The following is a 69,008-nucleotide window of genomic DNA, read 5'->3' on the forward strand; positions in this document are numbered from 1 at the left end:
TTTAACATGGTTGTATGTATAGCATTTGGCTGCCCTGAGACCAGCATTCAAATGCTGCCCTGAGAGCAGCAATTTAACATGGTTGTATGTATAGCATTTAAGCCCTGAGACCAGCATTCAAATGCTGCCCTCATGGCAGCAATTTAACATTGGTGTATGTATAGCATTTGGCTGCCCTGAGACCAGCTTTTGAATGCTGGTCTCAGGGCAGCTTAAATGCTATACATACAACCATGTTAAATTGCTGCTCTCAGGGCAGCATTTGAATGCTGGTCTCAGGGCAGCCAAATGCTATACATACAACCATGTTAAATTGCTGCTCTCAGGGCAGCATTTGAATGCTGGTCTCAGAGCAGCTTAAATGCTATACATACAACCATGTTAAATTGCTGCTCTCAGGGCAGCATTTGAATGCTGGTCTCAGGGCAGCCAAATGCTATACATACACCAATGTTACATTTCTGCCCCGAGGGCAGCTTTTGAATGCTGGTCTTAGGGCAGCTCAAATGCTATACATACACCAATGTTAAATTGCTGCCCTGAGGGCAGCTTTTGAATGCTGGTCTTAGGGCAGCTCAAATGCTATAGGGCAGCATTCAAATGCTGCCCTGAGAGCAGCAATTTAACATGGTTGTATGTATAGCATTTGAGCTGCCCTGAGACCAGCATTCAAAAGCTGCCCCCAGGGCAGCAATTTAACATTGGTGTATGTATAGCATTTGGCTGCCCTGAGACCAGCATTCAAATGCTGCCCTGAGAGCAGCAATTTAACATGGTTGTATGTATAGCATTTAAGCTGCCCTGAGACCAGCATTCAAAAGCTGCCCTCAGGGCAGCAATTTAACATGGTTGTATGTATAGCATTTAAGTTGCCCTGAGACCAGCATTCCAATGCTGCCCTGAGAGCAGCAATTTAACATGGTTGTATGTATAGCATTTAAGCTGCCCTGAGACCAGCATTCAAAAGCTGCCCCAGCAGCAAAATGATTTTAAATCACTGCAATTCACGCAATGGAAGGTACACATGTAAGATTAACAGCTAGATTCAACATAGCAGACTAGTTATGGTAACATTTGATAGCTACAGTAGCTAACATTAGCTAAATGAAATTAGCACCTTGCTAAGCAAACATTAGCTAAATGAAAGTAAACATTAGCTAAATGAAAGTAGCACTTGCTAAATTCTGTTCTAGCAAAAGGTTAACATATTAATGTTTAAAAGTTGTACCTTATGAGAGCAGTAGTTGCAGGAATTGGTGTAAATTCAGCAGGAGCAGAGAGCAGGTTTGGAAGCTGGAGCAGAGTGAAGCAATGGCTGCCGCTCCAAAATGCCATTGAACCCGCCTCCCACTCTTAGCCCCGCCCCTTTCACTATTAGCACGCAAGGGCCAATGAAATTGAATGCTGCCCTCAGAACACATACCAAGGCATATAAGTCACATCTGGGACGATGTTGTCCAAAGATACAATAATTTCATGTTTTCGCCTTTTCGGGTGACGTTCCTCCGCCCACTTTTTGACTATCGCCTCCTCACCTGCTATCGCCAGTAGTTGCCGGGTCCCATCTTAGAGTATATATTAATAGAGACGGCACCCGGAGGAAACCCTGAGGCGAAATGGACATAGTGGCCGAATTTGGTATTGCAGCGCTGGGTCAGCGTTAGCCTCGGAAACCCAGACGTTTTTATTTCCAGGGAGAAAAGGTCAGCGTTGACTATCATTGCGCACGTTCACGATGACACGTGAATGCTGTTTCATAAGTGAACGCGTGCAATGATAGTCAACGGCCAGCGCGTTCACGATTTGGCCCAATCCATCCCAGAATGCACTCTGTTCCTACCCGGAAGGAGGAGTGAAATCGCCTCATTAACTTAATACAAGTGGATGGGAGGAGAAATCCGGTGCCGTCTCTATTAATATATACTCTAAGGGTCCCATAGACAGATAACGCACTTCCGGAAAATACGTCTGGCTGTTAGGCCAGATTGGCCCAAACAACATTGCTGCACTGAAGTCTTTCTTTCTTTATTCAGATAGATTGTTTAATATTATGACTACACATATTGCCTACAGTCCATGATACCACACTGCCTTCTCCCCTCTCCACATCTCAACATAAACACTTTGCAATGATCTGCTGTTTTAGTTTTTGGTTTCACAATACCATGCAATAACAAAGATAAAATGAAAAGAATACAAGCACTTTTTCTGCCTAGATAATGCCTTAAGTCATGTCAGAACGAAGGTCATGTCTTTGGAGTCAGTTAGCATCCTTCAAAGGAATGGAATAGTTTCCACTGGATCTCCTTTACTGAACTGTCTTCGTCTTCACTCTGCCACATTTATTAAGTTGCATAATGTTCTTTGTACATTTCCAGTGTTGAGCTAATGTGAATATGTGCTAATTATATTATCTTTTGCAACATTTACAACTTTGTCACGTAACTATGTATAGTTAGGTTTCAGCATCATTCAGCGGATTAGTGTGGAGGGTGTTCATGCCAATGAGAAGATCCAAGTCGTGGTTGGCATGAGACTTGGGGCTCCATTTTCGTCACTGCTAAGCCCCTTATCCCTAAACTTACTTACTATTTTGCAAAACATTTTTGAATAGTTAAAATGGCCAGTCTACAAGCTCACTCTTCATGTGACCACCGCGCTCTGACTGTAGGTGCGCTACCCGTTCAAAACATATCAAAATAACGGTAGTGGGTCGCACACACCAAGACCCACTACATTCTACAAGCTCACAACGTGTCAATGTAGATTGGCTAGTTGAACTATTCAAAAATGTTTTTCAATATAGTAAAAAAAAGGCAAAGAAGTTAAGGGATAAGGGGTTTAACGGTGACGAAAATGGAGCCCTATATTCTTGCCTTGGTCTGACTTGATTGGCATGAGACAATAGGCCCAGCTATCTTGTGCCACCCACCTATTATCCCTAAACGTATTTGCCATTTTTTACTATTTTGAAAAACATAACTAGCCGATCTACATCGATATGTTGTGAGCTTGAAGTTTAGGGATAAGGGGTAAGGGGGGGCGCAAGATATAATCCTTGGTCTTTTCTTGGTCTTGGTTGGCATGAGACTTGGTCTTGGTTGGCATGGGTCTTGCCTTGGTCTTGACTGAGACGATCTTGACAAGACACTACGACGGTTTGGCACTAAAGCCACGCTGTGGTTAATAGCAGTAAATCATTACAACCTGATTTCAGTGCTCATAATTCAAGTACACACATCTCCACCTGTAGCAGCTTCTGCTTGACCGCATACTAAGCCGATCTCATCTCTGGACACAGCTCATGGAAAAACAGAGTGCTATCTGGTTCACAACTGGACAGACCGTCTATTATGATGGTGACGACCATGATGATGTGACTGTGATGATGATGATGATGATGATGATGATGATGATGATGAGAGGTATGTACATCCGTTCCCCAGGAGAATCATCGGAGCACGTCCGTGCACTCTGCTCCCCCGCTGGTCTGGCCCCCAGACTGAAGCCCCTGTCTGGAATGCAATCTGCCAGCCATCTGCAGGCCTCCATAGCTCTGTTTGATATTCAAACAAACACCTGTCAAAAGTCCATGTCTCATCTCACATGGCTCTTGGAAATTGGCAAAAGAAATCTCTACTTCTTTCAAACTCTCCCTTCTCACAAAAAGAGGAGGGGAAGTGGGACAAACTTTGAGTTTTTATTCCAACCATCTGTGTGTGTTAAATATAGATTGTTATGGAAGGCTCAAAGGACTAGTTCTACTTTCCACCAAAATGTCAAAGAATAATAGGGTATTCAAGGTGTTACGTTTGCAGAGGTGTTTGTACAATAAAACGATTTCAGATTCAATTTGGCTTCTTTTTTAAACGTCAGCTGGCAAAGCCGATTGAGCTGTGGATTAGCAGTCACCATGTCGTGAAGCAAACCGCTTTGGAGGATATTCTGGGATGAAGGACTAGTCATGGAAAAACCCTCCTCTTCTTCATCCCCCACCTCCTTTTGTATTGTTTTCGACATTACACTACCCCCCGCCCCCCCCTTTCTCTCTCTCTCTCTCTCTCTCTCTCTCTGAGATGAAGGACCTACTGTAGGATGGCGGGCGCGGGGCTCTGGTTGGCAGCCTTCCAGGCTCCACATCTGCCCGACTGCTGTTGCTGTATCTGTCTTTCTTTCCTTCTCCCCCTGAAACAGCCCCCTACAGTATTGGTTCTGTTGTCGACCCGTTTGAGGGTCTCTCTCTCGCTCTGTCCTTCTCTCTCTTTCTCCCTCTCTCTTCCAGATGCGTTTGTCAGAGCACCCGTGATGGACTCTCGTAGAGATCTCATGTGTAAGTGAGTAATGGCACAGAGACATCTCTGAAGGCACTGAGGGATGGAGTGATCCAGTGTCATTTATCATGCCGCCTGTCAGTGCCAATATAAAGGCCTGATGGAAAGCACACGTTCACCTTTCAGTGGAACACATCAGAATCACTTGCCCCCTCCCCCCCAAGGCTGAGGAGAAACTCTCACATGAATTATAAGTTCCTGGCTCTTTTGTTTGAATATTGAATGTTGACTCTTTCGGTTCCATTTGAAAATCTCAAGTGTTCACGGCCCACCCATCTGACCACTTTGTTAAGTGGTCAGATGGGTGGGCCGTGAGCACTTGAGATACACGTTTATTTTAATGATCAATCATTCAATCAATCAATCATGATTTATTGCCATCACTTTTTAATATTTATATTATCAATCTATCGTAATGTTTTCGGGGGGCCACTTGCAATACCCTCACACCCATGCCATGCACCAGTGGGCGCCCGGCCCACAGGTTTGAGAACTGCAGCTTTAGGTTGACTGCATATCTTCATGCTAGTTTTTGAGTAAATGTTGCTGAACGACTCAGGTGAGCATGAAGAATGGGGATTGTATTCATGGATGACCACAGGGACACAACACTGTCAGGGCCACATGGTCTCCCTATGTCAGTGACTGTGACAGACACACACAGGCCATGCATCTGTGGCTGTAGTGTTTTTTTAGTTTTCCCAAAGAACTAAAGCATCACAAACACACTTCAAACAAAAAACTGTGTTTAAATAGACACAGGAACTAACAGGTGAATCAACTGATGATCAACACAGTGATAGGCTGGGGGAAATAGGACAGGTGATACAAATGAACAATAGAGGGTATGCGCGTGACATCATCATCAAACCAGGAAGTTATGCAGGAACGCCTACTGAGTGGCAAAAAACTACTTTCTGGCCTTGACAGCCCATACATCCACACAGAAAAGTCATATCTGATTGCATTAAACAACATTAAACGATGTTAAACTCACTTTGCCTGTTGCTTTGCCACTCGATTTGCCACTCGATGTGCCATTCACTTTAAGCATGCGCATACTCTCTATAATCACAGGGATTACATGATGGGTAACAACTACAATGGTAGACAGGAAAAACAAGACCATTACTTCAAAATAAGATACAAGAACAGACTTCAAAATAAGGTACGTCAATGCAGATCCTGATTCCTGACACACTTTGTTATGTTTATGTTAGTTGCGCATCATAGCGCAAACATATGGGGATGTCTATATATATATTGTAGTGCAGGACTGCCAAATATTCCAAACTTTCCACAATTCTGCCAATAATCATATTCTTTGAGCCACCACACGTGTTTTTGCGCGGTCAAACAAAGAATCACGTGATGTTGATCCCCTTCCCCTATTCACTTTCTATGACATGTATGACATTATGTGTAGTCAGAAGAATAGTATACAGGCTATATGATTGATTTATTAACAATATGCACAATAGTGTACATTTCAAACAAAAGCACAACTCAATACAAAAACTGTTACTGCGGACGACACCATAAACAGCATTGCACTTGTTTACAGGGTCCACCATTTTCAATTCATCAGAATTGAAATTGCTACTGCCGTTATAGAAACTCTTCACAAGGCAGTTTCTTCTAAATCTTGTCTTAGTTTGTATTATTATGATGTTGCACAGCATTTCGCAGAGTGCCAGACCTCACACACATTTACCTGCTTGTCCCTGACTAATAAAACCTTGGTTCTTGATTCTCTTGATTCTTGATTACGTGACATGCTCACTTCATCCGAAAGGGGTTCAACTCAGAAAGTACATTTAATTTGCCCATCGCAATTATAGATTGTACAATGCAATCTATCTGGATCACTCCAGCTCAGGAGTCTACCACTCTGCAAGTCTGTTGATCCACCAAGGATTACTTATAAAGTACAAACTGGACATAGTTACAATCTCTGTCTTTGACTGAGGAGGACAATGTGAGGACTGTTGTTGATTGTTTGAGGTAAACACGTAACATAATGAAGCACATATGGGCAAAGAACTTGGTCTGGATAGTAAGCTATACGCACTGCATTTTATGGAAACATCTGATAAATAATATTAAGGGAGACAATAATATAAATCGATGAATTGATACCCAGCACCCCAATGGAAACAAGCCGCGATGCTTTCTTGGGTTATAATCCTTTTAGCATCCTTTTGTATGAAACTGTTGCTCTGTGCTTTTTTTTTTCCAAACAAGTATTCAATCAATCAATCAATCAATCAATCAATCAATTAATCAATCAATCAATCAATCAATCAATCAGAAAACAGTGTGAGAGAGCTATAAGTAAAAGTGAAAAAGAGTGAGAGAGAAAGAGAGAGAGAGACAGACAGGCAGGCAGGCAGGCAGGCAGGCAGGCAGACAGACAGACAGACAGACAGACAGACAGACAGACAGACAGACAGACAGACAGACAGACAGACAGACAGACAGACAGACAGATTCGTAAAGAGGAACAAGGAGCTGACAATTAGGGACAACTAATCACCAAGTGTGTAGCCAAGCGCATCCCCCCTCGCTGGTGCCAGCGCTTGCACTGTGCTTGAACCTGCACTGAATGCCCACGGCAGATAATTATAAACCCACAGGGCCAGCCCGCTCTGTGCAGAGGGAGGGATGGAACCTCAGCCGGGCCTGAACTCCTGACCTTCTTCACACACCAAGCGTCTGTTGTGGGCTCCGGGAGGTGCAAGATGGGTCACAGCAAGCCATGAGGCAGCGAGGAGCGAAAGGGAGGGAGGGAGAAGAGGGTAGGGGAAAGCTGGGACCAACGAGGGGGGATGGGTGGGCGAAACAGAGAGAGATGGGTGATGGTGGGGGATGGGGGACTGAAAAGAAAGGAGGTGGGGGATTGGGGGTGCACACTGGAGAGTCACTTTGTTGGCATTCTTTCGAGAGTGCTCCTAGCCAATCAGGAGAGAGGACAAACCAGTGTATTTCGCAAATCAGAAAGCAAACCTCAGTAAGAGAAATCCCCTTTGTTATGCTGGTTTGGTTATCTCCTTCTCTGGATCAGCATTCATTAGGCGGGGAAATGTAATCTGTTGAATTCCTTTGTACACAAACCAAGGCCTTTGTTTGACCTTAATCACCTTTTAATGTCGCTTTTGCTTATCAATACATCTCTACCGCATTATTGTTAGTTAATTCCCTAAATCTTCAATAGTCAGTGGGGTTTAAAGCTGATAAAGGCACAGTGTGAGTCACAAGAAACCCAAATAAGGATAAAGATAATGGGAATCACATATCTAGGCCTATCATCTTCTCGTCTTCTATGTGAAGCCAGGAATCTCAGTAGACCACCTCAGCTCATCTGGCCTGCTGCGCTCATCATGGAGATCTCCCTCGCTTTGCACTTTGCCAATTTCCCATGATTGAATGTAATTGGGACCAGATAACCCTGTTTCTCTCGCTCCCCTTCCACAGTCTTTGATCACTTCTGACCTGGCTCCAACTCAACTCTGACAGACAGGCAGACATTTCTTGGGTGGCTCATGATTGCACACAGGCAGTCTGAGGCAGACACCAAAATCCACGAAGTTGCGATATGTGAGCCAGTGAGCAATTCAACATTTTGGTGCTGAACCTCCCCCGCCCTCTTTTTTACAGACTAATCTACAGTAAAAAATGATTTGGTTAGGCTACATTTGTACACTCTCAGAGTAAAAAGAACACTCAAATATATCTTAAACCCCAAACCACTTTTGTATAAAAGAAATGTGTTTACGAGTCATTTGGATTGACGCGTGTGTGTGTGATACGAGCAGGGATGTTTATGGATGTGAGCACGCATATCACGAGCAAGACTCCCTCCCGAGGGAACAGAACAAGATGGTGAATAAAGATTCCCAAATTCGATTCAGGAGATTCGTAAATCCTGTGCAAATTACTGCTGCTCCTTTCTTTTTTTCTCTCCGCCGTTCTCCTCTTTGAAACTCGTCTTCTGAGGCAATCGCTCCCAGATGTTGAATATTAGATGTAATCACTACCATTCCCCCTACTCTCATACTCTCACTGCGAGGTGACATGCCGTCCCCCCACTGACATCCTCTCACAATGGACAATTACCCAGCCCTCATCAATCACTTTCAGCAGCAAAACTTCAGCACCGAAAAACCTGGTAGAAATCATCTGAACTGATAACCTAGAGAGCTGTACAAATCAGATTACTTGGCCGAGTGACATTTTATTATGAACGTATGTATTCTACGAGGGGTGATGGTGGTGGTGGTGATGGTGTGTGTGTGTGTGTGTGTGTGTGTGTGTGTGTGTGTGTGTGTGTGCACCCGAACGCACGTGTCCACACGCACATGCTGTGATCATATCGTCCACATTCTCTCAGTAGCTCACTGCTCTGTTTGACATCTAAGAACTGTCAAGTGAATTTGATATGGTCTTTTGTAAAGAAACCCACACAAAAATGATTTTGATCAACTGTTTGATTGTATATCAGCTGCTCAACCCTTAAAGATACCATGTGCCTGTCCATTCGTTGGCGTCGGCCGTTGAAACGTGCAACAGCTGAACATTGACGGATAAGGAAGAAGAACTACGTGATTTTGGGTTCTAAGACTTTCCCACCTTTCCACCTTCAGATTTCTTACAATCTCTTTCCTCATAGTCAAATCTACCTCCGTCCAAACGCTCGACTCCCACTCCACTCCTCCCTCCCTGTGACTCCCCTCTTTCCCAACTACCACCTCCCCTCCTCTTTCATCCTCTTTTTATCCTAGCCCCTACCAGGCCCCTCTCTCTCTCTCTCTCCCTGTCTCTCTCTCTCTCCCTGTCTCTCTCTCTCCCTGTCTCTCTCTCCTCTCCCTTGTTCCCTCGCTCTCACCCTCTGAGACAGACAGTGAGGCAGGCCTTCCCTGGCTGACCTGAGTTTCACCCCTAGTCCCCTACCTCCACACCGTCCCAACCCGCGTGTGGAGGCCGGGTGAGTTACAACTCCAGCCAGGATCCAGTATTATGCTGCAGAGTATAAGGCCTGGAATACAGGCTAGATCAGGGTCCCACAGGGTTTTTTTTTTTTTTTTGGGCCCCCGGGCCACACTGCTGTGCTGTGCTGTGCTGTGCTGTGCTGTGCTCTGCTCCACTCCGATGGGGTCACCCAGACTCCAGACACGCACAGACCAAATCACATCACTGCCTAACTTTGGGGGAAATTCCTATAAGATTCGCTGGGAACAACAAGGAAGAGGGAGCAGTCAGTGGAAAGGAAGCCAGAATGTGTGTGTGTGTGTGTGTGTGTGTGTGTGTGTGTGTGTGTGTGTGTGTGTGTGTGTGTGTGTGTGTGTGTGTGTGTGTGTGTGTGTGTGTGTGTGTGTGTGTGTGTGCGTGCGTGCGTGCGTGCGTGCGTGCGTGCGTGCGTGCGTGCGTGCGTGCGTGCGTGCATGCGTGCGTGTGTGCGCAGTTTCCTCTCAATATCGTTTTGGAGAGAAAAGCAGAACTGAATTGCCTTTTGACATTCAGTTCTGTTAGGCGCGTGCTTCTCTCCGCATTTCTCACGACCCCCACGACACGGCCACATTGCTGACCTCAGATCTGTCTTCCAGGGGGGGGGTGAATTATAGTTTATGTGAATCAGATGTTATAGAGAGGGGTCTGAGTGGCTCCTTCACCACACCGGCAGCAGCACGGTTCAGAGAAGAAACACCTGTTCCCAAATAAATCTCCAGTTAAAGACAATCTACTGTAGCCTATACCCTATACTGTAGCTCACTCATGTGCCACCTGGAATCTAACATGAGGAGCTGGACATGTTTGAGTTTCTTGCAGTTAAATTCTTCATCAATGTGGTGAGACCCGGACAATGCAGAAACAACCCCTGTTTTAGTTCTGCTCACTTCATATAAATCACAATCTGGCGTCCCTATTATTATTATATGCCATTATAGGAGAAAATGTTGAACGTAACTTTTTGTTATTTTTATTGCAGATCCCCAAGCTCACAGCCCAATGCAATTTTCACAATTCATGAAAATGTGAAACTTTTGGACGATTGTTGTTGTTTTTAATGTTTTTTTTGCGGCTTTCGCCTTTATTTTATATTGGACGATTGTTTTTGAATAATTGAAAATAGGGCTTAAGTATGTTTCTGGAATCCTGGACTTAGCATGGAGGCCGTGCGTGCACACAGTCACATGCCTTGCCTTTCCTCATTCCAGTGTGGCTGCGAGAGTATCCATCTGACCCTGGGGTCCTGGGGTTGAGGTCTAGACCCAGCCAGCCCTGACTGCATGGTAGAACCATGAACCGTGTCAGGTCACGACAGCCCTCCGCTCCACTCCTTATTAGAACGTAAATAAAGCTGCTCCAACTTGGTTCCACTCCATTGGTGCCACTCATCCTCTCTCTTCCGTTCTCTTTGGCGCTGCTCATCACAACTAATAACGTCCTAACAGTGAAGGCCCGTTGTGAACAGGTTGTGCTGATCATCAGATTCATCATATTTATCGTCGTCTTAAACAAAACATTGAAACGAATGCGTAAACGGGGTCAATTGGGTCCACTCAGTTACATACACCCTCAGAATTAAATAAACACTGGAGGATTTTACAGTGCAGTGTTGAACACCAAGTAATAATTGTGAGCGCCAAATATTTTATGGACAATTAGAAATCCATAATATTAAGTGCTTTTGACAAGGTATTTTGACTCGGTAACTTGGCCACTGGAATGGAGAGAGCAGAAGACTATAGACCCGGTCTCCAGAGGTCATAAATTGTTCAGGCAGCCCCGGCCAGTCTGAGCAAGGAATGGAGCCGCGGCAGAAGCTCCCTTAAAGAGTCTGGGGTTCTCCATTTCTCTCAGGGTTTAACCCTCTCACCCCGCCTCATTGGCCACTCTTTTATTCAGTAGGCTGATTTATTGGCGCTAGCAAGGGAGAAAAACAAGCATGCCACAGCCTTCGCTTTGATAAATGACCCAAACCACTATCTTCATCTCAACTGGGACCTATGGCTCCACTGGGCAAGAAGGTGTGCGTGCACGTGTGCGTGTGTGTGTGTGTGTGTGTGTGTGTGTGTGTGTGTTCGCGCACACGTGCGTGCGTGTGTTTGTGGGTGGGTGTGTGTGTGTTTGCCTGTTAGGTTTGTTTGTGCTGTTCACTGTGCAATTGGGGTCACAGTTTCTTTGTTTGTTTTGCATTACAATATGCTTGTGAGAAAGACAACAGCAAAACAACGGAGAAATTGCTGACGGGGTGAACTCATGTCAACGTCTAGTTGAGTTATGCAGATGACATATACTGTATGACCATACTGTATACATTTCATGGGCTCATGAAGAAAATAAAGATAAGATCCATTGTCTTTTATCCAAATTATGCCTTGTGTTGTGCCATCCTGTCCACAGTGTTTCTGTCCCCCGCCCCCGTCTCCCAAATCCCTGGTCCTGCCCCTGGTCGCCCCAATACAACGCAGCCCCTCTCCTCCCCGAATGAAATTCTTTGGAAAGTCATTTTATATCACCCTTTGAACGTGCATTGAACTGTAAAACCACCCCATTGGAAACAAAATAAAAGGGATAGGAGAGGGAGGGATGGGGGGTGTGGGGGCAAGGAGGAGAATTATAATTCTTTGCAGGCCTTTGGTATTAACCCAAACACCAGAGCTGTCAGCGGTTCAGAGAGGGAGGTGCGAGGGGCAAACATTCAGTGTTAATTGGCACTTTGTAAGCTCTGAGCCTTCCTTTTGTGGGGGAAGTGGAAGAGAGAGTGAGTGAGTCGGGTGGTGCATGGTGGGGGGGGGGGTGAGGGGGGAGAGAGGGAGAGGGAGAGAGAGAGAGAGAGACAGAGAGAGAGAGGGAGAGAAGAGAGAGAGAGAAAGCCAGCTCTTGTTCTTGTAGGTTTGTTGGGCCTTGTTGAGGGTGTTTACGGTTCACTTCTTATCCTTTGTTAATTGGGCTTTCTCTCCCCCAATGAAAAAAAGAAAGAGAGAGAGAGAGGGAGAGAATTCATGTTACCCCCACCCTGCCACCCAGGCTTGACGTGCCTCTCTCTCTCTCCACCACCGGCCTGGTCAGCCAGGCAGCCACACAGAGGGACGGACCACGAGAGAGAGAGCACGCCGGCGTGATGCCCCCCCGTCCCCGATCACCCGGCCACCCCCACCCCATCCCCATTGTGCGTTACATTTTAATACGCAATCAAAAATGTTTTGAACCCACGTTATCCACCGTGACAGATGTCCAATGGGCACGGTGTGTTTATTATGCGCAGCGGGGAGACAGCCTATACTTGAGAGACTGGCGGGTATAGGCTGCCGTAACCTCTGACAACATAATGTTTAATTGGAAGGGTTGATGGAAACGTTAATTGGAAGGGTTTCCCATAGGGGGAAAAAGAGGACTGTCAATTCATTTCTTGTCTTGTTGGTCTCTTTTACAGGGAAGTGTAAGGGCCAACACAAGGAAATTATCAAAACGGACACACACACGCACACACACACACACACGCACACACACACACACACACACACACACACACACACACACACACACACACACACACACACACACACACACACACACACACACACACACACACACACACACACACACACACACACACACACACACACACACACACACACACCATTACATAATCAATTTTAATCAAGACTTCTTCTGACTGCATCTGACACTTCATTTTAGTGAAGGTGATACAGACTAATTGAAAATGGAACAAAAACATAGTCTCATTGTGGAATTCAGGATGTAAAAACGCCCCATATCCTCCTCTCCTTCAGCCTATGTGTTTGGAGTTATCACAAATAATTAGAGAGAAAAGGATCGGAGGGGGGACTCCCTGGCATCACAGCACCTCTAGCCTCTCTCTCTTTCTCTCCCTCTCTCCCACTGAGTGATGTAAATAATAATAGTGCCAGCCCTGAAAGGACACAGGTGTCAACCATTGTGCTGCTGTGAATAGGGAACGGAGAAGGAGGTCATGGGGCCACAAGGCCACCTCAGCCATGTCTCACACCCACACTGTTTTTATTCACACTGACGCCCCCTTTCATGGGTTTTCATATTGTTGTCCCCCTTTTGTCTCCCCCCCCCTCTCTCTCCCTCGCTTCTTGTTTTCATAGTTCAGCGTTTTGTGAAAACATGTCAGAGGTTCAGCCGAAGCCCAATGTTCAGATAGATCTAACGTGCCCTTCTATTTGTGCACCATCGATGGCAAAGATTCATTATGAGTGGCTGTGAAAGCAGGGGTCATCGCCATGTTGGCTTGTCGTGGACATTCCATTTCTGCCACAGACATACAAAATGAGTGGACAATAATATTACCAGAAACGCATAAATAGATGACCACAATAGGTCTGTAACTCTGAGAGTGTTCAAATGGAACCATTTGGTTCCATTTGAACACTCTCAGAGTTAAGGGGGTCTCTTCAAATGAAACATTTGAGAACCACTAGTATTAGTGGACTCCTAATATGCCATAGTGTCATAATAAATAAGTGTCATACTTATTCTGAAGAAAACCTGGAGACTTGACATTCCGTAAGTGGGTGTTATGATCAAAATGAGAACATTATAATGGTGTGTAAAACCAAAAATCTAAAACTTGCCACGGACAGGACTCTTTGCCAGTACGACATGTAAGACATGTTGGTGACCCCTGTGTGAAAGCTTTAGCAGACGTTTAGCAAAATGTGCATTGTTATTTGAATGGACTTTACTTAAACCAAGTTTTGTTCAAAACAGTTATATCTGGAGAAGTTGATTTTATATTCAGTATATTGTGTCTTAATGTTGTATAAGAATTGTAGTTTCACAATACCCCACAATCGCAGCAGGATTCACATTACTCCATACTGCACACACTATAAAGTGTAGTGCTTCGATCATGAAGCAGTTTTACTTGACCCATTAGTGTCACCATTTTAGTATTTTTGTTTAGTCAGGTTCATACTGTTAATTAAATGTAACATAACCAGTAAGACGCCCTGGGGGCGAGAAGCGACCTCGCGTGCACGTGTCCGCCTGGGTGAGCGCTGGTGCTTTGGCATGGGGCGTCAGATCAACATATGGGATGAATTCTGTACCCAAAGTCAAAGTCACACACGTCACCGTGTTCTCCGTATTTGACCCATCACTTGGAGCGGTGAGCCGCAGCGTGCGCCTCACTAGGGAATCATTTGACCCCCAATCCAACCCATTGAAGCAGGGAGGCATTGGGTCCCATTTTTACAGTCTTTGGTATGACCCGGCCGGGATCAAACCCCCGGCCTCCCAGTTTCAGGGCGGGCACTCTAACCACAAGATCACTGTCTGGTCGATATATGTGTTATATGTGTTATAGGTGTTATATATGCGATATATGTACTGGCCATATATGGAGCATACTGAGTTTGATGAGTTTGATGAGGTCAGATCAACATATGGAATGTCAGAACAGTTCAGCTCCATATATGGAGATCTAAGGGTTAGATGAGGTCAGTGTCGTGATCTTCATATGGCTATATATGGTGGCGTGACGTGTCACGAGGTGTGACCATATATGGAGGCGTGATGTCACAAGGCGTGACCATATTTGGAGGTGTGATGTCACGAGGCGTGACCATAGGCGTGGGGCGACGGAAGGACGGACGGGAGATGCAGGTTTTAATAGTAAATGCGACCTACGGTCACAATCATTGATGTAAACATTAAACAACAAATGGGTAGCCCCACCATACAAAAGTGGAGAAAAAAAATCGCACCATAATGTGAGCAGTGGCTTTGGGGGGTTGTAATGACCACTCCTCTTTTTTGGGGGCACGGTGGCACAGTCGGTAGTGCTGTCACCTCACAGCTAGAAGGTCCTGGGTTCGATTCCCGCTCGGGACGCCGTGGGCACTGGCGGCGTGTCCTCTCCCCCACGTCATCAGTGCCCATACCCGAGGCGGGGTTGGCGAAAGGGCCCTTCTGTGTGGAGTTTGCATGTTCTCCCCGTGTCCCTTAGGGTAGGTATCCTCACAAAAAACATGCAGTAATCCTGGTCTCTAAATTGCCTCCCCCTGGCCAGCCGGGGCGCCTGATGGAGGGGAAAGGAACTGGTTGGAATAACGTGTTCCTTCCACGCGCTACGTCCAACCAGGGAAACTCCCCCCTGTCAGGTGCAAAGGAGCAACTTGGACACTCAGGCATGAAGGAAGCATGAGTTCAAGTCCGTTGCTCTCCCCATGTCCCCCATATATGGGGACTAGGTTGGCGGAGGGTGTGTAGAGCCCAGGATCACATTCGATAATTGACACAGGGGTGAAAAATGGGTTACAAAATCGTGGGATAAAAACAAAAAAAACAAAGCTGTTCTTTGGAGACAGTGTATATCACCGCTCAAAAATCATCTTTTATTCCGTGAAGGTCTAACGCTAGGGATAGATAACTTTTAAACTTTGTTGTAAACATCAGAGTAAAACATCCATTAAAATTCATGATGGTGTAAGGAAGTTCCATTATACCATATTTTCCACCGACTAATGAACTAATGAGCATTTTAGTTACTTTTATCAGGGTTAAAGATTAAAGGTCATAGGTCAATTTTGTCCAGAGATTTTGAAGTTGTGTAAATTTGTGCCTCTGTGGGGGGTATTTATATGCAAATATCATGACCAATGGCATTGCAAGACTAAACAATGCACATCAATGATGATGTTTAGGTGAAAAAAGAACAGAAAAAAATAATAATTAAGTAATTAATTAAAATTAAAATGTTACCGAGAAGCATCGTTGGGTCTTACAGGGCTAAGAAAGTATGTGCTAAGCCTAATTTAAATATATTCAAAACAATCCAGGATTGGACCTTTAGGGGCAACATATGAACTTCATGAATCATACAATCAGATACAGGGAGGGAGCTACCAATCCTGGTAAATAAGCTGCGGCTTTATTCTAAGCCTGACAGAGTCTGGGGCTGCGCGGGGTAGATGTGTGGTCTTCATACAGTATGTGGGAGTCATACTGTACACTACTATACGCGTGCGACGGAACAGATAGAGAGCAGAGGGATACTTTTCTGTACATCAGCTCTTCGCTGTGATTTAAGCCTTGTTATCCTCCCTCCCACCTTAACACTGAGATTCATGGGTCACATTCTCAGCAGCGCGGGCCACCCATTCACTAGGCTATGGATGATAAATGCCACAAACGTGCTTGCGCACGCAAACACAAACGCACGTACGCACATGCACGCACGCACTGTAGGTGCTATAAGTAGGAGCATTGATTAAGTATACATGTATAGTATGTGCATGTGTAGACGTATGTGCATGTGTAGACATATGCACATGCATAGACTAGACATATGTAGTAGGTAGTACACACACACACACGGACAGCTAGCTATAGTGCTTTTTTTCATCTGGACACAAATGCATAATAAACATATGCAATCACACAGGCATACTCTCTCTCACATACACACACGTGCTGCATGCACACGTGTACCTTTCAAGGCCATTTTCCCTGTATGTTGCTCACAGTATAGCCAGTGAACGGAACTGCATGGTGGAGATTTGTGTAGTCCGTTGTGCTCAAACACCCAGGGCAAGGCAGCATCATAAATTGAGAAAGGCGCATGATGGTTGAAGTGCACCACGCTATTTCAATGGATGGGTGACAATTCATGGCCTGAAACATGACATTTCTGCTGTATCAGCAACTTTGCCAAGCCAACGTAAATGGTGGACATATGCTATCAGGGAGAGAGAGGGGGGCGGGGGGTTGTACCTACTTTACATGGGATTTTATTTGGTTAATAAAGTCCATATTACAGATTGTCTTTCTTTATCTGCTGACATTGAAATGCTCCACTAGTATTTAATAACCTGGATGGTAAAAACAGAATTCCACGTCCATGCTCCCTGAATGCGTCCCACTGTATATGTGCTATAATGCAGGGTCCAGCTGGAGAAGCAGACTGGCACCGCTGAGGTTTTTATGTGCAGTCAGTAAAGCACCAGGCCTCAGCTCTGGTCTTGGCCTTGGCTGTTTGCTGCCATGATGAAATTGTTTGATCCTCATACAGGGGCCCAATCCCAGGCTAATACTCGGCAGGGAAAAGTCTTCAAGCTATACCAATAGCACTGTTATTGTATAAGTAAGTGGTGCATGGGTAAGCTCGCAGTATTGGATGGCACGACCAAGGGGATGGTGGCTGGCAATAACAGGGCTGTGTGACATAATACACACATGGGAAAAACACGCGATGGTTTCAGTGTGTCTCATGTTGGTTTGTGTGCGAGTCGAGCGCGAGAGTGTGTGTGTGTGTGTGTGTTATGCGGGTGTGTTCCAGTCTACACTATGCTGTAAGTGTGAGTGCGTGCGTGTGGATGTTACTCCAGCCTGGGCTCCATGCTTCTTGGAGATGGAGATGCTAGAAGAGGAGGGTGAGAGGATTTATTACCCGGCATTAGAAGCACTAATCTGTTGCAGGTGTTACTGGCTGCTCTCCCAGGCCGTGCCTGTTCTCTTCCCCAGGAGGCCCCAGCATGTGTGTGTGTGTATGTGAGAAAGAAAGAGAAAGAATGGGAGAAAGAGAGATTACTTCCCACTGCATCTCCAGTGGGATTATAACATCTTCACTGTTCTCTCACATCATCGAAAGAATCCCCAGAGGAGGACAAAGACAAAATGTATTTGAATGACTCATCCCTCATCAGCCACACCAATCTGAAAACATGGCTTATAGGAAAACTCGGCATCAAAAGCATGCCGTCATTGGGTTGTCTAATCCTTCAACTGATACGTTCAAGGTCACTACAATATTTTCTGTATAGAAGTAGGCGTTGGTGAGATGCATACAAGTCCTACTGCTCATAAGTCATAACCAGTGCAGCATACAGCTTTTGCCCATGCGCTATTTGTGTTTACCTCCACTGTTTATCTTATTTTTTTCTCCATTCCATTCCTTCATCCTGGAATACTGTGGTTCCCTGCTTAAAGACAGCAGGGTACATATACTCTCAGGTGGGTGGGTGGGGTGGGGGGGCGTATTAGAATAGAGAAGACCACCATGGATGGATTAGGTCCACTACTTCACAGGAGGCCTGCAGTGCCTTGGGGATGACCAACAATAACAACACAAGGAGGGTCCCCACAGAAACTGCCCCCCACTCTGTAGGAAGTCCACAAGGCCCACTGTGGTCAGCAAAGAGGGGGCAAACTGAATGCAGCGGAGATATGTGGAGCTTGAGAATGCAGGGGTTGAGGTGGAGTTGGAGGATGGTTGGGGAGGACATACATAAACGCTAACCCCAACTCCACCTCCAACCCTAAACCCAACCCCCAAACACCAGGCCTAACCCCACTCTAACCATTATAATGGAAAACAATAATATTCCAAAAATGAATGATTGACAAAGTTTCATTCATGATCAAAACAGAACGTACTGGTGTGCTAGGTCCTCTCTCCAGGCCCTCACACGAGCCAAATGTCCTCCCTTATTGATTAGACTCTCGTTTAATTGGCTTGCCATATTATTTTTTTCTAACAGAATTATGGATTGACACATACTTGATTCACCTTCCCAATGCCAATGCCCACCTGACCTGTCAAAGCTATGTGATTGGTTAAAAATCACACCCGTGTGAAGTGAGGGACGCTAATATATTAAAGTCTAACTCATGTTAACAATAAAGAGACAAATGACGTAATGAGGGACAATATGACGTACATTTTCCCTTCATTGTCAATGGCGTTTTTAAAACAAACATTGAACTAAAAACAAACATTAAACCTGAATATAGGAGGGGCTAGTGCCCCTCAAACATCACACCCGTGTGAAGTGAGGGGCGCTCTTACTGATCATCATCATGATGACATGTCGATTTGCTCAGACACATACATTCTCCATTCATTGTCAATGGGAATTTAATGTTTGTGTAGGACAAAAATAGCCGATTTGCTCGTCCACATGTGACGTAAATTCTCTATTCATTGTCAATGGGAATTTAATGTTTGTGTAAGACGAAAATCTATACTAATAGCCCCTCAAAAATCACACTTGTGTTAAGTGAGGGGTGCTCTTATCATCATACATCACATTCTTTGCTCAGCCAATCAAATCGTCACAAAAGTAAACCCGGCAAATCACTTTTGGCCGGGTTTGGCGACTTCACTTTTCTGCCCTCACTTTTATTATCTTCAATATGTACTTTGCTCAGCCAATGTAAATCATCGCTATGGGGTGATCCTCCAATCACAAGCCAGTGTTTGTGTTCACAAAAACGTTTGGAGCTACTACTTTTGATGCTTTTATGTGACGCTATGTGGTATGATCAAGTAGGGCGTTCATTTACGGAAAAAAACAATAAGTTAGGAGGTTTTGCCCGACAGCAACGATATATATTTCCTGAATCTGTGTCATGTGGGTTTAAGAGACAATTGCGTTCGGAACTACGCTCTGAGAATCTGCCATGGTCCGACTGACCACTACGTTAACACTAATTTTGGAAAGACCAGAGCGTGCCTGGGGTGCACTCCAGCACTCTCAGAGCGTATTTTCTAACGCACCAAGGATAAGGTGGAGTGAGGAGTTATGTCCCATTTTTAATCCTAGTGGTGAGGTGTGGGATTGGCTCAAGGATCTTTGACCTATTCTCAGTTTTCTCACGTAAGCCAGTCAATGAAAGAGATCCTTCTACTGATAGGTCTGCATGGTGACATAATTCCAATACATCATAATTCACTGTAGTGGCTAAAACTGTGTGGAAACAATGGACCATTTGAAATGGAAAATAACTCCTTAAATCTTCCTTAAAAAGTATTACAACTTTATTGTTACCAATCACCACGAAAAAAAAATCCTCGGTTTTAGACACAGTATACTATTATACCATGTTGCCATGTTACAAAGACAACATGTTTTAAGGATTTAATAATGATATTGTTTTGAAGTCTAGAAGGTGGCTTGAGTTGTCCATTACCTTTGGCACTACTGCCCTCATGTGGACATTCTATGCCAGATATTGGAATTTGAATTACTACTTGGGCTGTTGAAGAACAAAGAACAATTTTAACAACATCTAACATCAAGGGTTGTCAATATACAGGTTATGGACAAAATATTTTGTAAGGGAAGGGCACCAGTCTTTGACAATACATAATATTCGGATGGTCCAGGGATAGTACAGCTCTGATTGTCTCATAGCTCCTGTAGCAATGATGTTCAAGGCTGCTTCCGAGGCAGGATACGGTATTGGTTTTTTGAGCATTCCCCTATAGGACACAACACACTATACTTAATACTGTAGCTGGTACACAGTAAAATCCTCAGTGCACTGTTAACCCATTTAAGCCCTGAGGCTGATTCTACAAATAACTTCTAAATCAGTGGTTCTCAAACCTTTTGGAAGTTTTGTGGAAGTACAGATAAATTATCACAATTGTTGCTATTATTAAAAAACAATGATTGACATTCAATGAGAATAATTTGTCATTTTAACCCATTAAAACCGGGAAGTGTCATTTTTGAGGGGTTCTAGCCCCTCCTATGCACAGCTTTGTGTGTTTTGTGTTTGTAGCACGGAATGTGACGATTTGATTGGCTGATGTATGATGATAAGAGTGATTTTTTATTTCAGCCTTTCAAAAATAGCAGATGTACAAGCTTGTTCGTGCCGCACTGCGAGCTTGTACATATGCTATTTTTTAACGTTTTTGAAAAATCTCGAAAGTGTTTGAAAAACTTTCAAACACAAACAACTTTGAATTACGTTTGAGAACTACTGGTTTGTGTAATCGGCCTCAGGTCTTATTTAATGGGTTAACATAGTTTGTTGATATTTGATTATGTGATTTTCTGGGAATAATTCTGACCTGACTTTCTCCATAGCTTGTTCAGTATCGATGAGTCCCAAGGTGCAAATAGAGACAGAAACGTTGCTCTGCTTCATAGCCAGCTCATACTCCAGGGACCCAAAGAAGCCATTCAAGGCAAACTTGGTGGCAGTGTAAGGTGCCGCAAATGGACTGGTTGATTTACCTGTGAAACAAAACAACACTAGAAATGCACTCTCTCAAGATGCCAACTTGCGCCTTGCACACAAGTAGGCCATGTATGCCCATTTAGAGCTCTCTGCTGTCTGGGTACGACTGTTGCTCTGAGTCCTAGAGCTCTCTGCTATTCTAAATCTTTTAGACCCATTATTGACCTTATACCAACCTTGAAACGTACTTTAGTTACGTCATCAAGAACAGTGGTCCCTTATTGGCCGGTGGAGTACACCGAAATATACATGGTTTCACACACGCATTTTTTGAAAAACGCCGCTAAAAATCCGAAAACGCGTCCAGTGTGCAGGGACCTATAGCATAGGTAATCTTGTACGCAGAAAACATAATCGTTTTTTCTGCTAGTATCTTAAATAGTCGTATCTTAAGTAATCTTATCATAAAAGATCATTCAGATCAAACAGCAATATGGCATTTAGATACTGTAGATCAGTTTCCCAGACCTTTCAGGCCGTGCCCCCCCCGAAAGAATCATTTAGATTGACTTAGTTCCACAGATACATATTGTGAAAATAGCCGAACTACAATCTCACAAACGCCTCACACTGCAAGCTTGTAGATTGGCTATTTTCACAATGTTTGCTTATGTAATGTTTGATCATTTTGTATTTTGGTATTTGGTATTAAAAAAGCTCTTAAGGTTATACTTAATGTTGTTCATACTGTATGTTGGTTTGTTTACTATTGAGTCAGAAAACAATGTTGCACATTAATGGGCCTTTATTGTTCCCATGGGAAAACCAGTCGTCATAGCAGCAGCAACGCAGTAAGGGTGGATCACAAATACAGAATAAGCAGTAGGCTAACTACCACATATTAAAATAGGACAACAACATAAGAGACAAAGTAAAAGTTGGCATGACATCTGGGCTGGTCAGTGCCTGTAGCATGTAGATCGGCTATTTTCAAATGGTCAAATGATGTCATCAAGATGTGATTCACCATGTTAATGTTTTTGAGTGGTGCAACCACTCCAAGGAACAGCAATGTCCGTGTTCAACTATGTTTGTGTGACGTTAATGAGCACCAATACCAATGAGTACCAAAAGTGGCGCTGTTGTGCCAGAAACAGAGACAGAGAGATAGTGCTGCACTGTTGCCTGCTAATGAGAGAGAGAGAGAAAGAGAGAGAGAGTGAGAGTGTGGGGGCCGGGGGGGGGTTTGCACCACTCAGTTCACACAGGTGTGATTTTATTTTTATATATGTTGAAAATGAGTGGTATTCCCCTTTAAGTACAGTACTTAAGTAAATGTTACTTTACACCACTGAGTATCGGACAGTAATATGGATCAATTATGTACATCTAGACATGTAGTCATAGCCTAGGTATGTATGTAAATACTGTAGAAAGTGAAGTGTCCCAACGTGGATCAGGTGTTATAGGCTGTCAACACTCAGTACATTTATTTCTTGAAATAATGGGAAAAGTTACCTAAGAGAGATGAGACAATCACTAGTGATCCTTTACTTTGCTCAAGTGTAGGCAGAGCTTTCCAAGCCATCTGTAGATAGCTGAAGAAATTGACCTTTGAGAAGAAACGCACGCACGCACGCACACCAAACACTTATTTAACATAAAGGTCTTACTGTGCAGTACGTAAACAATTCAACTACTATGCCTAGGCTTTTTTGCACGCACACGCACCCACGCACACACACTACACTACACAGAGTACAGTTGTTTAATGTTGCATTACCTGCATCAAGTACCTGGTGTGTTCCACATCTCCTTCCCACATGCTGTATGGGCTCGGCCCAATGTGATTGAGGACCACATAATCCAGCCCTCCCAGTTGGTCCACAGCAAAGTTCACAACTCCTTCTGGGTCAGACACATTGCTCATATCTGCTGCTATGTACACAGCTTTCTCTGCACCCAGAAGCAAGCACTTCTTTGCCACCTGTGAGCCACAGAAGTACATTTTTTAATATTATTGCATTGCATAATATTTAATACACATTCTAACAAATACATTATTCCATTTAGTCAATTCAAATATGTAAAGTTCACTTACCTCCTGTAGCACGCCCTCCCTCCTCGCTGTAATGACTATTTGGGCACCAAAGCGAGCATAATGATAAGCCATTTGTTCACCAATACCTGTACTGGCCCCTGTCACCAGTATTCTGGCACCTTTCAGGGATTCTGAAACACATTAGAACACTTGTTTTTGATATAGAGGGTATGCGCGTGACATGACATCATCATCATACACGGAAGTTATGCAGGTCAGGAATACTGAGTGGCAAAAAAAACTACTTTTGGGCTCTTATTCAATAAATATATATTTCATCCATTCCTGACTGAAATATTTTGTTTTATTTTATGCCTAAAGAGGCTAAAGTATATTATACAGAGAAGCTGGGGTCTCGACTCGAGGCTTCCCAGACTGGAGAATAGACTTTCACCAACACAAAACTAGCTTTGTTATGGTGATTAGCGGAGTAGTTTTGTTTATTTTTGGTAAAGTTGGACCCCTTGCATGGCAGTGGAATTTTTATCCGTGAGCAGCAGAGGCTTTCCTGGCAGGGCTGGGGCTAAGACCATTTCAGGGCATTGAACAAACCCCAGACCCAGTTGAGGAACAAATCTGCTCTATTTTGTAATATAGTCCAATGGTGTCTTTCATATCTTTCTTTGTCAAATATTAACTAGCTTAGTTGTTAGATAGGAGGGTAACCTTTGTCGTGACTCGTGGGTGGTAAGATTGGAGGAAAATAATTAAATATGAAATAGGGTATCACTACAGTACAGCCACAGCCAGGTGTTACCAATCTAACTATAAATGCACCAAGTCTCTGTACATGTAGCTGTTCCTCTGTACGTCTGTAATCCACATAACTCGAGAACTGTTCGCCCCACCTACTTCATTTGACAATTTGACACACGCGTTCCACACCCCCACAGGGAGTGTACTAAGTGTAGTGCCCGGTGTCGAGTCGGTCGGACCCACGGTTGTCCAGAACCGCCACAAAAGGCCTCTGCCCGGGCCAGACTCCATATCGCCACAAAAGGCCTCTGCCTGGGCCAGACTCCGTATTTGGGCATGCCTAACAAATAACTCCATATTGACACAGCTGACATCACAAGGCCTACAGCTGACATCAAAAGGCCTCTGCCCGGGCCAGACTCCATATTTGGGCATGCCTAAATTCGGGTTCGTCCCACCGACTTCTGACATCATTCTGACATCTGCATAGACTCCATACACGACACAGATGTGCACAACAGAATGAGATGCCGGACAATTGAGCACATCAAAGCACTTTGAATTGCCTTGTGTATGAAAGGTGATATATAAATAAAATTGCCTTGCCTTACCTTGCCTTGCTAACATGAGGGTGGAGGAGACGGCACACAAGCGAGCGGAGCGTGCAGTACCCACACGGGCACGGTCCCCTAGACCCTAGTCATAATAATAGGTGGCAGGCCAGTTTAAGCTAAAAAGGGGCGTTGCCCAAAATAAATTGCAATAGTAATCGTTCCAAGGTTTTTTATGATCCTTAGGGTCACCCAAATAACATATTAAAAATTGATAATTAATTATATGAATTTTGGATCATGGTAAATTCAGAGGTTGAACGTTTGGGTACCATTTAAAACCTATAGGCCTATAAATCAAAAATGTCACATTTGAATTATGCTTTAAGTAGCATGTGACATGTCAAACTAGGGGTTATTCATGATTCTGAACCCATTGCAAGCATTTTGCACGAAAAACACTCCTTGGGCTAAAAACAGCCATAGCCAAGCTTGGGTGACAATATTATCACACGAAAAGATGAAATTATACCTACCTAGGTTCCATCCTGGAGGCAAATCTTTCCGGTGATAAAATGGCCACCAACGTAATCAAAAAGGTCAACCAAAGAACAAGATTCCTTTACAGGATCTCCTCACTGGTCAACAAAAACACCTTAATGAAGACCCTAACACAGTGGTTCCCAAACTGTGGTGCCTGCACCCCTTGTGGTGCGTGAGCGCCTTCTAGAGGGTGCGTGACATGAAAAGTCTAATGGTGGTGCTATGGTTTTATTAACATATTATGCCAATATATGGCAAGTAATGCAGAATATAGCCTATGCTGCATATATTATGCCATATTCAGGTTCATATATGTGGATAAAAAGGAAATATATGTCTCTATATAGCTTATGCAATTTATATTTCCATGTGGGGGGAGCATCAGCTAGGTCGGGAGGTAACAGGGAGTGCATGGCCAAAAAGGTTTGGGAACCTCTGCCCTAACAGGAGCCCTCATATAAGGTTTCTTTGACTATGCTTGCACCTCCTGGTACCACAGCACCTCTAAGGCCCTTAAAACAAGGCTACAGACTTCCCAAAACAAACTGGTCAGGCTACTACTTGGCCTCACTCCCCGAACCCACCTCACCCCTGCCCACTTTGACAGGCTGGAATGGCTTAGGGTTGACGACAGAGTACAGCACCTTGCAATGGTTCTGGTCCACAAGATTCTCTACACCACCAAGATACCCATGTACCTGTCTAAATACTTCCTTAATGTCAACGAAGTCCACACCCGCAACACCAGAGGACTAAATTAATTTTGCTCCTATGCCACCAAAATGTGGAACGCCCTACCAACAGTCATTAAGACATGCGAATCCCTTGACTCCTTCAAAACCGCTCTCAAAGGGCACCTACGGGCGGCTGCAATTCGAAACTGGCCCCCGTAAAATCTGAATCCCCCACCCACCCCTGTTCCCCCTCACTGTATATGTTTCTTTTCCCTTTTTATGATGATTTCCTGTTTTGACTATAGGCTGCAGTTGTGTATATTTGTGCATCTCTAAATGTTTTGATGAATTGAAAATGGTGATTGTAAACAAGTGTAATGCTTTATGGTATCGTCCACTCACAGTTAACAGTTTTTGTATTGAGTTGTACTTGAAATGTACTGTAATTCTGTTAATAAATCAATCAATCAATCAATCAAATGCCCAGTAGCCAAGCTAGCCTGACAGTCTAAGCACACAAGACTAGGAACTACTAACTAACTAACTAACTAACTAACTAACTGACTAAGTAACTAACTAACTAACTACACAATTAAACAGCTTTTACAAGCTATTACATTTCAAAAGATTATTCCTTACCTGCATTAAAAGTGGGTGCCCTCCACTTCACAGCAATGACAATTACACCAATACTAAGAAGCATGAGTTTAGTAAAAGTAATCATTTTGCAATCATATGTGTTTGCTTCTATGGCCTGGTTGCAGATGTCTGTCTACCACGGAGCTGCAAATACAATTGTTATTGGAAAACACAGGGGAAACTTATCACAATCACACTACTGAGTGAGAGTGAGGGGTGTGTCTATGGTTCAGATAAGTTAAGAGGCTTAACTTGATTATCACTGTTTTAAAAACAAAACAAAGAACCAATCAAACATTTGAGTAGGAATCAATGTAACTTAATTCAGATAAATAATTGCATGAATGATTATTATGACTTGTCGTTGTCGTACATTTGACGTACGTTACGTAAAACATACGAATCAGCAGCTCTGAAATAACGGTTAGCTTTCTTTTTAAAGCAACTTTATTGACACACGTCCTCTTGTTAACAGGATTGCCCTTCATGTAGCAAGTAGTTAGCTTTCTCTCGTTCATTCATCATTGCATAGAGTCCGTACGTAGAAAGAGTCCATAATATTAATAATAACAACTAACTCACTTCGTAAAGAATACCAATAACAGACAGTGTACGCTTGCGACAATGGCGGCCAAGATCTTGCCTGTGCTAAAGTGAGTGTGCTTCGGGTTCATCCTTTTTGATCATTGGCATACTAGTTAGCAGATTAGCTACTTTGCTATGTTTTACTTGCTATGTTATACTGTCAAATAAACTAAATAGACAGTTAGGTTTAGGGTTTTATGTCTTTGATGGCTAGCTCATCAAACTCTCGTCTATACCAAAATGATGCTGTGAATGTTAGGATGTATACATTTCTTATCATATTGCTTGCTATTTGCTAATTAGCTGTTAGTCTTGAACAACACTGTCTGTGGACAAATTTGGGGGCATGCTAATGTCATGTGTCTGTCTGTGTCTGTTCTTTTCCATGACAGATTAGCCACCAAGGTGACTGTCGCAGGAGGAGCTGTGTATGTTGTTTATGACTCGGGGCTCTTGGGGAACAGCACTCAGGGGTCAGAAGTCTTGGGCAAAGCTAAGTCTGCAATACCACCTGCAATAAATGAGTGGATGAAGTACTTTGGACTGGAGGTAAGAAAGATCATAATGAAACTGATGGTCTGATGGTGGTCTGATGCTACATACATTGATTGATTGAAATATGTATTAACAGTTTGCAGAATTACAGTACATTTCAAGCACAACTCAATAGAAAGACTGTTAACTGTGAGTGGACGACCCAATAAAGCATTACACTTGTTTACAAGAGGGTCCACCTTGTTCAAATCATCAAAACATTTAGAGACATACAAATAGATACTTCTATATAGCCAAAAAGAACAGAACAGGAATTCATCATAAAGGGAAAAGATTCAAGTTTCGATCACTAGGATCTTCTTCAGGAACACTATGACTATACGTACTATACTATTAATAAACCAGTGGAGCAGAGTCTCTTTACCAGTTTTTGAGGACTTATTGTTTTCCTCCTGTATTGCCTTTTGTCCAGCACCTGGGCCAAAATGGTGGCATGTCACGAAAATAAAAATGTAATTAATTAATTCTTCATTCATTCATCATATCCCCTTTGGGAATTGGGATGGCGGTATACTGTTGGACCCAAGTACAAAAAAGGTATACAGAGTTCCAAAAGGGGCTACATAGTAATGCTGCTATGTTATAGGCAAGGAAGCTTACGAGGAAAGGTTGCCGACACCAACGTCATTTTCTCTACCCTTCAATTCCAACTGGCAGATTCGTCACACTCGGTGGCAAACTGCTGCCGAAACTCTGGTGGAACACATTGGAGTCAATGGAGCCGAGTGGACAAATGTTGGCAGAGCTGCCATTACAGCGATAAGAAGAGTCTAGATAGCCTAAGAGTAGCTCTGGTCCATAGCCTTCTACTGCTTCTACGATTCTGCCCTGCAGTATAAGGCTATGGGACTTTCGGTTTCTCACGAACGTTTGACCTACTCGCCAATACAAAGACGGGTTGTGTCAATAGAAAGCCTACTTTCCTTAGTGGACGCACTCTGAGCCCCCCACCACATGTATAAACGGTACTTTTTGGCCAAAAAGGGATTTTGTTTCCACTGGAAAAGAATACTTTTAGTTACTCCAATGCGCCCTCTACCGATATTGCCCAGAGAACTGCCTCATAGAGAATATTTTTCCTCCGGTGAAAAAAAATCCCTTTCTGGCCAAAAAGTACTGTTTATACGTGTGGTGGGGGGCTCAGAGTGCGTCCTCTAAGGAAAGTAGGCTTTCTAATGACACAACCCGCCTTTGTTTTGGTGAGTAACAAAAACGTTCTTTTAAAATACGCTAAGTTGGACTAATAGAAACATAGAGGAAAGAATGACGACTCAGGAGGCAGCAGCTTCACATTAGCTCGTGACCATAATAACTCGAGCATCTTTATCAGCAGCATCATTATATACACATTGGGTAACAGGCACATCTGGTACTTCCGTTGTGGCACTTCAGAGTAAGGGTTATACAGTACATAATTATACAAGCAATATAGATCACATCTCAACAACGGGACAACAAGCATATGAACCCTATTTCTGGATGATTGAGACCATTGTAAAATAATCTCTTCTGGAAAATAAAAGAAGACATCTCTCTCTCTCTCTATATATATATATATATATATATATATATATATATATTCATTACCTGCTGTGTTGCTTTTCGATGTGTACACCGTGTAATTTTAGAGGTATCTAAAGAACACAAAGTAAGTTTCTGAACGTGTCTGGCAACCAAATCTTGCGAAACCACAGAGACAGAAACGACACCTACCGCTGTTTAGATGCCTCAATAAAATGATGTACTGTGCAGTGTGCACATCGAAAAGCAAGTGATTAGAAAACAACCTGTGATGTCTTTTTTTTTAATATTCCTGAACCGATTATGACGAAGGTCACAATCGTTCATAAATAGTGTGTTTATGAGCTGGTCCAGCCGGCTCCATCCACTGCCATGTATTTCATTGAACTTCCGGTGCGAGATTTGCCACAGATGAGCGTCATGGCGCAGCCCTGGCGTCCAGTCACGTGACCTCATGTCCCTTCCTTTCATTTTTGTTCCTAGGTTAGAGGTTAATTTTCTGTCTGAGCCTAGCTTTTCTCTGTGGACAGGAATAATACATGATATACACACAGTGCTGAGTAATATACCTTTTACACAGCAGCCATAGTACTGTAACAACCAAGATTTGAACCCGGAGTTCCTGCATCGGGCTATAGATTAAAGCCAAACATCTCCTTAACCCTAAACCCTAATAGAGAGTTGCAGTCCCGCCCCCTTTCATGACGACACCAGGCCCAGGAAATGAATCCCAATGCATTTTTCATATTTCAAAAAGTAAGTTTCTGAACGTGTCTGGCAACCAAATCTTGCGAAACCACAGAGACAGAAACGACACCTACCGCTGTTTAGATGCCTCAATAAAATGGCGTCCAGTCACGTGACCTCATGTCCCTTCCTTTCATTTTTGTTCCTAGGTTAGAGGTTAATTTTCTGTCTGAGCCTAGCTTTTCTCTGTGGACAGGAATAATACATGATATACACACAGTGCTGAGTAATATACCTTTTACACAGCAGCCATAGTACTGTAACAACCAAGATTTGAACCCGGAGTTCCTGCATCGGGCTATAGATTAAAGCCAAACATCTCCTTAACCCTAAACCCTAATAGAGAGTTGCAGTCCCGCCCCCTTTCATGACGACACCAGGCCCAGGAAATGAATCCCAATGCATTTTTCATATTTCAAAAAGTAAGTTTCTGAACGTGTCTGGCAACCAAATCTTGCGAAACCACAGAGACAGAAACGACACCTACCGCTGTTTAGATGCCTCAATAAAATGATGTACTGTGCAGTGTGCACATCGAAAAGCAAGTGATTAGAAAACAACCTGTGATGTCTTTTTAATATTCCTGAACCGATTATGACGAAGGTCACAATCGTTCATAAATAGTGTGTTTATGAGCTGGTCCAGCCGGCTCCATCCACTGCCATGTATTTCATTGAACTTCCGGTGCGAGATTTGCCACAGATGAGCGTCATGGCGCAGCCCTGGCGTCCAGTCACGTGACCTCATGTCCCTTCCTTTCATTTTTGTTCCTAGGTTAGAGGTTAATTTTCTGTCTGAGCCTAGCTTTTCTCTGTGGACAGGAATAATACATGATATACACACAGTGCTGAGTAATATACCTTTTACACAGCAGCCATAGTACTGTAACAACCAAGATTTGAACCCGGAGTTCCTGCATCGGGCTATAGATTAAAGCCAAACATCTCCTTAACCCTAAACCCTAATAGAGAGTTGCAGTCCCGCCCCCTTTCATGACGACACCAGGCCCAGGAAATGAATCCCAATGCATTTTTCATATTTCAAAAAGTATTTATTTAAAGACCTTTTAAGCGTCGTACGAAGCCAACTCGAGTCGTGACAAATCATGACAACAAACACAATATTTTGGACCAAACAAATAATTACAAAGAAGAAAAACAACAAAGTGTTGTAACCTGCCGTTTTTTTCTACTTTCTAATTCTTTGTTTGGCCCAAAACATTGTGTTTATTGTCATGATTTGTCACGACAAGAGTTGGCTTTGTCCGCGGCGTAAACGTCTTTAAATAAATACTTTCTGAAAAGTCTATGAGGAAAATGAACGGGGATTTATTTTCCGGATCTCTCGAGGGGGCGGGACTGCGACGCTCTATAGGCCTAACCCCTTGGCCTCGGCATAGTGGGGAGATATTATGTATTTTTGGGCAAGGCTGAGGCTAAGCTATTGTGCTACATTCAGTCTTTTGACCCCCATAAACATAACGTTAATATACAACTATTTATGTCAATATGGCTGTCGTGATAAAGGCCCATTGCTGGTCATACATGCATACTGTACATGAAATGCTGTTCACCATTGTTGCCAATGGCACACCTTGCAAATTTGTTGATGACTTTGTTGATGACTTTTTGTCAATAAATGAAATTAAAAGAGAGATGAGCCAGAAGCAAAGCACTCGATACTTTTCCTACTCTCACCTGTTGTCATGAAGTGTGGGTTATGGCCAAAAGAATAAGATCACACAGATGAAATGAGATTTCACAGGGTGGTGCCCTTAGAGCAGTTCAGTCACTTGAAGAAGTAGAACCACTGTTCCTTCATTTGGACAGGAGCCAGCTAGGTGTTTTGGGCAGCTAGAATACGGATAAGAGTGTCTTCCTAAGAAGGTCCTCAGTGCATGTCCCAGTGGGAGGAAACCCCCTGACAGGACCAGTTGGGGGGGGGGGGGGATTATGTCAACACGGTGGCCTGGGAACACGTCAGGTTCCCCGGGATGAAGTGGAGAAAATGGATTTGACAGATTTACCAAATAAAGTTTGTATAGCATAGTTACTGTGAATGATTAGGCAGTTGTGCCCCATTATTTCACACTCAAGTTGATGGTATGTGCAATGGAGCCAAATGTCTGTTTGGTTCTATTGCAATAATGTGATTCCTTTCTTTTTTTAGTTTTTCAATATAATTTCACATCTTGCTGTATTATCATTGCTCTTGCATCCTGAATAATTTCTAATTCATTGATCACTCTTTTTTTTTTTAGACTCAACTTCCAACATTGCCTAAGATTGAATTCTCCCCGGTTAATTCATGGAATTCTGGTAAGGGCTGGCTCACAGGCTTGAGTTATTTACTTTTCCTGTCTGAAATGTCTCTTGCCCTCCTGTTTGTGGCAGGTGTATTAGCAAAGTAGACGCGTACGCTGTACAGTATACATATTATGTACTGATTCCTCATATTATGAGGAATCACGGACAAACTAAGTACTCGATATAGATTTAATGGCCATTGTTTCAGTTCGTCCCTAGGCAGGTGAAGGGTTTGTGTCCCTGATTTTGCGATCCCATTTAGACCTTGAAAGCCTGTTATGTTGCTGTGCCTTTCAATCCAGGAAAGCATCTGTCATTTTAGATGTTGCTATGTACTATGTATAGAGGATTATTATTATTATTTTGAAATCGCCACCAGCTCAGTGGCCTTGTAGTTAGTGTCCGCCCTAAGACTGGGAGGTCGGGATTCGATCCCCGGCCGGATCGGGTCATACCAAAGAAAATGGGACCCAGTGCCTCCCTGCTTGGCACTCAGCATCAAGGGTTGGATTGGGGGTAAGTCCCTGCGACATACCAGCGTCATGTCCAGGGGGTGTACTTGTACATCAAGCTGCCTCACGCTACAAAAACAGGAGATAGGCTCCTGCCCTATGGGCCTCATGGCTCGGCAAGGCTACTTACTATGTACTGTATATAGAGGATTATTATTATTATTTTGAAATCGTAGGTTAGGATTTAGATTAGAAGGCGTACAATCTGCCTCAGGTCTACATGAGTTATTTTACTTTTTGTTTCTTAACAAAAACAGTTAAAATATATGAACACATCATGTGGCATGACAAGGCAACTAATTCATGTAGGTTAATAGCTCACATTTCTCTCTTCACTCTAGGGGTGCGGACGTCAATCTCGGCAATATCGGAGGCACCTACAAGAGCGTGTGATTACACAAACCAGGGACTGCAGTATGTGAAAGACCTTACCAAATGAAGACGTGGACAAGCCTGACATTTACTGATCTTGTGGTTTTTGGATGGTTGTCCGTGATCATAATTAAATCTGGGAAATGGTTACACTAAAATTCCTCACAGGGGGAATGAAGGGACATCCTGCAAGTCATTTAGATGATCTGAATGAGTAATTCTAGATGACGGAAGTAATTACGTACAACAATTATTGTTTAGTAGTTTTGAATTTAAGTGTTTTGCACACCGTATTATAGTGAATTTATAATGGGAGTCATGCATAATATAATTTGTAGCCAAGAAAACAAAACGATCACCAATGGACATTGTGTTTGTGTACTATAAATTGTTATTTATCTCAACACCATGTCTGATATCATTTCCTCAATACTGGCTTTCAAACAAGTCATTATACATACAATTCATGTTTTTTTTTTAATACAGAGAATGTCTATTATTGTATATATTCAATTTCACCATTTCTGAGAGTACAATAAACCCTAACCATAATACAGTAATTGCTGTCATATATTAAGAGAAATGGAGAATATTAAATATTGTCTGATGAGAAGTCAATGTCAAATTGCAATACTCTCAAATAGAGGGTATGCACGTGACAACATCATACCCGGAAGTTATGCGGGAACACTAGCCGGGGGGCCAGCACCAAAACTTTGAGAGGACCTGTGATGTCATGACATACTTTTTATTTGTATTTGTTCTATTCATTTGGTCATTAAGGTCCACAGAATGACAGGTCTGCTCTGCTGGAAATATCGCAAAAAAAAGTTATGACCATTTTTGTATACCCCACCATAGACAACCAATATAAGGCAACATTTCATCGTACTTTAAGTAGCATGTGACATGTCAAACTAGGGGGTTTTCATGATTCTGAATCCATTCCAAGCATTAGTTTTGCACGAAAAACACTCCTTGGCCTAAATTCGGCAATATCCTCATTTGTGATGACGGCTATCGCCATTTTTAGGCCAAGGAGTGTTTTTCGTGCAAAACGAATGCTTGGAATGGATTCAGAATCATGAAACCCCCCCCTAGTTTGACATGTCACATGCTACTTAAAGTATGATGAAACTATGGTGGTAAAGTATACAAAAATGGCCTTAACAGTTTCACGATGTTTCTGGCAGAGCAGACCTCTCATTCTGTGGACCTTAATGACCAAATGAATAGAAATAACACATACAAAGTATGTCAGGATATCACAGGTTAATCGTTGAGCTTTTGGGCCTGTGGCTCCCCGGCTATATTTTATGGCCTTGACAGCCCATACATCCAAACAGAAAAGTCCTATCTGATTGCATTAAATGACATTAAACTCAGACTTCCACATTTTTGCAGACCCAGAGTAGGCCCTTCCCCATAGTGCACTTTTCTTGCTAAAATTGTTTCTGTACACCAGCTACTTTGAATTTATAATGAATGGACGTAAGGGTGCACGTTGGATTCATCACATTAACGACTTCACCTTTACATTCGTAGTTTGTACAATGGTGCTACATTTTGTCTGCACCTGGAACATGACGGCACATTGAGAGGAAAATAAATGTGCAAAAAACTTTATTACACATGACAGAATGACACAAATGACCTGCTGCTAAGACATCAGAACAGGAAGAAGAGAACGAAGCAGAGAGCACAATCATTTTGAATACTCAATGTAGAAACACGACAGCACAACTGCACAGTATAAGCCACTGTGTTCCTTTAACTGCATGTAAAACATGTACAGTATCTGAGAGTTACGAGGGTTGTGATGTACCCCACAATAAGCTGACAATGCTTCTCTTTTTGCCATCTTTCAACTTTTTTTTATTCAACACGAAGCAGGGTAAGAAACTTGTTTTTGCCTGATATTTCTACTTTTTACTGCTGCCAAAATAGACTTGAATATCTCAAAGTCTCCATTCAAATGATGCATGCAAAGGTTTGACAGTTAAGTAATAGAAAAGCATGATAATCAGGGTATACCACCTGCCTACCAATCGGTTGTGTTACGGAGTGATATACTGAATGCCCTATAGGGAGAGCTGAGATGAGTAAGGAATTCCTAGAACTGGGATATTAAACAATTATGATCAAATCAAAAGCACATATAGTCGCACGTCTGTTAGACAGCAGTAGTTCAGATATGAATAGGGCCCGAAACGCAGTTACTGTATTGTTAAACTGCCGTCTGTCATTTCAAGATCGCTGTCCGATATACACATAATTGTATACTAAGAACTTATTTAAAGAAAAGCTGGTGTTTTAATGAGATATTCACATAAATGAGGATACTCACAACAGGCAACATTACAATACATTTTACACAAAATTTACAGATTAAATACTGTAAGCGTAATGTATTATAACAAATAACGGTGTTATAAGATTTCTTCATGCGTGTGATTTAAAGCATAATCCACCACGATTGCTTTTAAGCAAAGAAGCATAATGGGGAAACAATGTAGCGTACCACAACCTAAACATAAATTCTATACCATATATAATTAAGTGCTCCTTACAATATCACCACTGATGAAACTAAGCAACCATTGGTTAAGAATGTTACATCCGAGTATGTTTATACTGCATAAACAGCAAAACATTGCACATATCCTCTAATATAAATTGACGGTTGCAAAACGTTTCTCAAGCTGTCAGTGTCAATGTTTGTTAGAGTATCTAACTTTCCAATGTATAATAAAGACCAATTTTTGGCCTTCGTAAGCAATGTTATGTTGAGCGCTATTAGCAGATATATACAATATTGCAATATGATAAGCCTGAAGGCACTTTATGATGTGTGTGGGGTTAATACACAGGACCTTATACCCACTTTATGTATTTCCTGTGCCAAAAATAACTGAAGCTCAATGTTGTGAGCTTGTAGATGGGCTATTTTGCTGCAGGACCCTGTCGTGTGACTACAAGTATAATCAGGCTAGATCTGTTCTTGATCCTTGTGCCGTTAACCTAAGGTAAATGCATACGGAAAAAATCTGGCTCCAATATTTGAGGACTGGGAGAAGGTGTATTAATGTAGCCTAATTATACAGCCAGCGATGATAAAAAGGGATAGCAGCAGGATAGGTTTCCAAAAGGAGCATAATGGAGGGGGCAGCGCGGTCACTACAGTCTAACTTCAGTCTTCAGGTATCGTTTCAATACTACCATTATCCACTTGCTTTAATGTCTGTTCTGCTTTCACCTGCTCACTGATCTCAGGGGAGGGCCATGGTTTAAAATGCAACAACACAGGCTGTTCTCGCCTTAGGCAGGTGCACCCTGTGAGCCATCTAGACAACCGACCACCAAGAACTACAGATCCATGAGGGAGTGATTGTCTATGATTATGCAAACGAATAAATGAAAAACATAAATCGATCACATTAAAATTATAGGCTTGACCGGTCTCAGAATGTAAGCCTAGCCTACATAAGGCCTATTAATCTAAAGAAAGTTGAAACATCTTCAAAGGCTGTTTTGGGGCAGTACTGTTGAACACTGACGTTTTGGGAATGCTAAAATGCTTTTAATAAGGCCAGATTAATGAGCACGGTATCTTAGGGACAGTAAAGCAATCGCAGTCACAATTACCATGTGCATCTGTTGAGCAAGTTCACTCCTGGACTTTGCTAACTGAAAAGTATCGCAGAGCGACAATGAAATAGGTTAACCAGAGATATCAATATCTCCTCTGCTCCGAACAGTTTGTCTCCCTCCTCCTAATGGGCTAGCAAAGCAATACTACAGTTCTGCTGTGCATACCAAAAGAACATTATGCTTCCGTTTGTTTGTTTGTTTTTCTCAGAATAATAAAGCATATCATCTTTTAATCCTTGCAGGGACTTTGAATGAGAGATGAAAGTGAGTGCAAAGTAAGCAGATGTAGCACGGTCTTGGTGGGGAGGAGGGTCGAGTGGGTGAGATAGATTGAAGTGTCCATCATCTCTAGGTGGTCTTGACCAGGTCATAGACATGGATGTGAAAGTCATCATCGTATTTGATGTAGTAGACAGAGGGTTTGGCTGGGACCTGGTAGATGACCAGGCCTGTTCTCTTCACACCCTTGTCGGTAACATACTCCACCTGTTTCCCCACCAGGCTCTCTGTCTCCTCTCCGGGCTTCCTGTCTGCTGGCAACAGGTGCTTGTTCTCTGAGAAGAGACGAGAAGGGACAAAATATCAAGGACGCATTCTCACCTGTACTTCGGTAGACTCAGTGAGATTGGGGGGTGAAGTTGCATCATTCTTGCACTTTAATTATCTGCGTTTGCATTCACACTGCACTGTGTCAACCACAGCAGGGGACTTTATCAAGGTGTTTAATTCATAAAATTACAGTGAAATCTATGGTGTCAAAATTATACTTTGAGTAATAGTTAGGACGTAAAGTAAGGGTAACGTGGCTGCAGTGTGTCGTTGGGGACTGGACGTTACCGTGTGTGTGTGTGTGTGTTCTTTTGGGCACATTGAGGCACAGCGCAAACGGCAGCGCAAAATGAATCCGACATTTATGTACTCGCATTGATGATCCGATCATATAACATTATTATGCATATGCCATGTTAGCTACAGTTAACATAGATTATGCTGAGCTAAACATTAATTTTGAAGTATTTATTTTATTTATTTAAAAAAGATGAAGAAAGTCCCCACTACACACACAGTGACAGACAGACATCTGCCACATTGTTTGCTTCATTTCCTTTATTTGATGCGGATTGCATTCACACCTGCAGTGAATCGAAGTAGGGTGCGCTTGGAAGCAAAGCGAAACCCCTGTTTTTTGGCAAAGTAGAATGTGTTTGTTTGATCCGCACCAGAATTCGGATTAGCCTTCACACTTGGTGCGAAAGCGACCTAATTCTGTGTGCCATGGATACCAGGACAGCACACTACACTTGCCAAATCAGAGCTGTTATCACACAATGTAACTTTGTAACACAGTCGTTTCTTGATTTCATTTTCAAAACAGACAAAAATGGTATAATGAATTTGATTTGGTGTGTCAAAGGGCATGCATTGACAATAGTATTGTCAAAGCTTGCTAAACTGGTAGACCTAAATCAAATGTACCCTCAAGCTAAGCACTGGCAGTATACAGATTTGGCAGTATACAGATTTGTATGGCGAAATACAGTTATGAGCAGAGCTCTCAGTGGTTTTATCCCCCAGGGCCTCACGTCTGAGATTAATATTGATATACAGACATGAGAATCGATTAGAAGACAGACAGACTAGACAGTTGAGGCTAGTGGCACAAGTGAAGTCATGTGACTGTAGAACTGTATAAGACAAGGTATCATGTAGTATACAGTACTGGTGTAGTATGCAAGCTGCAATTTACAAATATAGCACTCTGAACATCATCTGACTGCAGATTTGTCCAGAGGGTGTTGAAATGCTGCTCAGCTCACGGCTGCCTTGTCAATAGTGGGTTGAGATACAAAGGAATACAATTGTATAAAGCTGTGCCATGCACTAGTCTGTTATATTCTCACTGGCAATACTTCAGTGGCGGGAGGGTTGAATCTTTGTTGTATGTTCTTTGGTGACACGCACATGAGTTGTGGGCACTTTGAACCTTTGTTATAATACTGTAGTAAGCTCAATGTGTGAGGTATGGATCTTTGTTAATCAATGTACCTACTTATCTTTCGTTGTGAGGTATGGATATTTAACAGAGCCATTTCCAGTGGCGGATGGCAATGGCCACCCCTGGAATGAGGTGCCCAATGAGGTGAGGTGCCAGCCCAGGTGCCACCCATTATCACAGTATATAGTCATTACACAACGGGACGCAGGGTGTTCATTCTTGTTCGTTCTGAGTGCTGTCTTAACGTTAAGTGACTCAACAACTCAACAATGACGGTTACAATGAAGTATCATTGCAAACTGCGACTGTAGTGGCATCTTTGCTACTTTATATAGATTAGTTTAGTTATACATGGGATGAACGATCATTTGAATACATTTCAAACTCTCTCATATTCTGTGTTACCGTTTGTAATGTTTGGGGTTCCCATTGGAAATATTACAGGATTACGGTGTATTAGACAGTAATATTGTGTGGGATTGTGTGGTACTAAACAGCACTTACATTTCTGTTACAAATGAACTGCAGGCAGTCCGAAATTAAACCATTGCGGGCACGCGTGGCAAATCCAGCAGAGGGTGTGGGACAACATGCAGGGACTGTTTTCGGACAGTTAATAGACGATACTTGTGTCAGTTGTGCGAAGTATGGCTCTTTGTTAATGGATGATTCATTTTCTCTGTTAATTGACAATATGTACATTACTGGTGCGAGGTGATGGGGCTTTATTAACTGCCATTACCTGCTTCAGCTGTGCATGAATCTTTTATTGTATGCTCATATCCAATACCTGCTTCTGGCAGAATCCGTAGGTCTCCATCAGCATAGTCGTCCCACAGCTGGTACATGTAAAGCACTGGGTCCTTCTCATAAGTGATATAATACCAGTTGGTCATAATTGGCGCTCTGGAGAGGACCATGCCCCTCCATTCATTTTTCTCTCCATCCTCCTTTTCAAAAAGATGTTCCACCGCTTTACCAACCAGTTCTTCTGCCCCATGAGGCACCTTGATCTTGTTGTTTACTAAGACAAAAGAACATATGAAATGAATGTGAAAGTTAACATCACATTGAGGTCAGCGACCTGTTCCCATACCTCTCCCTCACAGGTCAATGTCCTGTTTTGACAAAACAGTGCATGCAAAACACGATCCAAGCTCCTTTGGTTTAACTAAAGCTACGGCAAATCAAAATGCCTTGGTGTTCATTAGCACTTAAACATTTACTCAATACAAAGTACGTAACATACAGACAACAGTATTAAAAACACCTACGGTATTAACACTCACCAACTTTTTCAGTCAAGACTTGGAGGTTTGATACCCTCTCATCCTTGAACAGTTCAATGCCATATACGCAGTCAAAGCCATCGTACTTGACCATGAAGAGAGATGGGTTAACGCTGAGCCTGTCAAGAACAGTTCCCTTCCATTTGCTTTGGTTCCCTTTCTCACGCCAGTTGTGTTGAATACGCAGTCCCAGAATACAGTTGGGATCAGGGGTTACTGTGTCACTCAGTTCCCCGCTACTCCGTTTTCTGGAAAGACAGTGTGTGTGTGTGTGTGTGTGGGGGGGGGGGGGGGGGGGGGGGGTGAAAAGACAGCTTATAAACAGAACAGCTTAATCAAGTCAGATACCTGATGAATACATGTCCACTTGTGTGGAACATATAGAGCTTGATTTAGCTTATCTCTTAAGGGATGTCACTGCTTTTGAAAATGACAAAGAATGTGTTATATGTGGCTGTTTAGAGAGAAGGATGGAATTTTTTGCACAAAGGAAATTCCTTTTTTAAGCCTTCCTTGTAGTGTTCACTTGAAAATAAACACCACCAGTCACACGTCTGATATAAAATCCTGGCAGTGAATGTTGTGTAACTGGTTCAACCACTTAATTATGAAACCAGACAAAACTTTTCCTCTTTATTGTCATATATATACGATAACCAGCAATAATGGCTTCATATGACATGGATTCATGCTTCTACATACCTCCCTCGTTTCTTGGACATGCCTCCAAAATGCAAAGGCTGGTGAATGAGAGAGAGAAGCAACAGATGTATTATATATATTGTTTTAAGTGAGTATGAAAGCTGTCATGCATTCAGACAGGCCTCTACTTTAGCTGAAAACAAAGCTAGCCTACTTAATAAAGACCAGCAGCGACCAGCTGTAGCCTACACAGCAGCAGGGACTGACAACCATTCCAGCCAATGGCTTGGCGCGACGAAATAACTTCCTGGTTATTTCCCTGAACTACACACATTCATGGAGGTCACTGTTTGTAATGTACATAATTTTAAAGCAGCGCGGCCTTGCTCGTCTGGTTCAATTACAGGTTATACATAACATGCTCGTTGTTCAATCACTGTTTGACTACAAGTGTATATCACTGCTGGATCAGGAGGAAAACGAGCCAGTTAAACAGGCTCTCTGTGACACACAACTTCAAGAAAACACGTCAGCCATGATCTCACTGTATCTGAAAAATTACAGTACATAGCCGGCTGGATTTGTCGCAGCTATTGTCTCAGTGCTGCTGCGATATTACCTTGCAGAGGTAAATGCACTGCACTGCTCAATGTTACTCAAAACTAAGGTCTACCCGGCTCGGAGTAAGGGCAACAACATCTACACCACATAATCTTTCGATGGCAATAGGTTATCAATAATTCTGGTCTGTTCGAGCTGCTCACCTCAATGCAGATGTTAAGGAAAGTAGCTGCTGCTATATCTGTTTCATACCCTCGCTAAAACACACATCATCACGATCCGGATAGAAATATATCGTTGTAGTTTAACTTAGACATATCATATAAATACCTTTACGCCGATTTCATATCAGTATTGTTAAGTTCTTCTAGCAGCAGAGAAATGTGGCTACATACAACCACAACCCGCCCATGCAAACCTCGCGAAACCTAAGGAAAATGGGAGGACGGAGCACAAAAAGAACTACATTTCCCATTATGCTTTTAGCTGCAATGACTGCACACGAGGAGAATGTGCACGCAATGAACATTGGGATATGATGTCCATAAGCGTAAGCGTTCTACTTGTAGGCTTCGCTTACTGGATCATTGATTTAAATGGGCAGACCTTATATACTCTAAGGGGCAGACAAGTCACAATAATCCGTGTACCTTTCCTTGTTTTCTTTTGGGTCGTCTTTTTAAGGCAGTTCACCATGTCATGTGATATGTTTGTTTGTTTGCGTGCGTGTGTGAGGGAAGAGTGAATAGGTAGGCCTAGTCAAAATGTTGTTTTACTTATGTTGACTGACTTTGTGTGTGTGTATATATATATGTGTACACACACACACACACACACACACACACACACACACACACACACAGCAATATATACAGAAATCTTTATTTAATATAACACATTGAGAATATAAAACAGATTAAAATGAAAAATGCCAATAAACTTTTGCATAAATAAAAATAATTTGTGCAATTTATTGACAAATTACTGATTACTTAGAAAACTCAGACCGTCAATCTTGGCTAGATCTTTTAATTTAGCATTTAAATTAGAGATACAGAGTAAGACAAAAGTAGATACAGGAATAATATAAAAAAGCACCATCAATAATGAAGCAACAGAACACAGTAGTGTGCACCTATCTAGCCTGTACTATGCAGAACACAACCAAATCAGTGTCATCACAGTATCTCGCCCAACAAGCACAAATACATATGCAACATGGTATACACAGTATACCCCAAATACTAAAGCCTGCATTGCATGTAAACAAAACAAACACATCCAGTGTCCATACAGTGTCCTGCCACAAGCTTAGCAAAGGATACGCAATCTTAACATGACTATCATGTCAGGACCTTCATTAGTAGTGCAGACAGAAGAGGAATTGTTTACTGCACTCTCCTGTCTGACTTAAGCAGGACAGCACACTAGTAGTCGCCTGGCTAATAAGCCAGACTAATATCACACAGGCAATTCTTTTTTGCCAACGGCTGATTCGGTCTGGCTTATTAGCCAGGCTACACTAGTAGACACTACACAGTAGTAGTACTAGTAATAGTAGTAGTATTGAAATGTTTCAGTGCTTCTTGGACCCTCATGTAGGGCTGTCATGATCATGAATTTGTAGTTAATGATTGATTGTCATACAATTAATTTAAATTAATGGTTGTATTGTTGTTTTCTGCATTGAACATTGGAACCTCTACTGTAAATACAATTACATTTCTGTTTGACTTACAATTTGTAAACAAAATGTGCACAGGGCAAATATGACAAATAACTGACAATGACCAATAATCTAAATAAATAATGTACTATGGCTAAAACAAGTTATACAATTCTACACTTAAAAAAAAGGAGAAGAGAAAATCAACAATCTACCAGCTTACAACACATCACATCGCACATCACAAGTTAAGTTTTAACCCATTATACCGGGAACTCCTAGTATACCTTTCAATACGCCTATACGGGAACCTCTTTTGGGGTTGTTGTTGCCATGTACAGTATGTTGTACATATTGTACATTTTAGAATTAACCTCAGGTCTAAATGGGTTAATTAAAAAACCACTATGTAACTTTCCTCTTCTATGATGGATTTTAACCCGCTTTCCTACGCAAGTGCTGACATTTTTACCATTGAGCTAAAAGAGCCTGCCTGCTTGATCAGGGGGGAAATTGAATCTTGACCATCATGTCAAAATCTGTGTCAGATCCTGTGTCTAGGTAAGACATGACCTTTGGGCCTGGGCCATGGCTCAGTGGTCCAGGCACCTTGGCTGGTAATCCAGTCTGGCAGTGTGCCGCGGGTTCGACTCCCGATCCCGACGGCCTTAATGCATGTCTTCCTCCCCATCTCTCTCTCCCCATTTCCTGTCAGCCTACTGTCTGTCCCTCCATAAAAATATATAAAATAAAGGCGAAAGCCACAAAAAAAAAAACGAAAGACCAGGGAAACAAAATACAACCACCCCAAGTGTACAAGTTATATTATATTAACATACTCTACCATACAGATTGGACAAATTAAAATGTATAAATGTAACATCGTGCCGCTTTATTTTTCAACAAATGAAGATGATTTAGATGATTATGCAAAATATTTGCGCTAAACTCAAATAATTGCCATCATACGATTATGTAATTATCGTGTACACCTTTTGAGATGATTTTTATGGGTAACCATTTTACCACACTTGTTGCAAAAATAAGGTTTCTCCCCCGTGTGAGTTCTCATGTGAACTTTAAGGTTTATATTCTGAGTAAACAATTTCGCGCAGACGTGGCACGTGTAGGGTTTGACGCCAGTGTGGATTCTCATGTGCACTTTAAAATTCGACCTATCAGCAAACATTTTACCACATTCAGGACAACGGTGACGTCTGATGTCGGTGTGAGTTTTCATGTGGAGGTTAAGGTTCAAGGTGTCATTAAACAATTTCCCACAGACAGGACAGGAGTGAGGCTTTACGCCGGCGTGAGTTCTCATGTGAACGTTAAAGTTTGAGCGGTGATTAAAACATTTCCCGCAGACAGGACAAGAGTGAGCTTTTACGCCGGTGTGAATTCTATAGTGAACAGCCAACTTGTCTCTGCCGGCAAACTCTTCGTCACATCCGGGACATTTGAAGGCTTTCTTTCCTATATGACTCCCCTCCACGTGTTTCACCAGGTCCGAGTACGAGAGGCACTGCTTTCCGCAAAAACGGCAAACCTTTTGCTCCATGCAGAAAATGTTGTCGTCAGTCTGGCTGAACGTCATGCCTGATCCTCCGCTCTCGTTACATATGTTTGTGACGCTGTGGTTTGCCATCACAGTTTCCGTAGTATAAGAAGGGATCAGCTGACCGTCACTGGTGAATTTCTGAACAAATGCATTTTTTCCGCCGTTGAAAATACTGTTCTCAGAGTCTGGAACAATGCTGAGGTCCACCTGTTCCTCTTTTACTTGTGGGGACAGTTGCTGGATGGCCTCATCCTCCTCACTGAACATTAGCTCCTGTCTAGGTAGCACTGCCTCAGAGACTGGCTGGAAATCTGACAGAGAGAGCAACGATTACTATGAACATGTACTGTAATGAAACAACAAAAAGAAAACTGATACACGTTATCATGTTAGTCTATAAGGGGTCTTCAATGTTTTATTCAGGCCAAGGACCCCTCAGCTGAGAGAGAGAGATCAGAGCAGGGACCCCCACTACTACTTTTTCATAGATCGCTTTATAGACTTTTTTAAACCTTCAATACTTAGTAAACTTTACCTTTCACTCTGTACTTGGTCTGCCGTTTTCTCCCGTCAAATCAAACCACTTTGCTGAATCTAGCTGATCTACAGGCTCACAACTCGAGGCGTTGTGTGCTGCTATTTTTGGCTAATGTTCTCCTCAGAATAGGGATGCTACTGTAGGGTTCAAGTGGCTAATGTTCTCCTCAGAATAGGGATGCTACTGTAGGGTTCAAGTGGCTAATGTTCTCCTCAGAATAGGGATGCTACTGTAGGGTTCAAGTGGTTAATGTAAAAAGAGTATCCTATCACGCCAAGATTTGGCGGCCCCCTCTGTAGTAACTCTGAGGACCCCATTGGGGTCCCGGACCCGCTGTTGAAGACCCCTGGTCTATAACAACAACTCATTCCAGTCATATGATAGAAATGTAAAAGTGTTAAATGTAAAGCTAGTTTTACCCGCTGTCTGTTCCTCTTTTACTTGTGGGGAATAATGTTGAACAGCCTCATGCTCCTCCTCACTGGATATCAGCTCCTGTCTATCGTTGAACTGTTGTAAAGGATGCACGTCCTCATTGACTGGCTGGGAATCTAACAGTGAGAGCAAACAATTACTTGAACATTTGGCCAATAATATCTGATTAATTGCATGGTCAAATCAATCGATATATTACTGGTATTGCAATAGATGATGATTCACTTTATTATCAATTAGATGCACTGTTTAGGTACATACATACATATACATACATACATACCTACATACATACATACATACATTTCATGTTTAAGCTAATATTGGCCGATATACAGATGTGATTAATTATTAATTGTACATCCTTTAATACTAGTCTAGATTAGTTTTCTGTGTTATTTTCTTTCTCTGCCCATTCTTTCTTTCTTGAAACTGCATGACAGATAATTTTACCCGCAAATTTTGTTTTACAGGATTTCGACTTTTAGGTTTATGTGTCGTTAGACAGTTGACAGCAACACATCACCAATATGTCAAGCACTAATGTATTAAATATACGACCAAGAAGGAAGGTAGTTTTTATGATAAAAAACAAACAAGTAGGCCTAAATATAATCACACTTTCATGAGTTCACTACCAACTATTGTTTATTATTGAAGCTAAAACCTCGTATTAGGACTGGAGCCATTATGAACATGTTATGTTGGCGATATTATTTTTGGACACTTGGTGGCGGGCTTTTAGAGTCACAGCAGCACTGGGTGTGTGGTATTTACTAGTGGGTCACACACACAGGTGCAGTGATCATGAGATCGATCACGCCAGGGAATGGGGAGCGACAGACATTCAAAAGAACAATCGCTTATGAATGGTAGGCTATGTTCATTTCAACTGCACAACTCTGTCAATACATACACCCAAACCAAATTGGACATCCACATGTTATGTTTTTGTGTTGCACTGCAGCAGCACACACAAACATAACATAATGGATGTCCAATTTATTGTCCACATGGTGTGTTGTTGTGGTGAGTGCAGCTCACCACAACACAACATCCCAAAACAGGAACTGTCACAAATTCTCACAATCGCCTTACTTTGCCTAAAAGATGGATGAGTAATTCGTACCTATTCTGTACAGGTGTGTGTGAGGCTGTACTGTGTTCAGTTGTAGTAGATCTTGTTTCAGCTGTTCCACCTCCCACTTGGACTGAACAACTTGCTCTTCATATTCACTGATGGTTTTCTCAAGCACACCAAAGATCTCCTCAGCAGCCGCTGTCAGGCGTGCCTGGATAAACAATCTGAGCTGTTGAGATGACATTTTTGGAGCACCGATACCGACCGACCGCTCAAATCAAATCGCTGTTGTACAGCTTTGTGTTGTTATTGTCATTGGTTTCTGCTTCCGGGCCATGTACAATTTGTAGCCGCTATTGCCATCTGCTGGCCTGGATAGATGGTCGTTTTTGCACCGCAAAATAATAGTGCACATTTTTTATTTGTCATCTCTCATACAGGCACAAGAAGCGAAGTAGCCTACAATGTTGTACTGTCCACAAAGTAGTTACAACTTACAACATCGATGATAATAGTAATAGTAGAAATAATAATAGCAAAGAAAAGCTCAATCTCTTCAGTATATTGCAATATTCATTAAGAATCACTCTGATTTGCATCATTATCATAATCAACAATTATACACAATTTAAGGTGTTCACCTCCACCAAAACAAAACACAAGCATAATGATAGGGGAAGACCTAACATTCATAAACCATAAAATAGTTATAATATATCTCTATGGTCTACTAGTACACATAACAACTGCATAGCCAACTCGTCCAACTGTATCACCATATGATACTGTATATCATATGTCAAACAGTATTTACAGGTTTAATAAAGAAATCACATTCTTTAAGCATTATTGGAAGAGAGAGATACACAGTAAACAAAGGTAATAGTTTTTATAGATATTTTGGGACACAGTAGAGATAGAAAGCATCCGGGAGATAGAAACTGTGATATGACACGCAGCAAAGGTCGTTGGAATTGGGACTTTAACCCGCAATGCGTTGTCAGGCTGCATTTGAAGCCCAAACCACATGAGTTGCAACTCCTTGGGACAAAACCGTTTTAAGGTCAATCACACCAACGCAACTCATTGAGTTGCAAGGAGTTGCATTGGTGTTGTTGACCTTTAAACGGTTTTGTCCCAAGGAGTTGCAACTCGTGTGGTTTGGGCCTAATATGCTGTCAGCAGGCGGCGGGCGCCCCAAGGCCTTGTCAATATTATCTCAGATATGCAAGTCACAATGAATTGTTCCTGAACACTTCCCTAACCCATCTCCTGTAGGAGGATGAGCGCATGTAGACATCAGGTCTACCCGGGTTAGCACACTGCCTCCCAGAGAAGGAGACAACACCTGCTGAAGTTCCATCACACACCAAGGGGCCGCCTGAATCCCCCTGTAGAACAGATAACATACAGGTTAGTGACATTTTATTTACTTGTACTGATTGATTGGTCAATTGATTGTTATAGAATAGCATGTATCTTGGCCCATCAGTGAATAAACACAGACATGTCAGCAGTATTTCCAATTTTCAATGCTAGATACTAGATAGAGATGCTCCGATAATCGGCCACCAATCGGTGATCGGCCGATATTCACTCCAAATGACACTGGAGAAAATGTCTTATAAAAGTCAATCAGATATGTATAATAACATTTTGCATCTTTGTGACACGCCTAAACATTCTCCCCTTCCTCCCCACACACACAGTAACAGTTTTGACATATAATAATCGGTATTGGATCGGTATTGGACGATCATGAGAAAAACATTCGGTGATCGGGATCGGTCCCAAAAAAACCTGATCGGAGCATCCCTACATGTACTTCTACTCCACTACATCTCAGAGGCAAATATTGTAAACTTTAGTAACTAAAATGTAGTTACTTGTTACTTTGTTGATTTTGATTATTATTACAAAACATAGTAACCACTTCAGCCCTATATACATTGGCTATTTGAAAATAGCAGATCTACAAGCTCACCGTGTCACAGTGTGACGTGTTGTGAGCTTGTAGAGCTGCTATTTTCAAAATATTTTTATACATTTTAGGCATTTGAAACTTGTGAAATGGGACATTCTGCATATTATCGAGTACTTTTACTTTTGGTCCTTTAAGTACGTTTTGATGTGATATCTTTTACTTTTACTCACCTACATCTTGAATACTGGACTTTCACTTGTAACAGATTATTTCTACGAGTATTGATACTTTTACTTAGGTAAAAAATGTGAGTACTTTTTCCACCACTAGACTGGCTATTAACTGCTGATCACAATTCAGTTATTAGTCGTCATACCGAGCAGAAGCCTTGGATGCCGACAGGTCCTGTGGCACAAACCATCTTCCTGGTGATAAGAACGGTCTCCCATCGACGACGGCACTCTTGCTGTGACAGGACGTTTGCTCCGACCTCTTGTAGCTTGTCAGGGAAGGTGTTGTTGTCCCCTACGTCACCCCAGCCTGCTGTGCTGCACACATTGTCTGGTCCTGGTCCTCGTTGCGACAGAGGGATCACCTTTACCGCACTGGTCAGGTTGGCTTGGCCATCCAGCTGCAGAGACAAGAGTTTTAACAGTTTTAAATTAATTTGGTTCAATCCAAAATAACATATTATCCACCATTTGAATGAACATAAAATATGAGACATTTTGACCACTTTTCACCCAACCTATTTTGGGCATGTCTTATCTACATTAATACCTTCAGTATGTGTATCTAGGAGTTGTTTTGGGAATCTGAAAACGTCCAAACTCAGATATGCTTACCTTAAGAAGCATGACATCATTCTCATGTTCATTGTACTGGGGGTGTTGAATGATTCGGCTGACATTGAATGATTGTTTTGTATCCTCAGGAGCTGACAGGGAGTGGGCTCCAAGAACAACTGTGACTGCTCTGGAAATCGAAACAGGAATGCGGTAAGAATCTTTCAATTCTATCCTGTCATTGTATCATGCTTTAATATCTTCTACATTAATTATCACTCAGAGTCATTCAGAGACAGTGTGGCATGATGCAGCGCGTTGTGAATTATGGATATCATCTTGATTTATTCCACGAACTGTGTGGCGTTTTGAATGAATTCTCACCCGCGTATCCTACAGTGTGCTGCTGTGAGCACAAAGTCCTCCCTCACCAGCACCCCCCCACAGAAGTGTCGTCCTCTCAGCTGCAGGGAGGCCATGTAGGGGCGAGAGTGGGGGGCAGCCTCTCTGCCTCCAACAATATGGGCTCCATGGGCTCCTGGGGAAAAGAATTATGCTTGAGTATTGACCTGTATACCTATACTGCAGTGGTGGATAGCAACAACGTACATGTACTCAAGTACTGTACCGTACTTGAATTGCAAATTTGAGGAATCTTTACTGGAGTATTTTAAAACAATTCAGTACTTTTACTTTTACTCCAGTACATCTCAGAGGCTTTTACACCACTGCAATCATAATTAGGCCTACTTTGTAGATTAACTCGATTTTTATCATTATTACAATTTACAATTACAATTTAGGCATTTAGCAGACGCTCTTAATCCAGAGAGATTTACAGTAAGCAATAACAACATAAGGTAATCAAATGCATAGAAACTGAAATACAAAATACAAAACATGCATTAACCGCTTTTATTCCTATATACCTTGGGCTATAAATAGCCGATCTACAAGCTCACAACTCGTTATTTTAATACACTCGCACCATTAAATATATGAAGGAATAAAGGAGATTATCATTATCAAATGGTTCCTTACCATTTAGGGTGATGAAGAGGAGCAGGGTGAAGATGATTCTCATGGTCTTTGGTCAAATGATGTCTGAGTTCTGTTGAAGGAAAATATATATAATATCCATTGTTCCTCATTACTTACTCTTCCTCATTACTTCTCTTCATTTTGAAACATGTGTGGTTTATTTAGTTGCTACACGAAACCAGTTAAGTGATGAAAGAAGCGCATTTTGAAACTCACGGTTTTAGGATTTCAAAATAAGCTTACAGGAATACTTTTAAGTTTTCACATGCACATGTTGTCTCAGATATGACTATAGATATTATAGTCATCTGAAATATCTGCATTTTCTCTTTAAAGTGGAAGCTCTGGAAGATGTACTCAGCCTTCTGAAAATGTAGAAATTATGTTTTGTATTTACTCATTTTTGTAATGCATCAAGAGCCATATACATTTACAACAACAGTAAAGGTTTTTGGACAGGTTTAAAAAAATTGAATAGAACTTCTTCACACAGACGAGACCCATTGTGAAGACATGCAATTTTGGGATGTTGAAATTGGTTGTGCTTATTATTATTATTATTATTATTTACCTTTAAATTATTGAAAGGATGAGCCCCTTTATTATATCATGTATTCATTCTTCCTCTTTTTCTCTTTCTTCATCAAGTTTTTTTCCCCCCGAGTTGTTCCTCCCCCAATTGAGGGCCTAGGCAGGGGTTGTCGTTATCTGTTGAATGGGACTGTAACAGTGATTAAGCACTATGCAAAGAAATGTGACTGTGTTGACTAAATATTGACTATTAGTTATAATTTATTGTTTTATGATTTGAGCAGAAAAACGGAATATTTCACGACAGAAAAGAATGAGATGATGAACCCATGCTTGTATTAATCAGTACCTCAGTTTATCCACCAGGGGGCGAATGAGAGTCATACATACTACTAGAAGTAGCCTACTAGAGGAGCACTTAGATACAAAATAGTCTGTTAGAGTGAATCCCAATTTCCTTGTTCCTTTAGAAATATTTTGTAAAGAAAATCTCCAAACAGACAATTTATGTTTATGTTTATTGTTTTATTCAATTAGCAAAATCAAACGGTGCAAGTGATTCTCAATTAGCCTACCACCTCTGCAAGCAATTTAAATAACCCAGGAAACATTGATACTTCTGCCATTGCAATGCAGTGTATTCCAACAACAGTTTATGTTGTACATGCATTGACTTTAAAAATCTAACATGTTGATAGGTATCTAAACGGGGGTATGTGAATACTACTTGCTCATACAGTACATAACTCTCACTTGGTTCATACTCAGATTGAATTATCATCATATTGGATCAGAGATCCGAATGAGGAGGGTTTTTGGACTAATAATCAATGTTAATTAGAAAGGGCGGTATATTTTAACTTTGATAATTCAGAAGGTAATCCCAAATGTAAAAATACTCCTAAAGTAATCAGTACAAAGTGGTCATAAGAACTAGCTAGGCCTAGAGCCTTTAACATGCTATAATATTAAACCTTTTTAGAGAAGTTTTAAAAGGTGACCCAATGAAATGGTTTTAAGGGTTGTTGGTTTCATGCTTCCACTTCCTAAATTTATATATATATATATATATAAATAAATGTAGATATATATATATATTTTTATATATATATATATATATATATATATATATATATATAAAAATGTATATATATATATATATATATATATATATATATATATATATATATATAAATTTAGGAAGTGGAAGCATGAAACCAAGTGAGAAATTAACCCTTAAAACCAAATAGATCCCTACGTATACTTTTCCCGTATAAGATACACCAACATAATGCCCAAGACAACCTTATAAGAAGTTGTGTAGAATTTATAAAAGTGATGTCATAAAGTTAACAAAAGTTATCCCATATTCGAAGTTATAAATGACACATGAAATAGTTAACATAGTTAACAAACACTCTCTTACACAGACTGGTAAACAAATGTAAATGTAGGGACAGAGTTGCTCTGGCCTTCGAGACTACAGTTATAGTTTAAGGGAGAATTTAAGTTCTCTATCAGTTTACGGTGAGGGATCATACAATTGATCAGGATATCATAGAATTACCCAACACATGTTTTTTTCTTCATGATCTCTTTGATCCAGGGCAGGTACTTCGACACATCTGTATAGATATTGGGAACATCTGGGTAGTTACAGTAGCTGTTGAAAGAAACGATACCAACCGCTATCCCGTTGCACACCAGAGGGCCACCAGAGTCACCCTATGAGAAAAATATATATATTTTAAATTCAGAAATTAGTTGACAATTTATTTGTAAAGAGATTATTTGGAAATACACACCTGACAGAATCCTTTGTCTGTCCCATACCCCCCTGCACAGATGATATTCTGTGGCAGGGTGTAGGGACTCCATTTCCTTTGGCAAACCTTCAGGTCAATGGTAGACACGTCAACCACTCGCAGGTCATCAGAAACATTGCCACCAGTTTGAGTGTACCCCCACCCTGCTACTATGCACTTAGTCTTTGCCGTGATAGTTTTACTTTTGTTTGGAAGTTTAACTGTTTTCCATGTTTTTCTTTTCTTTTCTTTTTTCTTAGACAGCTGTGAACACAAGGTTGTAATAAATACACAAATTAAATTAGCTTAATATCAGTGATTGCTTTTCTTTTTTCAGTACCTCATATAGGATAGATTAGTATTATTTACCTTCAGAAGCATGATGTCGCTTCCAGATGAGACATTTACAAAGGAACGGTTGTAAATGTCGGAATGTCTGCATTTGAGTACGCTGTATCTCATTGCGGTTGCGCTGTATCTCTTGAGGTTGTGTGTACCAACAACAACACTCATCTTGGTAAATGTCCTGAATAATCAACAAATACCAGTAGTGTTTCTCTTTTAGTGCCAATACGATCATCTGTATACAGTCCTAAGTGAAAAGCAAAACGGTAATAATTAAGAAAGCAAGAAGTAAATCAATAAATATGAACTTACTCATTGTCACAGTGGGCAGCAGTGACTACAAAGTCTTGACTGACTAGGAATCCTCCGCATACATGTTTCCCATCATTCTGCACAGAAGCCATGTACAGCAATGACTTCGCTGATGCCTTTTTCCCATTTATGATTTCACTCCCAAGTGCTAAAAAAGGAAGATGTACCAAACCAATATTTACCAGCTTCTAACATTGTGTTGTCAACATACAAATACTGTGCTGTAATATTCCACATCCACATATAAAGCACTTATTTCTTCTTGCAAATGACTTACCTTTTTGTCCAAGACACATAAGGATTACACAATGCACAAGAACGTCTTTATTGTTCATCATGTCGGTATAGGAGATTCAAATAGGTATAACATACTGTAGGAAGTCACGGCTCTATTTATATTCCAGCCTCTTGGCATCCTGTGTGTGTGGTTTGTACATCTACACATGTGGTCTTATGTAGAGCTTTATTGACAGAGGTCTCAACACTGAGATATACTGTACGTGCCGTTTACAGGGTATCATGCATGTGCAGTGGATGAACTAGTGTAAGGCAGTTTGCGGCAGCGGTGGCCGAACGGTTTGCGGAGCGGTCTTGATACCAGAAGGTCGCCAGTTCGAATCCCCGGACTGGCACGTTAAAATTACCACCGCTGAAGTGCCCTTGAGCAAGGCATTGAACCCCTACCATGAAATGTTCTATGAGCAGGGTGTGGCTGTAAACAAGCATCTCAAGCTTAGTCCACTTCCCTGGGTAAACAAAGAACTTTACTTTGCTTTAAGACATGTGCAATGTCCACAAAATTCCCTGGAGAGCCCTTGTCATTTGTCGGGGTGGGCAACTTTGATGATGGAAAGGACCACTATATATCCACACTCAGTCCAGACGGCCACATTGCATATACTGTACTGTCAAGCAGAAACCGCTGAATGCCCTACTACCTACTTCGTCATTTTATATCACACATTTTCGCTATTTCTTTATTCCTGAATATCTTTTTGCTATTTTTTTTTATTAGAATCCTGAAAAGTTAAATTTGTATTTAATTTCAAATGCATTTAGTTATACTTTATGAACTTAAATACAAATACACTAAACATAAAAAACAGTTTTAATACTAGTCATTAAGCTACAAATACTTGAGATACTTGATACTTGAGAAAGGATGACCTCTAAAGTGGCTGTGTTGACAATGAGACCATACTGGCTGAGATGTCCAAATAGATTCCTAAAATGGGACAGATGTTCTGCCATGGAAGTTCTGGATGTTGTCCAGGAAGACAAAGGGGAATGTAAGGTTTTTAAGCAGTGTATGGTTTTTAAGAAATGTAAGGTTTTTGGGGTGGCGGTGGTTCAGGGGTAGAGTGGCCGGATGGGAAACTCAAGGTATGTAAAGCACCTTGGATAAAGGCGCTATATAAATGCACCATTTACCATTTAAGCACCGAATCAATTAGTCACAGAAAACTTTGCGCTATGTTCTTTGGGCCGAACAGCGTTTGCAGAAATTCAAACAACCCAAATGGGACAGGAGTTGAGCATTATAGCACAAGCATAAGGCTTAATGATAATCACATCCTCCTGTATGGTACCCATATGGCAAAATTGTCACACAGACAATAAGAAAGAATAAAAAAAAAAGAATACATCTAAAATGCAATAGCATTTAACAGATGTGCTCATTCTATCATTTATCATTCTATCATTGAATCATTTTCAAATTGGCATGTGTACGATTTGAAAAGGAAAATGCAATGTGATTTGCTTTTGCTTCATCTCCCGGTGTGCTCATTCTATGACCAAATGAAAACGCAAAAGCAAATAGCATTGCATTTTCATTTTCAAATAGTACACACGCCAATTTGAATATTAAAATGCAATGTTATTTGCTTTTGCTTTTTCATTCTGTCATAGAATGACCACACCTGGAGATGAAATGTAAATGCTATTGCATTATATATTCACTTAAATGTGTTCATTATCTGAAGGTTAAAAAGCATTTCTCTTATTTCATTTGAATATTCTAAATTGCATTTTCATTTGAATATTGCCCACTAATTTGCTGGCATTTTTTGAAAATTGAAATTCAAATGATATTTTATTTATAATTTGAATTGTTTCATAGAATGAGCACATCTGTAGATTAAATGTAAATCCTATTGCATTTTGATTTATTTCTGTCCCAATAAATGCGTTAATGACCTGAAAATGAAAAAGCATTTCTCTTATTTCAATTGACTTTTCATGTTTGCCATTTCATTTGAATGGAAGCCTATGGAAGCTTTATGCTTCCATATGTGCAGTAACTGCAGTTGCTCTAAGTCTCAACTCGATCAAGGTGTCAGACTAGTGACTAATAATACACACCAATATGAGTCATGAATCTTACCCAGAATTTAAATCCTGCAAGTGCTTTTCTTTTTACCATAAATGTAATCTTGACCGTTGCAGACATGACCTTTGACACTATCTAAATGTCTCATTCGAAGAGCAGGAGACAAAGTACAACTACCAGAATTGTATTAACATACAAAATTACATTTTATTCATATAAAAGTTTCAAAGTCCACTTTAAGACATCAAGCAACAAAAAAAAACTGAAAGGTTTTCAGCTTTTATACAAAGATCTTGCCTGCCAAGCTTCCTAAAATGCATACTCGAAAGCAGATGAAATCAGCAAACGTATACTTTTAACAGTGAAATGAAAGTGTATTACAACAACAGCATTGTATATTGTATAGTTCATTGACTATCAAATCTGACATTTTTTCTTCTTCATGATCTCTTTGATCCAGGGTAGGTACTTTGATACATCTGTATAGATATTTGGTAGAGTTGGGTAGTCACAGATGTTGTTATAGTTGAAAGACACAATGCCAACTGCCTTCCCATTGCACACCAGAGGGCCTCCAGAATCACCCTAAGAAACAAAACAAAAACCTCTTGTTAATCATGTTTACTGAGCATTTTATGAGCTTTTCAGATGACCTTAGTAGTCGGCATTGGATGGAGGTTATGTTTTCACCACATTCCATTTGTCTGTGTGTCTAATAGCAATCTGATTCCCGAGCGCGGCGCACGCTGCGGCTCACCGCTCCAAGAGATGGGTCAAATGCGGAGAACAAATTTCACTGCAGTAACGTGTGTGACAAAAATCGTATGACTTTGACTTTGACTTTGGGAACCCATCAGACAAAAAAAAGGAAAAACAGCGCCCTCTTTTCCTTTGACGCATTTGGAAATTGAGAGTCTTGAGAGACTAGTCTAATAGTAATAGCCAAATAACATCAGAGTGGGTGGCTGGATTTCATGAAACCTGGTGGGAATTATTAATGGGCCTCCATTGAAGAGACAATTCACTCTTAGATTGATAATGTAAACTTGTGTTCACGATCAAGGTCAAGGTCAAAGTATTGTCCCTGGGTGGGAATGATGAATAGGCTGGCGGAGGTATGCACTCTACTGAAGGGGTCTTCAAAGTTTTTCAGGGCAAAGACACCTTAGCTGAGAGAGATATGAAGCAGGGACCTATACATATTCATATTGGATTCATGTTACATGTGTATTTTCAGACATTTAACGACTTAAATCCTCAATACTTTGTAAATTTGACCTTTAGCTCGGTACTTGGTCTGCTCCCCCCCCCCCCCCCCCCCCCTCTACAACACCAAACCTCTTTGGCGAAAATAGCCGATCTACAAGCTCGCTTGTATATGCTATTTTCAGCTAATGTTCCCCCAGAATAGGGATTCTAGGGTTTAATACAGTGGTTAATAAATACATTAAAAATGTCCTATTGGGCACGGTGGCACAGTTGGTAGTGCTGTCGCCTCACAGCTAGAAGGTCCTGGGTTCGATTCCCGCTCGGGACGCTGTGGGTGCTGGCGGCGTGTTTCCTCCTCCGCGTCATCAGTGCCCATACCCGAGGCGGGGTTGGCGAAAGGGCCTTTCTGTGTGGAGTTTGCATGTTCTCCCCGTGCCCCCTAGGGTAGGTACCCTCACAAAAAACATGCAGTAATCCTGGTCTCTAAACTGCCTCCCCCTGGCCAGCCGGGGCGCCTGATGGAGGGGAAAGGAACTGGTTGGAATAACGTGTTCCTTCCACGCGCTACGTCCAACCAGGGAAACTCCCCCCTGTCAGGTGTAAAGGAGCAACTTGGACACTCAGGCATGAAGGAAGCATGAGTTCAAGTCCGTTGCTCTCCCCATGTCCCCCATATATGGGGACTAGGTTGGCGGAGGGTGTGTAGAGCCCAGGATCACATTAGATAATTGACACAGGGGTGAAAAAATGGGTTACAAAATTGTGGGATAAAAAAAAAAAGTCCTATCATACAAAGCTGACCCCGCAGTGCCCGCACTATTTCTACCCCCTGTTGAAGACCCATGCTCTACTGAGTGCAGTCGTTCTAGTTCTTTAGAAATCAGTTGACACTATTAATTTGTAGAGGGATGTCATACTGTACACACCTGACAGGCTCCTTTCTTTGTTTCATATCCCCCTGCACAGATGATATTCTGTGGCAGGGTGGCCGGTGTCCTAAGATAGGGACTCCATTCCCTTTGGCAGACCTTCAGGTCAATGGTAGACACGTCAACCACTCGCAGGTCATCGACGGAAACATTGCCACCAGTTTGAGTGCGCCCCCACCCTGCTACTACGCACTTAGTCTTTGCCTTGATAGTTTTATTACTTCTGTTTGGAAGTTTAACTGTTTTCCATGGTTTTCTTTGTTTTCCATGGTTTTCTTTTTTCCTAGACAGCTGCGAACACAAGATTGTAAAAAAGAGAAGATAATTAGCTTAATAACTGTGATATACAGTGTGTATATGTTCCTCTCTTTTCTTCAGTCCTTCTTATTAGGATTAATATATGCTATTTACCTTGAGAAGCATGATGTCTCTTCCAGATGAGACATTTACAAAGGAGGGGTGTCTGCATTTGAGCACGTTGTACCTCATTACTCTCTCATTGATTCTCTTGAGGTTGTGTGTACCAACAACAACACTCATTTTGGTACAATTCCTGAGTACATAATAGTTATTACTTATTACTCATATATATATATTTTTTAAACTGTTTGTATATTGCATATGCAAATATGAAATACAAAATATTGGTTACTTATTCCAACCATTAATCATGTTTCTTGAGTGCGAACAATATGATGTACAAAAAGGAAACTAATTTCTTATTCCAACATTGATGAATTGCACACTTTGAACGTTAACGTTAACCACAATGTTTTACCATGTTTTTTGGATTGTCTAAGTTCATGTTATTGAGTGGTACAATTATAACTTACTGGCAACAGTGGGCCGCAGTGACTACAAAGTCTTGACTGACTAGGAATCCTCCGCATACATGTTTCCCATCATTCTGCACAGAAGCCATGTACGGCACTGACTTCGATGAGGCCTTTTTCCCATTTATGATTTCACTCCCAAGTGCTGAAAAGGAAAAGGCATCAGCAGAGCTCAAAACAATATTGATCAGCTTCTGACATAGTTAGTAATAGTAAGCATTCAAATACTGTACACAGTATAGTCCACAACTCCATATAACCATAATCGCCTCCAAATTTCCACCAAACCAAAACATACCTTTTTGTCCAAGATACATCAGAACAACACCAACCACAAGTGCATGCATATTGTTCATCATGCAGGTAGGTCGTTTGAATGGGACACACACTAGGGAGTCAGACCCCTATTTACATAGCAGACCCTCCATGATCATCTGGGTCATAGATACGTACTGTACTCAGTACTGTATGTGGTTTCTACAGTACATCTAGCGGTACCTCATAGAGACCCCTATTTACATAGCAGACCTTCCCATGATCATCTGGGTCATACACACGTACTGTACTCTGTGGTTTCTACATCTACATCCTCATGTGGTCATATCGTTTTGTATCGGGTGGAAACCTTTTTAATACCTCTCAGGAAAAGGAAAAAAAGAACATGTATTCTTTTTAGTGTAGTTATTTACATGCTCTTTATTGGTCATAATAGTTATGAAACTCACAGACAGACTTACCTTACCCACTTTCAAAATGGCATCAGTTTTTTGGGCATTTCATATTAGGCCAAAAGCTTAAAAGGTTTTAGTGAAAATTGACTAGTGAAAATTGGTCTATTTTCGCTTCTTTTGTGTGACACAAAATAGGGCATTAATTTATGAAACAGCATTAAAAGATGAAATATGTACATATGTTTCTGCCCGACAGCGATGATATGCTCTCTGAGTCTCTGCAGTTAAGTAACAAACCACTCATTTTCAACATTTTACTATGTAATTAATATACCTTAGAGTTGTTGTGTGGAAATAATAAAACAGTGCCCCATGCTGTGTTGCCTAGAACCGGAGGTCTGAAAAAAATCAGTAACATTATGAAGTACATCTCAGTGACATCACAAAGATGTACTTCATAATGTTACTGGGGTTTTTTTCAGACCTCCAGTTCTAGGCAACACAGAATGGGGGGGGGGGGGGGGGGGACTTATTTCCACACCTTTACAACTTTAAGGTATATTAATGACATAGTAAAATGTTGAAAGTTTATGATGATGTAACTGAGGTTGCAACTTAAGGTCTGTGAAATGATCATACTGTATGAATGTGATTCCATTTATGTGTACCAGCTGCTGGATCTGGATATGAAAAAATGTGTGCTGAAGTGTTCAGACTACTTTTCAATAGTTTTAGTAAGTAGGCTATGTTAATAATTTTATCACAATTTGAGTTTGCATTAGAACATTGTTCTAATCACATTAACTGTGATTAACTAATTAATGTAATTAATTAATGCAGTAACTGTGATTAACTGTTAATCTGGTCATAAAAATATAACATTTCATAACCACTATTGATGATGAACAGGATACATCTACACTTTTAATGAAACATAAAGATACACAATTGGAACAAGTTCCAATTGTCTCAAACAAAAAGTAGAAAAGAAGCAATGACTACCGAGTTTTCTCACCACTTTTCTCACCACTCTGGTGAGAACAGTCTGAAATCGCTACCAATTTCCTTTGTCTGTAGAACTTTGCTGAGAAATGAAGATTGCACATTGAAAAACCACAGGGCCCACAGTTTCCACTCAGAATGACTCAGTAAAGATATGATGTTCTCGAACTCAGGAAGCTATTGTAATTCTGTATGTCTGTGTGTGTTTTCACACAGTTGAGCACGTACAGTATGGTACAATTGACATTACAGTCAGACGGGAACAGCAGTCATTTCTTTGATTATCACCCAGGCATTATTTTCACACAGGCCAAGTTACACTGATTTGTCAGCTACCTCATCATTATCTCTAGGGAAGATACGGAAGCTGTCCGTATTTTACACACTCATCCAGGGTGAAAAAAGGGCAGAGAAACAAACGCACTTTATATCACAAACGCATATAATTTAGTTCAGGTAAAATAATCACTCATACCTCTCACCCTGTACGCTGCCTTTTCTAACTAATGCCTTCTGGGAGGTGTAATATACTGATCAGCTCTTTAGTCTTGTCAAAGGTTATAGGTCAGGTTGTTCTCCATTGTGTAAGGCTGTCTCATCGTTATCAGTGATCAGGCCTATCACTGTAGTGTTGCCGGCCAACTTGACTTCTAAGTTGGAGCTGTACATGGCTATTTCCGACTGGGTGTACAGGAAATAGAGACAAGGCTTAGAACACAGACCTGGGGGGATTGCTCTGGGGGGATGGCTAGGGGGGGCACAGGTGTTGGAGCCTATATCCTCACATCCTGGGTTGTTGCTCTGACAGAAAGTCCATGAAGTCAAGGCTGCATATAGGTTGGGGTTGAGTCTGAGGTCTCTGTGCTTGGGATCTATAGCAAGTCTGGAGTCTCCAGGTCGGAGAAAAAGATAAAAGTCTAATTACATTTTATGACTATTTATTTAAGAACGAAAAAACACTGCATGGATGCGCCTGGGACGTGTCCTCAGTGATGTCGGGGTTTCGGGTCTCTCGAACATCATACCCCTCACTCAGGTGACCCAGCCGGGGTGATCAAGTCCTGACTTACGTCCCAGTAGCTACCAGGGCCAGGGCCACACAATCCATTTCTCCGGAACTACTCTGCCGGGACTATCAATCTGGCACGTGGAAGGACTAGATTGTGTGGGTTGACTCCTGTCCGGGCCCCTCTTCTTACGTCTCACCAGGTCCACTCCTGCTCTCACCAGGTCCAGGACCTGTGCGTTGCACCAGACTCCCAGCACCAGGCACTGTATTCAGGAGTGGTGGAATCTTGAGCTGTAATGGTTCTGCAGGCTTCACCTGGGCAACGGTGGTGCTGCAGGCTCCGCTTGCGGCTTGAATGGCCTTCCTAAAGGCCTCACAGTGGGTTTGTTGGGCTTCCTCCTCACGGAAGACACAGGCTGGGACGCCAGCGGCGCACTACTCACTGAACAACTACAATCTTGCAGAAATTAAAAAGCTCAAAACCTTCCAAAAACTTGCTAACTCAGTCTGACTAGAGGGATTCTCTTTTCCATGTGCACTGTCTCTTTAAAAAGTGTTTTTGTCTGATTGAACTCATTTTTCAGGTCTTGCAAATCTGAGCCATATGCCTCTTCCAATAACATAACCTTTTCCTTGTTCAAAAAGTCCCCGCTCGACGGCTTTATTCCATTTATTATGATACAGCTGGACTTTGAGAAATATTTCTCCATCTCAACAATCATTGAGTCCATGATGGGAAAGAATATTATGTTTCTCTTCTAAAAGCCTTTGCAGGTCGCTTGTGCTGTCAGTCCAAGTGTGACTTTGGGGGGATTCACACTGAGTCTGATTGATTCGAACTGTTCCCGAATACGGTTGCTGGCCATAATTCACATTGGCCTTGATCAACTGTATTCAATGCTTTCACATTGCAGCGATCCGTATCCGAGTACACTTTTTTTCCCTTCAAGTTCAAGTTTATTGGTCATTTAAAATAAAATATACAATGTATTCAGTTTTTTTTGTTGACCAAAAGGGAGTATTGGCATACCATAGTGTGAATCCTTTGACAACACTATAGTCTGCTTGCTGTCTTTGCAGTTCTTTTCAGTTTAATGATTGTTATGATGGTATCATAACAATTATCATCACTGACTGAAGTTGGTGTCCTACAGTGTAGGACAACACTACAGTGTTCAACATATAAAAAAATCTATCAGACCATTACTGTTGAAAACATTGCTCACAAAGTAGTCATCCGCGACTACTAGGATGTACACAGCATGGCAGATAATCTATATTAGACTTACTTAAAGGACAACTTCAGCCATTTTCAACCTATCTGCATGTAGGCAAATTGGTCCTCACTAATCCTAATTATATGATGATACCTTGAGAGATGAGATATATAATCCCTGAAGGGAAATTGAAGCATATTGTGACACATAAATAAAACTAAAACTACTAGACAACAGAAAAACAACAGACACGAAATGGACATAAACACACAAGACCAGGACCACCAATAGGACCATATGCAATTGGGGGAGGCAGTTCTTATGCATTTGCATTATAGAGTCTGATGGCAGTTGGCATGAAAGAAAGTCTGTACCGCTCCGTATGCATTGTCTGTCTACTTGCTCTGCATCTCAGAGCAGGGCTGTGGACATTTCAGAAACCTGCCATATAAGGCCAGTCCACACCAATGCAACTCCTTACATTACAACATGGCAATTAAGGGGCTGTTGCGGTTGCAAGGAGTTTCATTGGTGTGTGGACTTCCTTAAAACTGTTTTGTTGACTAGTTGCATTGGTGCGGTCTGGCCTTAGAGTGACACCGTCAGTAGGCATGTTTGGTCATTTCAAACAAGATTTAAAACGTATGGCCTGGGTCGTCCTCGCGGTCCAGGCACCTACGCTGGTAATCCAGCCTGACAGTGTATCGCGGGTTTGAGTCCCGATCCCTACGAACTTTGCTCTGTCTTCCCCCATCTCTCTCCTCGTTTCCTGTCAACTTACTTTTTACAAGATAAAGCGTAATGAACAAATGTTTATAGATATATGTCTTTTACAAGCTAAGAGAGTGATAGCATTGACATGGAAGAGGCCAGACAAACCAAGTATTACACAGTGGTTCAGAGAATTGTCTTTATGTTTACCTTTGGAAAAGATTGCATACATTCTTAAGGACAAACAAGAAATGTTTCAGGAGGTGTGGGGCCGTTTTATAAGATACATAAAGAACAATAATTTGTCACATTTAATGGATGGAGCTGAAGAGGAGTAGTGCTGTTGTTGTTGTTTTTTGTTTTGATTTGTTTTTGGTTATTGTTGTTTTGCTTTCTTTATATCAGTAATTGTCTTGTACTGTTCATTGTTGTTGTTTTTTGTATATCTGTATTGTCATTTGTGTGTAAAAAAGGAAAATAAATATATTGTTGAAAAAAATGAAAACAAATTACTTTTTATCTATCAATAAAGGCAAAAATGCCCCCCCCCCCCCAAATGTATATTATATTATATTATATTATATTATATTATATTATATTATATTATATTATATTATATTATATTATTGTCAAGCTTTGGTGATGCACAGCGTCAATGCGTGATAGAGAATAAGCAAGTCCTTTTACTATCATTAGCCTACCGGCATATTTATTTGTATCATAGTATCATACAGTCTGGCTGGCGTCCAGCATTATTATGTGCGTAACCTCGAGACAGCATATAATACAACACAGTACATAACAGATAGAGTAAGGGCGCCACCTATCAGTAAACTTAACAATTATATTATATTATATTATATATAAATAAATAAGGTCTGCACACTGGATCATGCTCCAAAACCTGACTGAGTAATAAGGGTGTAACATTCTATAGTTAAGTAGGCCTACTAGTGAAATAAGGAAGGCCTGATACATTACACACTGAGGTCATGTAATCCACAGCCACAATGTAGAAATACTAAAGGTTGAGTAACTTGAGTAAAGGTGCAAAGGTATTGGCATTAAAATACAAACACAAAAGTACCAAAAGTAATGGTATTCATGCAGTTTTCCAAATGTTTTGTCACACTCTTTCAAAAATAGAAGCTCAACACATGTTGTGATGCAACGTTGTAGATTGTCTATTTTTTAATAACCAAAGTATTAAAATAATTGGTTAATTGGTTAATCTATGTTTTGTAATAATAATCAAAACCTACAAAGTACCTAGTAAATAACGTTTTCAAATAATTGCAATGGAGTAAATTAGTAAAAAGTACATTTGCCTCTGAGATGTAGTGGGGTATAGAGGTATAAAGTAGGTACCTCAACATTGTACTTAAGTACATTTACTTGGTTACTTTGACCACTGTAAATTACATTACATTACAGTTTATTGTAGTACCTCATTGTATCCAAAAGAGAGCACCAGAGTCAGACAGATTTGAGCTACTTGTGAAACATTGTTATTATGCCTCTTGACCAAGAGATGGCGTAGCATCTCCACCGGTTCTCACTACCTGATCTCTATCTGTGGGTCTATCTCTATCTGTGGGTATGCAACTTTCATTATCATACAAAAGATTGTCCCTTCCATCACTGGAAAGAATGAATAGATTAAAATGAATAGTTGTGTATTGTGTGTGCGTGCGTGCGTATTAGGGGTGCACGATTATGAAATTATGACCGATAACCGATCTCCGATTATTTGCAGGGACATATCTGCCGATACCGATTCTAACCGATTCCGATATTATACAGAGGACCACAATGGAAACAAGCCTAGGCTCTATATGGGCTTGCCCCAAAGCCTGTTAATAAAGTATTCAATCAATCAATAAATAGCATATACACTTTTACAAGTGTCTGTTTTCACAACTGAATGACTACTGAATGAGAGGAGTACACAAATTAAATTTAGATTTATTTTTTATTTTTTTATTTTATTTACTGGTGAAAACCGATTTAAATAATCTGTATTATTTTGAGACTGTTCCGATACCGATATGGCATTTCTATGGCCGATATGGCCATATTCCGATTATGCTACCGATTAATCGTGCTTTCCTAGTGTGTATATATGAACATTCAGGTTTAGATGCTCTAAATTAAAACACTGTTCTTCAAAATGACAACCAAAATATTAGATTGTTTTCCAAACCTGTTCTCAATATCATCTTAATGCTGTATACCAAAATACATTGCAGACGGCTGTTTCTCCAATTGATGTGAAGTGTGTGTTGGTTAGTGCTTGGCGGACTCCGAGATTCACAAATTGAGTCAGTGCACATAAGTATGACTTTTAGAGGCGCTGTCATTGTGAGACTCTGTAAATGTAAGTCAAATGATCTTACATTTCCTCTGATGCATTAAGTTTTAAAAGAGCTCCAGTGGAGTTATATTAGTAGGCCTCTACTTTCAATTCTTCAGCTTGGTGGGATATTTGAGTGTCGTGGCACACGGATGACCTTGGCTTACTGTACAAGGGGGTTGAGTCAGAAGGAATTGGTTATGAGTCCCTTGAGATCTGGGCGTTAAACCTCATGGCTTGTCCAGACTCAAGGCTGTCTGGGTAGAATGCTACACCCTCTTAGTCTACATGTCATTGAAATGTTTTAGTTCCGCACTCTGTCTAGATATATCTCCTGACTTTAGAATTATTTGAATATCATATGAGGGCTGGTTCATTTCAGAAGGCCCAATGAGACAGCCACCCACCCATGTATTGCCAGATTGTTAGCGGGAAAATAGTATGCCATAAAGTTGATTGTAACCGTTGTTTACCTCCTTTCAGTCTGCCAGCCAGTGTTGAGTTCCCCCGGTCTCTCTGAGAGGAACATGATGACAGGCTCTGACTGAGGAAGCTGACACTTTCTAGTCATGGTTATTTTATATGTCTGATACAACCCGCAGGGTTTAATCCAATAAAAGCACGCTCACCGGCTTTATTTAAAACCTCCGAAGAAAGAAAAATATGGCTAAATTTAAACCTGAGCCATGAAAAGAAAAAAAAATCTTTGTCGGAAGAACACCCACCTGTTGGATGTTTGAAGTGAAAGTAGGGCTTGGTGTAAGCTACTTGTGAAGCACAGTGTGCTGTGAAAAAAATATCACAGAGAACACAGTGACAAAAGACAGAGACCGTCTAGCCTCTCTGGCATGGGGAATTACTCCACACACAGCAGAGCTCAAGGGGCAGGGTGGATAGGCTTTGGCATGGCTCAGACTTTGCATGAGGCGGCCTCAACTTTGGTCTTTTCCAATCACCAACAGCCAAAGACAACCTCATGATGTTGACTGGGACAGTGGCCAAACATGTAGCCGGCCCTACATAGCCTCATTTTGACCAACCTCTGTGGAGTGTGGCTGGTCTATACCACTTGTTCATCCATTTCCCTCTGCCTCCTCTCGTACCCAATCCCCCTTTTCTCTTCTGCTCGTACATACACTCATCTTCGAATGGATTGACACACCCCCTATATTGTATTACATAATCCCAGGAGGATAAATGGATTTGGGGGAGCTCATGACCTTTCCTCTAACACCAAACGTAGGCCAGAATTTCCACTTGCATATAAGATATCTTATGATATATATACATATCTAATGGCTGAGTGCATGTTTCCTTATCCTCATGCCAAAATATCTAATTTGTTTCATATTTAGCTCCACTCATAAGAGCAGGGTTTAAGGATGGCAATGTTCGTCGGTTCAAACCAATTTGGTCCAGTTGAACAGCACTATAGTCTTTTTGTGCTACAAAATGCCTCTTCCCTGTAATACCCATCAAGGTGTCGTCGTCCCCCCCCCCACAAACCCATCAAATTATTGTTCTTGTACTCAGACTTAGAATATAACAAACAAACAAGTTTCCACTCTCCTCTCTTTCTACCCCGGTCCTCTCCTGGCCTTGTGTGTGACCCTGGCGCAGGCATGCAGGGAATGCTCAACACAGGGTTCGGCCGGTCAGCACCACATACCTGTGGCGTGGCACGACAGGGCTTTGGGGGTAATGTGGCGCGTGTGCCACTCAGTAGCCCTGTCTAATGTCCAGCCATTGATGGGTTCAGACATGCACACTAATCCACTCAGTGATGAGTAGGCCATCAGTCTGATGTCTGCTGCAATGCTGCCAAGACTCAGATACAGTAGATTCAGATTCAGATACAAAAGCGGGAGAACTCTTTGTATCCAAGAGAATGTTGGAGCCTTTATGGACTGGCGTTGGTTTAAAGTAAGTACTATCTTTTGCATCTCTTTGATTATTATCCTTTCATTTTGGATAGCTATCATTGGTGTGACGAGACATTTAACATTTAAGCCCTATTCAAAACATTTTGAAATATAGTTTAGAAAACTGTCACCTATAATGCAAGCCTGAATACTGCATGAATGTTAGAGTGAAAGCAATTGCCTATGCATTCCCATGATATTTGTTGTACACACACACACACACACACACACACACACACACACACACACACACACACACACACATGAACGCACACGCACAGTCCACACACACAGTCATGGAACCTTGCATACACACTCATCCATCGTCTGCTCCCAGGTCCACCTATTCACCATTACATTTTGGACTGTTTTTGTAACAAAACAAGACCTAATCCTAAATTCAGGGAGCTGTGAATACCCCTGAACAAATGGGAGACAAATGAGAAGGATTAGCAAGGGCCTGTGAAAGAGTGTAGGGTTTGCCATTGATCTACGGTGGTCCTGTTCTCTTTCAGGGCCACTCGGTTTGAAAACCCCACTGAGTAAGAGCATACAGGGCCACTCTACAGCCCCCTAGGCCACCGAGAGACACACAACAGCCACAATTAGTCTCAGAGGCTGTAATCGCAATTCAATAAGCGCTTTAAAATTGTGCCTTGGTCCCTCAACGCAGCTCCCCCCACCCCTCCCGTTCCTCCCATTTTCGTCTACATACATCAGATTGGTATTATGAGTGCTGAGGGCTCTCTTTTTTTTCTACTTCTTTCCCACCCACCGCAGCTCTTTTCAGCCGCTGTGAGAGAAAATGACCACACAGGGTTTCAAAGGTTCGAGAGGCTCTGGGCTGTTGTCGCTGAAGCAGCATGACTTGTGCCCCTGTAGGTTTTGACCAAGGCCCCTTAAAATGGGCTTCAATTATTATGTTTTTGTTGTTGTTGTTGTTTTATCCTCTGTCCCTCGGCTGCACATTAAATACACTTTTAAGGACACAATTAACACAATTAAGTACACTTCTTTGCAATGGGTGGTGCATGTAACACCTTTATAATGTATGGATGATGTTTAATAAGGCTGTGAACATTACATGAGATTCTGTACAATGAGCCAAGTTACATTTTTAAACAATAATTATTTAACTCAAATTGAAATCATTATTGCCTAACTACTGAAAAGGCGTTTGAAAACTTGAAGACACAACATACTTTTTATATTTTAGCAACAAAAAACATTGCATGACTGATTTTCCTTACGTCACCCTTTGCACCCACCTGATCAGGCACAGACCAGGTTTCAAAAGCAACACCTGTGGTTGTGACATGAACTAGTCATTGCAGAGGAATTGAGGATTGCCCACTTCCATTGGAACATTCCACCGTGATTTTGAACAGTGTTTGGGGTTTTTCTCTTTGCTACTTGATCAAAGGCTGCAGCTTTTGATCAGGACTGCCAACGACAACAAGAGGGATCCTCTTGTTTCGCTGGCGAGCACACTGACAGGACAGTGGTGGAACAATGATAATTACAGGCTCCCATTTTGTGTCCCTGGAACTGGCATA

General features: G+C 41.6%; 6 protein-coding genes across 7 annotated transcripts; 1 reads left to right on the plus strand and 5 right to left on the minus strand.

Moving 5' to 3' along the window:
• Positions 1 to 20,135: 20,135 nt before the first annotated feature.
• Positions 20,136 to 26,678, minus strand: hsd11b1la (hydroxysteroid (11-beta) dehydrogenase 1-like a). Its single transcript, XM_079506412.1, has 6 exons — positions 26,504 to 26,678; positions 23,401 to 23,531; positions 23,083 to 23,286; positions 22,818 to 22,911; positions 21,190 to 21,355; positions 20,136 to 20,589 (listed from the first exon to the last, which is right to left on the minus strand). The coding sequence occupies exons 1-6, from the start codon at positions 26,586 to 26,588 to the stop codon at positions 20,403 to 20,405; spliced, it is 867 nt and encodes a 288-aa protein (XP_079362538.1). The 5' UTR covers positions 26,589 to 26,678; the 3' UTR covers positions 20,136 to 20,402.
• A 269-nt stretch (positions 26,679 to 26,947) lies between these two features.
• On the plus strand, positions 26,948 to 33,657 carry micos13 (mitochondrial contact site and cristae organizing system subunit 13). Its single transcript, XM_079505062.1, has 4 exons — positions 26,948 to 27,156; positions 27,481 to 27,637; positions 32,172 to 32,229; positions 33,071 to 33,657. The coding sequence occupies exons 1-4, from the start codon at positions 27,128 to 27,130 to the stop codon at positions 33,166 to 33,168; spliced, it is 342 nt and encodes a 113-aa protein (XP_079361188.1). The 5' UTR covers positions 26,948 to 27,127; the 3' UTR covers positions 33,169 to 33,657.
• A 1,050-nt stretch (positions 33,658 to 34,707) lies between these two features.
• Positions 34,708 to 41,688, minus strand: LOC306927053 (spindlin-1-like). Its single transcript, XM_079506670.1, has 5 exons — positions 41,571 to 41,688; positions 40,740 to 40,777; positions 40,038 to 40,285; positions 39,539 to 39,772; positions 34,708 to 37,306 (listed from the first exon to the last, which is right to left on the minus strand). The coding sequence occupies exons 2-5, from the start codon at positions 40,757 to 40,759 to the stop codon at positions 37,101 to 37,103; spliced, it is 708 nt and encodes a 235-aa protein (XP_079362796.1). The 5' UTR covers positions 40,760 to 40,777; positions 41,571 to 41,688; the 3' UTR covers positions 34,708 to 37,100.
• A 611-nt stretch (positions 41,689 to 42,299) lies between these two features.
• On the minus strand, positions 42,300 to 46,857 carry LOC306925951 (uncharacterized protein). 2 transcript variants are annotated; one of them, XR_013790329.1, is made up of 4 exons: positions 46,570 to 46,857; positions 45,425 to 45,556; positions 42,777 to 44,778; positions 42,300 to 42,678 (listed from the first exon to the last, which is right to left on the minus strand). XR_013790329.1 is itself a non-coding variant. In XM_079505126.1 (3 exons), exons 1-3 carry the CDS (start codon positions 46,763 to 46,765, stop codon positions 43,886 to 43,888), a joined length of 1,221 nt encoding a protein of 406 aa, XP_079361252.1. In that variant the 5' UTR covers positions 46,766 to 46,857; the 3' UTR covers positions 42,300 to 43,885. The 2 variants fall into 2 exon arrangements, 1 of the variants encoding a protein (XP_079361252.1); XM_079505126.1 differs by having other exon boundaries at positions 42,300 to 44,778.
• A 762-nt stretch (positions 46,858 to 47,619) lies between these two features.
• Positions 47,620 to 50,316, minus strand: LOC306925952 (serine protease 57-like). Its single transcript, XM_079505127.1, has 5 exons — positions 50,272 to 50,316; positions 49,615 to 49,768; positions 49,291 to 49,420; positions 48,822 to 49,076; positions 47,620 to 47,912 (listed from the first exon to the last, which is right to left on the minus strand). Exons 1-5 carry the CDS (start codon positions 50,312 to 50,314, stop codon positions 47,754 to 47,756), a joined length of 741 nt encoding a protein of 246 aa, XP_079361253.1. The 5' UTR covers positions 50,315 to 50,316; the 3' UTR covers positions 47,620 to 47,753.
• Positions 50,317 to 52,254: 1,938 nt separating this feature from the next.
• Positions 52,255 to 59,374, minus strand: LOC306926148 (granzyme B-like). Its single transcript, XM_079505408.1, has 8 exons — positions 58,866 to 59,374; positions 58,568 to 58,712; positions 58,146 to 58,287; positions 57,732 to 58,025; positions 56,025 to 56,181; positions 53,531 to 53,541; positions 52,608 to 52,871; positions 52,255 to 52,527 (listed from the first exon to the last, which is right to left on the minus strand). Exons 1-8 carry the CDS (start codon positions 58,924 to 58,926, stop codon positions 52,366 to 52,368), a joined length of 1,236 nt encoding a protein of 411 aa, XP_079361534.1. The 5' UTR covers positions 58,927 to 59,374; the 3' UTR covers positions 52,255 to 52,365.
• Positions 59,375 to 69,008: the final 9,634 nt, after the last annotated feature.

This window comes from Electrona antarctica, assembly GCF_951216825.1.
Source record: "Electrona antarctica genome assembly, chromosome: 7".
Classification (NCBI taxonomy): domain Eukaryota; kingdom Metazoa; phylum Chordata; class Actinopteri; order Myctophiformes; family Myctophidae; genus Electrona; species Electrona antarctica.

What these genes read in the sequence shown, in the direction of transcription:
- LOC306926148 (XM_079505408.1), bottom strand. Translation starts at nt 58,926, where the DNA reads ATGATGAACAATATGCATGCACTTGTGGTTGGTGTTGTTCTGATGTAT. An exon ending in GAGACATCATGCTTCTCAAG is followed by an intron (nt 58,026 to 58,145) that starts GTAAATAGCATA and finishes TTGTGTTCGCAG; the next exon opens with CTGTCTAGGAAAAAAGAAAA. An exon ending in CAAAGAAAGGAGCCTGTCAG is followed by an intron (nt 56,182 to 57,731) that starts GTGTGTACAGTA and finishes TTTGTTTCTTAG; the next exon opens with GGTGATTCTGGAGGCCCTCT.
- LOC306925952 (XM_079505127.1), bottom strand. Translation starts at nt 50,314, where the DNA reads ATGAGAATCATCTTCACCCTGCTCCTCTTCATCACCCTAAATG. An exon ending in CCTCTTCATCACCCTAAATG is followed by an intron (nt 49,769 to 50,271) that starts GTAAGGAACCAT and finishes TCTTTTCCCCAG; the next exon opens with GAGCCCATGGAGCCCATATT. An exon ending in ATGATGTCATGCTTCTTAAG is followed by an intron (nt 49,077 to 49,290) that starts GTAAGCATATCT and finishes TTGTCTCTGCAG; the next exon opens with CTGGATGGCCAAGCCAACCT.
- micos13 (XM_079505062.1), top strand. Translation starts at nt 27,128, where the DNA reads ATGGCGGCCAAGATCTTGCCTGTGCTAAA. An exon ending in TGAAGTACTTTGGACTGGAG is followed by an intron (nt 27,638 to 32,171) that starts GTAAGAAAGATC and finishes TTTTTTTTTTAG; the next exon opens with ACTCAACTTCCAACATTGCC. An exon ending in GGTTAATTCATGGAATTCTG is followed by an intron (nt 32,230 to 33,070) that starts GTAAGGGCTGGC and finishes TCTTCACTCTAG; the next exon opens with GGGTGCGGACGTCAATCTCG.
- hsd11b1la (XM_079506412.1), bottom strand. Translation starts at nt 26,588, where the DNA reads ATGATTACTTTTACTAAACTCATGCTTCTTAGTATTGGTGTAATTGTC. An exon ending in GGCACCCACTTTTAATGCAG is followed by an intron (nt 23,532 to 26,503) that starts GTAAGGAATAAT and finishes AATGTGTTTCAG; the next exon opens with AATCCCTGAAAGGTGCCAGA. An exon ending in CAAGCTATGGAGAAAGTCAG is followed by an intron (nt 20,590 to 21,189) that starts GTCAGAATTATT and finishes TGTGTCCTATAG; the next exon opens with GGGAATGCTCAAAAAACCAA.
- LOC306927053 (XM_079506670.1), bottom strand. Translation starts at nt 40,759, where the DNA reads ATGTCCAAGAAACGAGGGAG. An exon ending in ATGTCCAAGAAACGAGGGAG is followed by an intron (nt 40,286 to 40,739) that starts GTATGTAGAAGC and finishes CTGTCTTTCCAG; the next exon opens with AAAACGGAGTAGCGGGGAAC. An exon ending in AGTCTTGACTGAAAAAGTTG is followed by an intron (nt 39,773 to 40,037) that starts GTGAGTGTTAAT and finishes CTTTTGTCTTAG; the next exon opens with TAAACAACAAGATCAAGGTG.
- LOC306925951 (XM_079505126.1), bottom strand. Translation starts at nt 46,765, where the DNA reads ATGTCATCTCAACAGCTCAGATTGTTTATCCAGGCACGCCTGACAGCG. An exon ending in CACACACCTGTACAGAATAG is followed by an intron (nt 45,557 to 46,569) that starts GTACGAATTACT and finishes TCTCACTGTTAG; the next exon opens with ATTCCCAGCCAGTCAATGAG. An exon ending in AAAAGAGGAACAGACAGCGG is followed by an intron (nt 44,779 to 45,424) that starts GTAAAACTAGCT and finishes TCTCTCTGTCAG; the next exon opens with ATTTCCAGCCAGTCTCTGAG.